General features: G+C 38.9%; 1 long non-coding RNA gene across 1 annotated transcript; it reads right to left on the minus strand.

Moving 5' to 3' along the window:
• Positions 1-15526: 15526 nt before the first annotated feature.
• Positions 15527-21096, minus strand: LOC130915748 (uncharacterized). Its single transcript, XR_009063134.1, has 4 exons — positions 20772-21096; positions 20633-20696; positions 19882-20009; positions 15527-19801 (listed from the first exon to the last, which is right to left on the minus strand). It is a non-coding gene; the product is annotated as an uncharacterized LOC130915748 (long non-coding RNA).
• Positions 21097-72089: the final 50993 nt, after the last annotated feature.

Consider the following 72089-nt stretch of genomic DNA (forward strand, 5'->3'; position numbering starts at 1 on the left):
GAGCGTACATTTGGGTTTGTAAGATGGACTTGACCATTTGTAAGGAAGCACACTTAAAGCACTGAGGAAAGGCGTCTCAAATCTGTAATTTTTTGGTACCGACTGAGCTGCACCAAACATACAGTATAAGAAAAAAACAAAAAAACAGACATTATTTAAACATATACATTTGGCACTTTTTTGACTTTTTTTCTATCTATTATGCCCTTTGCTTCTGGACAACTCCCCCACAATGATGACCTTCACCCCTGAAGTGCTGTGTGAGTTAATATTTTCAGAGTAAGTATTGTAATTCAATTGTCAATGTACCAGTTTTATCATTAAATCACACAGAAATCATTTTTTGAAAAAAAAAAAAAGAAAAAAAAGACGGGAATATACCTCCAGTAGTCTTAACTGGTCATACTTCAATATATGTTTCGTTTAATAAATATAAAGAATGTGGATTAGAATAGTTAAATCACTTAATAAAATGTGCATAACTTGTGTTGTACAGACATTTATACAAGTTTTGGGGGTGGAAAATGTGACATTGGAGTGCTATCAAATAACGTGCTGATGACGTGAGAAAAATAACATCCAATAATCTAAATCATTTCAGCAGTTAAATAAACTATTGCAGAGTTGTAATGATAGTGGCATATTGTGAGCAGATTTCTCTTCGGTGTCATCCTGGATTCAATCCTCAATTTTCAATTTGCTAAATTTAAAATTAACTAAATTAACTAATTAAAAAAATTAACTATTAGATTACAATTGTTCCCGTACAGTTACACTTGGGTCCATGAGGTTTGAAATACAGCATCCATCATGCATGCATCTTTACTGTTCTTAATGCAAAACTATGAACATGGGGATAGATTATAGAATTTTGTATTTCAGGAATCAAGTGTTATTAATGTTCTCTCCATTTTTTTAAAAATAAAAGTGAAGATTTGATAGAATTCTCTAGAGGTGTACAAGTACTCCCTGGGTTACGAACAAGTTCCATTCCTACGCTGGCGACATAACCCGAATTTCTGCATAAATCGGAATTAACCCTTTAAGTACCCCTAGTTACCCCCCAAATCTTAAAAGAACTATCCAAAAACATGCATGATACATCATATTAACACTTGAGAGTCGAAGGACGCGCCGGCGCGTCCTCAGCGCACGTCGTCTTTGAAGCGCCCTCACGTTTTAATTACGTCACCCACATGCCTTTGGTTGGTCTCGTTTTAAAGTGCGGAAGTTGCGGTTTACTCTCGTTGTTATTTGAAGTCAATCGACCAACTAAAAGGTGAGATATTGTCATTTAAGTTTCATAGTTTTATTGTCCTCTCAAAAAAATCATTAAAACGCTGCATGGATCATTTGTTTATGTCTATATTTCCATCATTTCTTGTCCTTTTTCAAAACGAAAGCTCCATGAAAAAAACACAAATCAAACGAACCCTTTCGAAGTCACAGTGGAAGCACAAAATGCGTTTTTTTTTATGAATATAACTGCCGTGCGAGGTTCCACCGAACGAGAGGGAGGAGTGTTCTGAAGCAGCGAGGTGGCGAGCGACGGCCGTTTGGATCGAGCAGCGACTTTGTGTGACTTTGAGAATGAACGGAAAACTAAATTTAGCGCAAGTAATTGTGCTTTTTGATCAAATTGAGGAAGAGGATGGTCCAAATTCGTCATCATCGTCTTCTTCGGAAGAGTCCTCGAGTGAAGATAGTGACGGATTTGAACAAGTGGGTGACGCCATCGACGAGCAGAGGTAAGCCAACTCACTTTTTTTTTTTTTTTTTTTTTTTTTATGCTGAAAAAGTTTCTTTTGATATTGCAAGACAAAGTTAATTTTGATGCAATATAAGTGTGTGTTTGTGTATATAATAATAAAATGTGCATATCAGATCAAAGTCATACGTGCACTGTGTGTATCCCAGGCAGGAATTTATAATTTGTGGTGTTCTTCTTTCTATATGAAGATTAGGGATGTATCACATATTCAGCTATGGTATTCTTTCTATTGTCATACATATAAATTTCCATTATTATTTATTGCTGTATATATTTTTATTTTATACTTTATTATTTTCATAAATACTGACTTTTTTTCATGTACATTTATAGTGACAATGAAAGTAAAGTGAAATGAAAATGGAAGGGTGGAAGGGTGGAAAGAGGACCGACACCCCATGGAAGTGTGGGCTGTGTGATGTAGCCCTGTGTCTAATTCCAGGATGAAACTGCTTTTCGGAGTGGCTTGCCTGAAAAAAATTTAACTTGTTTATTGTAAATATTTTTGAAAATACTTTTTTTTCCAATGTTATGTATATATTTTTTTTCCCACAATCAGTCTTCTCAATTTGTGTATAGACCCTACTCACGTGACGTCACAGCCACGCCCCCGTGCCATGTTGTCCGTATACTCGTCATGTTAATGCATCAGCGCTTCGTAAATTCCTCCTATTATGGCGTGTTTTTCTGCTCGTTAACATTAATAATCAAAATGGTGAAGTCGTGTGTGGCGGTCGGTTGCAAAAACAGAGAAGATAGACGGAGAGACTTGAAGTTTTACCGTATTCCGAGAGACCCGGAGAGGAGACCGAGATCGACTGCTGCAATTCGACGAGAAAACTGGGCTCCAAACGACTACCACAGAATATGTAGTAGTCATTTTATATCTGGTAAGATGCATTTAATATATATTTAGAGGGTTTTGGGCTGACAACCACAATTAAGATCATTGCTAGGCTAATCGCCGACAACATACACTCAGACGTTGTGAATGAACTACCTGAAAATATACTGTATAATTATAAGGGGATAATCAGACAGTTCTCATATAATTCATTTACAATTTCACTATTGAGGTCAAAAGCCAAAAAATAAATTCAACTAGGGACAATCTGGAGTAGTGCTATCGCACTTCATATTTATTACATATTATATATGTATGTAGTGAGAGTGCTATCGCTAAACCATATAAACATTAAAAGCCCTAGCTCCATTGACAAATGACATGAAATACATTAGACTTGACAGTGGATGTTAGCAAGAACAAAAGATTTTGAATTGAAAATTTCGTAACTCACCTTCCCGAGCACACGATAGATTCCTGCTGAATTTTCGTGGACGAGGACCTGTTTCACCCAACCAGCAACAAAGTATTTATAAGCCTCCAAGCTCTTAAAAGTTTTTCAAACTTTCGTGAGAATAGGCTGATTTTGTGTGGACAAGATAGCTGTAAATATCAGGGTAGCTAGCAGATGTCAGGCAATGACGGCGAAGACAGCGGGTCGAAAAACATCGATTCAGGCATCAAATATGGATCTGGCGAATGGATAAACTGAAGCTTTTCCATATAACGCCTTTTATGCAACGCATCCAATGAGTTTACAGCGTCAGATAACACCGGGGCTTCCATGAATTGCTCTATAACTTGCACGACTAATTGAAAACAATGAGAATAAGTCTAAAAAATACGGACAATATGGCGGCCGGATACAGCAACATGTCATTTTGTGACGTAGGTGAGTAGCGTCTATATAAATGTGTGTTCAAGAAGCTTGATTGTGTGTACATAGTTTTCATCAGGTGATGGGCCGCAGTACCTAAACTCATAAAGAGATGGCCTCTAAACACTTTTTGTGTTAGATGGTATATATTTTATCACTGTTCTTCACTGTTTGGTCTGCTGTATATAACCTGTTTTGACTAGAGCATGTATAAAGGCAAAAAACGCCTATGGCTATACCTGTTGTTTATGTTGAATTGTCAAATATAAGACTATTTATTCTAAATTTTTTTGATTGAATGGTCATCCTAACATGTTGAATAAATATCACAAAGTTTCAAAACGGTTCGTTACGCATGTTTGGTTGTCAATTGGACATCAATATTAAAAATTTTGACAAAACGATTTTGGAATTTTTGGTCTTTTTGGGCCCAAAATGATGATTTATAATTGGTCAGTGAAGGAAGCAACAGTTTGGACAAGAAGTTGAAGGTGTCACTAAAAAAGGGACCAAACCAGGCCATCGTAAACAATTCTTTCTTTGAAATATAAAGGCAACTTCAAAGGCATGCAAAATCAGACAAAATAGGCCCAGACCTTAAAGGGTTAACCTTGTAACACCTGAGCGTATTTTTGTCCGAATTGACACCATAACCTTCATGTCCAAACCGTTTTTTTTCTAATCATAATCAACATTTTGTCCCCAAAAAAGACAAAAAATCCCCAAATCTTATGTCAAAATTTGTAATTATGATCATAGACGGATCTACTATTCGTGCGAAGTAGGCAATCACCTTAGGCCCCCAACCAATAGGGGGCCCCCAACCAGCCGTCTTTGCCCCAACGAGCAAGGGCTTGGGCCACCGGAGCCAGCAGCACCCTCAAGTATTCGTCATGTATAATTATGTCAGCATACCAAACAAAAAAATAACAAAACAAAAAAGAAAGCCATTAGAATGCTGCATTTATATTATCTCTCCCCCACACACACGCACTACAATGGACTTTTCCACGACAACGGACTGAGTATCAGACGCTTAGCTTCATTTAGCGCTGTTTAGCTTGGCTTAGCTTGGCTCCGTTTAGCATCACTTAGCTCCGCTGAGCTGTTCGTTAGCTTAACTTAGCTCTCCCGCGTTTTTCACGCCACTAAGCTCGCTATTTTGACAGCTCACTTGCTACTTTGCACGTCGGCTATCATTTATTTCGAATACATGAGCGAACGTGCTCTCAATGAGAGCCAAAGTGCAGTGAGGGAGAAGTTGAGAACAGGCCGCTAATGCCTCTTTTAACTTTCTTCTTCTTCTTTTTCACAACGAACATAAAATACACGACAGCACACCCTGTGGCAAAACAATGCAGTACAGTTCCAATCAGCCATACAATAACACTCAACAGCTGGTTAACACCATTTTCTAAAGAATTTTTTTTAAAATCTATTAGTGACATCACAGTCAATGAAGAAGAATGTTTTTTTTACGGAGTGTATAGCTTTCGGTTAGCGGTTTAGCGAACGTACCTCCGGTGAACATTTCAAAATAAAAGCACGTCATGTTCGTCATATAAATAACAATTTCTGGAGTTAATCTCACATACTTCTGAATTAATATTATAATATGTTGAGTAAATACTACAGAATACCGATTCTACACTAAGAATAGCTTTCAAATGAAACACTTTATAACAAATATGATTGGCAGTGAATAATTATTATAATTATTACACTACTATTATATATAGTAGTATACTACAATAATAATGCTAGAATTTTTTTCAAGAATTGTTTTGAATAATGTTGGAAAGGCAAAGTCAGTGTTCTGAATCTTTTTACTTTCCATTCTTTTGCACTAGTAAATGCTATCAGCATTTAACGTCTTTGTTTATTTGTAATTAATTTAAAAAAAAATTTAAAAAGAAAATTATTAGATTAGTCGACTAATCGTAAAACTAGTCTACTGACTAATCAGGAGAAAATTTGTCATTTAGGACAGCCCTAGTGTACCGGAAAATATTTCCTCCACACCCTTCTCACCTTTTTAACCCATGAAGAGGGCCCCTGGATATGTTCGCCTTAGGCCTCAAAATTGCCAAGTCCACCGCTGATTATGATGTCCCATTGACAACCAAACATGCTCGACGAACCATTTTGAAGCTTGCTAAAATTTATTAAACTCGTTAGGATAAACATTCAACAGAAAAAAATGAGACATATATAAAATACATACACTATATATAACTAACACAAAAAGAGTTTGAAGGATATCTCTTTGTGAGGTTAGGTATTTCATCCAACATCTTATCAAAGTGTACTACATGCAATAAAGCTTCTCGAACACACACATCTATATTCAAATTGAAAAGATTGATTGTGAAAAAAAAGTATTTTCAAAAATATTGACAATAAACTAGTTCAATTCAAATTTAAATAATATTAATAAAACTTAAATGACCTTATCTCCCACAATACTTGGTCAATTGACTTGAAGTAAAAACGGGTGTGGACCTCAACTTCCGCACTTTCAAATGAGACCAACCAGCGGTCCAGGGGTGACATAATTACAGCGTGATGAGGCTTCAAAGATGATACGCGTAATTTTGGCACCACCAAAACCTTCGGTGTTAAAGGTATAATAAAATGAAGTAAAAATAAGATTCTGTACTTACCGTTAATTCCCGCGTTGACAAACATCATAAATATCAACATGACAAACTGGAATTAGCAAAACTAAAATGGAAACATAACGAAATTAAATTATTACTGGATCTTAGAGCCGAGGAAGAGATAGTCCATTGTTTTGCCATCATTTTGCGCCGATGCCAACCATAAATTATGTAATTTATGGGTTGAAGAACCACGTTCCCCGCTTACTCCGCACAGTGAGCGCAGAGTCACCAACACAGCACAAATCTGAAAGTGTCAAACCCAGGTAATTCTCAGTAAAACCCCCATGTCTGACAGCTATAACAGGGGTAAATTCCACGTCACATCATTACATGAGAATGTAGCAGGATGAAAGTCTTCAAGGAGCTACAGTTACGCAAAAAAAAAAAGAAAAAAAAACGACTGCAGACAAAATGCAGGATTAGACTCCGGCATCGTAAAGTCCAAATCATGTAAGTCGGGTATGTCGTTACCTGGAGACTACCTGTACTTACATGCAATTTAAAATTGTTAACTTCTCTATAGAAGAGATGATGCTAAAATTTCTCAGTATGGTTCTCTGGTCCTCAAGCATCAATTCGGCAGTTACAGTTATATTCAATATTTTCACTTTTCACCTCCTACACAGCAATTTTCCTGAGAAGGGGCCTTGTCTGCAATATGGCTGGGCAAATTGAATCTGCTAGTCTGAAGTGAACTGAAGTGCCACACCTAAAGTATGTACTGTAATCCAACCTTTAATGCCTGTTATACCTGTAGTTCTCCTGAATGTCTGTCCATCTGTGACTACAGTCAGTACTACAGTCCTTCCATGTTTTCTTTCTATGTCAATGTTTTTTTTTCTTTGAATGTGTTAAAATGTGGATCGGTCACCATGGCTGATGGGTTACAAATGCAGTCTATAACCGGCAAATCCAAGTTAGTTCTCTTCCATATAGTCCACGAGTCATTTGGCCAGGTGTGTAGTTGCTTACAAAATTGCTTCCCAGCCACTTGAAAACTGATAGCCTCTTTAACAAGCACTAAGAGAAGGTCCAAAGTTATGAAGTCCACTGATGAGAGAAGTTGGCAGTTTTAAAGGGTGGTGTTGGGCCATCTTCATCATACAATGACCACGGTTAGAAATGTAGGAATTTGCACTGGATCAATAACCCAACGATTGATTTGAGATGTTACGCCCTTTAAGGCTATTATGCCTCTGCCATCCAGCACAATTAATTCGTATCTGACTATACTACATAAATCGATGCGTCACCCAGAAACTGCTTTTATGCTGCAGTCTTGACAGGTTTAAGCATGCAACAGAAATCAGAATGTCAGAAATGTTTTGAACAGTAACAGTTCAAAACATTTCTGACATACAAATATGTGTATTTTACAACGACATTTTGTCAGGGTTTGTGGAACTGGTGGGGACAGACTGTGATGAACAAAGGTTTATTATTGCGAGAATCTAACCTGGGGCATTCAGACAAGCATGAGGCAGAAAAGGCTCAGGGAAGACTCTGACTTAAGTATCCGATGTCTGGCATGCAGATACAGGTCTTGGGACAAGAGCAGAAATCATGAGCCCAGACTCACAGAAAATTGCAAACAAGGCAGGATGCAACTGACAGCGGAAGTAGATGAGTTGATTGACCCCATTCCAAATGCCCATATCTCGGAAACTATGGTCATAAGGTCGTAAGTTTTATTGGTTAAATTTACAAAGAAAAGTACAATTATTTGTTGGTTCTATGACAGATTTTCATAAAGGTTCACTATGAGGGCCGCCTGTGACTCTGCACACATCGAGTTGGTATTTGAGCCCGTGCCAAACTCCCTGTAGCATGTCTTCGGTAACAGTTTCCAGTTCAGCCGTAATTCTCTGTTTTGTTGTTTAGTTGGTGGCTTCTTTGCAAAATTTGTGAAGAAAGCACGCTGCACTGTCTTTGGTGACTGAGTCCGAGCATACTCTAACATGCAAAATGCCTTTTCTTTTGAAGTGAACAGCATTTCTTAACCTGAAAAGATAGAGATGCCAAACGTTACACACAAAAACTTGAAAATTTTCTACACAAGCTGTGAAAATTTGAGGTCATTCAAACAAAAATTGTCAAAATTGTTGGCCTACGAAATGGGGTCAAACAATTTTATTGGACCTGAAGCAATTCTAGCCTCATGTATCACAATACCTGCCAAACTTGCCCCAAGGTAGCCCTTATGAAACATAATTTTTCCCCGTAAAACTTAAAGAAAACCAGTTTGGGGCTGGTGCTAGCATAGCTTAACTTGTGGAGTGTTTTCCTGTAAAATATTTACTGTACGCCATATCCGTTAAACAGAAAATACAGTACATGCTTGTAGGAAAAAAATTGTGACAATGGTCATAGTGCAATCATAAATTGGGATTTCAAATCTTCAATTCTTACTGTATTCAACTGATTAGGCATGCACTACAGTTTTTTAATGTCCTAGAATGGATGGATGGATGGATGGATGGATGGATGGATGGATGGATGGATGGATGGATGGATGGATGGATGGATGGATGGATGGATGGATGGATGGATGGATGAATACAAACCATGTAAACAGTTAAAAAAATAATTGCCTGACAACAACAATATACAGTATATCATATACTGTAAATTCCAATGTTTTTAGAAATAATTATAACCTGCCTGTTCTCGCTGTGACTCCTCCACTCCTTTTTCGTCAGTCTGGCTTAACCAACGGCGAGAGAGGGGCAAAGGATGTTTATTAATAATTGATTTCATTTATTGAATTTTGATTGAATTTTATTATTTTTTAATTAATAAGAGTCGTATTTTTTTTGCTGTTGCAATTTTTAAAAATTATACAGTAACTAAAATGTGATAAGCCATTATCCGTCCTACCTTGGGAAAATGTGTAACATCCATGTAGCTATAAATTTTAAACATTGTGGAAATAATAATAAACTGTAGCACATGCAAACTGACTAAAAAAACTGAAAAACTAAAAAACGAAAAAAAAAACACTGTAAATTACAGTCCAGACAACTCATTAATTTATCTCTGTAATGACCACTTTAATCATGCTCTCTATATGTGTATCTTTCTCTCTTTACACACACGCATGACACATGGCACCGCTGCCAATTTAGTGGCACTGCCTGTCGACGTACCCATTTTTGCTGACGCTGTACTAGGTTTTGTGTGAATAAATATGTCAGGTATTCTTCCAAATTTCGCTGCATTAACCTGAAGGCTTTTCAACTGCGTCTTTGCAGTCTACGCCTACCTCTAATTCATTTCCGTTGTTCTGTCAAATTTTTCCCCCTTAAAATATTTTAATCCTAAAGATTTTGTGTCGGTGAGTAAGTCCTCTTTTACATTCAGTTGGACTCTCAATGTTATCCAAAGCAGCTAAATAAACAAGTTACATCATAAACATACATATGCAACACAAAAATGGTGTAAATTAATGCTTAACGACACGGTGAAGACGTTAACAGTGAGAAAGCGGCGTGCAGTTGTTGTGTGCAGCTAACATGGCAGGGTCTGTCTGAGGAGAACTTTTCTACATGTCCGTCCTTGATCAAACATAAGTAAATATTCCTTTCTTTGAAGAACGTTTGTAATGTTTACTTTGGAACTGCTGCATTTGCGGCCATTTTTAACATTAGGGCGCAAGGGCAAAACCGCAAAATTGCGATTTCTGTTGGGGTAGAAAATTTGACAGAACACCGTCTCAGTTGTCCGGAGGGCAGGATGAGCAGAGCACTGAGATATTTCATTGGACTGACAAAAATTGGACCAAGGAATGGGCGAGTGCCACGGCCAAGAAACTTTTATTATTATTATTATTATTATTATTAAGGAAGTGCCCGGTACAACCGACAGTCAGTCCACATCTGAAACGTGTATACAACACAACAGGCATGGTGTGGGTGTGGGTATTAAATTCCAATTGACGGTGCCGTGTTTCCTGTCTCGGACTATGACGGGGCTGCTCACAAGACCCCAACAAACAATATATTGATGGACCACTTCCACTCAGTCTAGCTTTGAAACTATGGATTTGATTTTGTTGGATTTAATGTCATTACCCATGAATAATAGAGTATTGTTTGTTTGTTTGCATATCTTTTAAGTTTTGTAGCCGATGGCTATTGCAACTCAGTACATTGATACGCAAAACTATAATTTAGTGATACTTGTATTTATATGGATGTCTTCTCGTTTATATTTATATTTGTTAATTTAGACTTACTTTTGGCAGATAATTTGAAAAAATTACTGTGCACTTAAAAATCATAAAATATCTCCATCAAAACAACTATTAGTGTAGTATGTGGCTCCAAGCAACATGTATATATATGTGATATACAGTGTATCATAAAGTGAGTACGCCCCTCGCAATTCTGCAGATATTTATATCTTTTCATGGGACAACACTGACAAAATGACACTTTGAAACAATGAAAAGTAGTCTTTGTGCAGCTTATATAATAGAGTTAATTTATTTTCCCCTCAAAATAACTCCAAATATAGCCATTAATATTTAACCCCCTACGCCCCTATGAAAAAACGCACATAAATGTCCAAATTGAGTACTGCTTGTTATTTTCCCTCCAAAATGTCATGTGACATGCTTCCTTTTGGGGTGACAGCCATGCACACCAATTTGATGTAGAGTGCGGCGTATGGTCTGAGCACTAACATGCTGACCCCCCACCTCTTCAATCTCTGCAGCAATGCTGACAGCACTCCTGTAACGAGTCACATGACATTTTGGAGGGAAAATGACAAGCAGTACTCAATTTGGACGTTTAAGGATTACGTTTTTTCAAAGGGGTGTACTCACTTTTGTTGCCAGGGGTTTAGATATGAATTGCTATAGTTTGCGTTATTTTGAGGGGGAAATAAATTAATAATAATTATATTATTTGATTAATAATAATAATAATTACTAAAAAGGTAGTAATTGATGCTGCACACTACATGGTGAAAAACAACACAAAACACTTTCAGAGCGAGAAGGAAAGTTAAGACTTCATTCGTGTCGTAAAAGACTTGAACATTGTCTTTTATTGATGATAGAAAATACCAGGATAGTAAGATTTACAAAAAGTGAGCGAATGGCCTGTGGGATTTGGCGAAATGTGGAAATGAAAAACTATATGCACTACATGCTTCTTGCTTGTCGAGGACAGCATTTAAATCTTCAGACTGAAGCAGGCTGTGATTGCAGAAGGTGCATGTAACTAAATGACTATGACCTCGACTTAATAGTCACTATTGGTTGAGTTGAAAAAGATTCAGGTGAGTCATTTCACCACAAAAACGGAAGACAATAACACTTGAGCTAAGTGCAGTTTCTAATAGTGGTTACTTTGGTAGGGCAGGTGAAACATTTGCCAGCAGCAACAAGCTCTAGCTGGCTTGGAACGGAACCGCTATCTTGGTCACCGAGTGCGCTGGAGGCAAATTTGTCTGACTAGAAGTGCTGGGAAAGCACAAAAATAGCTTGAAATTGAGCTGCTGTTGCATCACCAAGTGAGCTACAGTATGCTGGAAGCATAACTACACACTCGGAAGTGTAGAAAAAGCTTCACAATAGCCCAAAATAGCAGCTCAGCGGGAGGCTCCCGTTTCTGCATCACTATGTTGCAAGATCTTGTCGCGTGGAGCCCCATTGCCCGCTCCTTAGTGTCAGTGTAAGTAGCGCACGAAGGTGCCTTTGTTCCAGAGCCAGGATGATTTAATTGTCTTTACGTTCATTTTAATGTGAAAATATTTATTTGTATAACAAGGTTACCGGTACATCATATTTACTGTACATGTTAATCGTTATGTGGGCATAGTGACCTGGTAGCTCAACCTCTTCACTATAAGGTGCAGCAATTTTTTTTTTTTTTTTCCTAAAAATTGACAGTGCGCCTAATAATCCATCATATCCTTGAACTTCCCATTTGCTGTTCTTCAAAATTATGCAAGCAGCAGATGGTCAACAAACTAATAACATCTGATCTAAATATTAGTTGTTCGCTTGTATATGTTATTAGGATGTTATTCTAAAATTACAACTCATCTCATTAATGACATTAACTCTTAGTAAATGTGTAGTTTAGTTTCACTTCACAGTATTTTATATATATAATTTATATCTATTAAATAATACATAACAAATCATTAGTAAGGAGTTTACTAATAGCGTATTAACAATCTGCTACTTTATAAGGCATGCTCAAAATCATGTTATGTAAAAAATTGGTTTTACTAACAGGCTAATAATATTGTGTTAACTATTCAATAATAATATATCAATAACAAATACATATATATATATATATATATATATATATATATATATATATATATATATATATATATACACACACACACACACAAATATAATACTAAAGAAATAATAAGAAAAAACATGATTTTATGTATGATGAACATTAGCGTCAGTAGGCATTTGTGGTTTAAAAAAAAAAAAAAAAAAAAAAACATTCTGGCTGCTTTGTTCTAGTATGTGCCTGATTTTGTACAATAGGCAAGAATGAGTTAAAAGGGAAGTTCAGATTTTTTTTTTTTTTTTTTTTTTTTTTTTTTTTTACATTAGGCATAATCTGCGGGGGTTTGATTAGTCGGTGGAGTTGATTTTAACAAGTTCAGTGCAGTTTGTCATTTATTTGTCAGTTGTAGGTCTCTGGAGTGGCTAAGCCAGCGCGAGTCAATAGTCCCATCTTAGAATGCCAATTAAAAAAAAAAAAAAAAAAAACAAGCACAGACGAGAATCACTGATGATCCATGCAATCAATAGTGTTGGCTCTGTTTTCAGGATAATGTTATTAAAACTTATAATTACATGTCAATAATTGTAGTATAGCTAGATTTGTAATCCAGTAGCTCTGCAGGGAACAGACTGAAGAGCGGAGTGATATTTTTTCCCACCGGTGTGTTTATGTCGTATCCAGCAACAAGTAACCACAGTTTATATTGTTCCTTGATCTTCAGAGGGAATTTGTGAAAACTTTCATTTGCCCATTTTTCTGTCTGTTTCCACAGCCTCTAAATGCCCATTTCATAATGTGGCCGTTCTTCAGTTGACTCAGTAGACTGATGCTGCATTCGAGAAAGGTGGTAAGTCGGAGTTTTCCAACCTCCGACCAGGAAAAATATCATAGAACACCACTCGAACTGCCTAGGCCCTAGTCGCAAAGTCGGGAAAAAAAGTTGCTTCAATATGACGTCAGTAGACAAAATGGTGCTGCCCGTCCAAAAGCAGAACATCAAAAGCAAAACAAAAGAAGGCAGTTTACAGTGTGTGCTATTTAAGCTAGCCGTCGTTTTCCTCCACTATTCGATCGCTTATTTGAAGGCAGGTTTGCTGGGGTTCAAAATGTCTTTTGGTGGCCAAAATAAAAATCAACTTGTCATAATTAACCATCTTGCTGTTTACATTCGCTTGGAACGCTTTGAGGTCGCAACTGGTACCATCCGAGTGGGATAAGTCAGATTTCCCACCTTCCTCGAATGCAGCATGAGCATGAGTGGCCGAAGCACTCCTATATATTGTGGTCGTATCACGCATCTATATGCAGATATATTACTGCAGAATAAAATGAATTTTGGTGTTTTGTTGTGACATTGTTTTGGTATTTGGAACAATGATCTGCATTTTGAATTTATTTGATTATGTTAGATCTGTTAATAGCGTTTTTTATTGGCATCCTAAAATAGGGCCATTGACTCGCGCGAGCTTAGTCACTCAGCAGCCCTGAAACTAACAAATAACTGACAAACTACACGGACTTTCTTGAAATCATCTCCACCGACTAATTAAACTCATCCTACTAACTCTCACTAAGTCACTAAGATTGAGCCTAATGAAAAAAAAAAAATCTTCAGCTTTAACTGTTATCAAATAGCAAGTTGTTAAATATATTCATTACTAACACATAATATAATATACATATGCTGTATAGTTATTATGAACTGTCACCTACCTAGTTCTTGTTATTTTATATATTTTATTGGGAGAAAGTCAAGGGTCTTATGTGAAATTAGCTTGTGTGCAGTCTAGGTTGTACCACACCTCTCGACTGAGGTTATCTGGTATAGGCTGTACTACACATACCACAGAATATATTGTGGCTGGTCAAGTGTATAAAAATGCACTAGCCTTTGTTTTGAACTCTTGCTGCTCTTGTGTCCCATACACTACATGACCCCAAGAAACGGCACACTTTATTGAATGCAACTCACAAATGTTAACAACAGCAACCACCACTCTCAGTCATGGCTGCCACAAATACCCATCGTCCGTTGCGGCGGAACAGATAAATCACAGTCGCTACAATATAAATACATTTAACACAACATACTGCACTATACCACATAGTATTTGGTTAACAATTAATGCTGCTTTTCTTCATTGGTTAAAATGCAGGTCGATCTCATCTCATTACACCTCATCATTTTCCTGATTTAATGGTCCATTCACCTCTAATGTACCATATTAAGACCATATTTAATGGCACATGATTTGACAGTAATTTTAATACAGTTTTTTTCCCTCTTCATTATCACAATTTAACACTTGTTTGGGGGGATGTGTGTGTACAGCATTGATTGTTTTTTCAAATTGAGATTAAATTTGGTATAGTTTCTTAACTAATCTCAAATCTGCCCATCCAGTACATTCATGCCTGCCAAAATCTTCATTTTCTCTGTGACGTCACACAGGTAAGGCAGCTTAGTCAAAATGGCTGAAGGAAAAACAGTACGTATGGGGCAAGTTTTCAAGGAGGCAGTAAATACAGCGATAAAAGTATATTTTCTTATGATTTTTTTATTTTTTCACCTATGATGACCCAGCAATGTCCCACACTGCAATGTAACTGATAACACTTTTAGTGCCATGGAAATTAAGCCGTCTTACTTCAAACCTACATTGCCCCCACTCCTTCCATGTCCAAGCTTGGCTCTCGGGAGCAAAAGAAGACAAATCATCAAATCACCACTTGTGGAACACAAATTGGAAAGTGATGCAACACGATATTTTAAGATATCACATTTAGTATTTTTCATGCCGAATATACTGTATAGTGGTGGTGTTTACTTAGTGGCTGTACAATGGCAAAAGGTTACACCTAACGGCATCAACTGAGCTATTGTTTGCAAAACACAGTTTGGCTGGGGGTGCAACATAAACTCTAGAGTGACTTATACAGTACATGGAATTATTGAAAGGATGACCTGATCAAAATGACATGTTGGCTGTATATTGTAGCACTCATGGGATAGTGAGGGACAATTTGCACTTTAACATTGTAAGCAGAAGAACAGGCTTACATTCATATTAGGGTTGTCAACTCACTGAAAATAAAAAGAAGGGACACCTCATTGGTAGAGCCGACCGGTCTGATAACCATCACCTTTTGATTATTATTTTTTTAATACCGCAATTGTAATATAATAATTTTACTGAAGCCTTAATTAGGTATATATTTGAATGATATAAGCACATCGAAAAGCAGTAATTATTGGCAATGGATTTTTAATAGTTTTTTAAAAGTGCAAACATAAACTGAATTGCCTCACCAATAACAAGTTTCACAAATGATCACTCCAAATATAATGTTAAAAGTCAAACGAAATCAACAGAAGGCAAAAATATAATACAAATAGTAAAAATACACAGCACACAGAGAAGAACAAGAAAACAAATGATCATCATTTTTTAACATGTTTTTATACTCTAGCTTCAAACTTCTTATCTCCCAGATTCTATGCTGTTTTCCAGTATCATAATTACAACCCACAGTACCTCCACCAATGAGATGAATGGGATTGTCATTGTTCTATCAGCTCATTGGTCAGAAAACAGGTGTGGCGTGGGAATGCCTTCCCCTACTGTACATATTCCTTAAAAGCACCATACCATATTTGTTAGTTTAAACAAAACACTATTTTCGATCTTCTTGACAATACAATACATAGCATGTCCCTTATAAGCTTAATACAGGACGCATACCTTTGTTTCTGAATACGGGTCTATCCCGTATTTCAATGGACAGTTGGCAACTTGAATTCAAATCCACAAATGATGACAAATAATGGCTGGTCATTTACTCAAATTTCCTGCAAAGTCGCAGTGTCATAAGAAAACTGAAATGATCACATAACAACAAACTAAATAGGAGGGGTGTAACAGTACATTAAAATGTAATTTTCTTTTGGTTCTGTTAAAGTGCTCAGTTAATTTTGGTACAAAAATAGGCAGGGACACATTTGTCGAGAAGTTCGCTCCCACATACACAATGAATGGGTTCCCGCTGAACCCTTCACACTAGTCTCCGGCTAGTTTGAAACGGCCTTTACAGGATGCATATGGCTACATACATTGCTTTTTTTTTCATGTCATGACAGAATGACAGCTCTTATTGAGATACAAAATGCCACCAGCTGTCAAGAGGGGAATGAAACAAAACTGCCTGAGTGTTTCCTGGTAGGATACATAAGGGAGAAGTCAACACAATTCAAAGAGCAGTTTGAATAAACAGCGTGTGATATTAGAAAAACAATTCAATCCAATGTGGAACAGAATTTGGTTGCGCTGTCACTCACAAAATACAATTAATCATGTTTTCTTTTCTTTTTTCTTTTGATGGAACATCCCTGATTTTAGGATCACGTTTTGCAAGTATGAATGAAATCTTTTTATGTACAGTAGATGCATTGTATAGGACTATGTCAAACAACCAAACACAGTGGTACCTCTACATACAAACTTAGCGCGCTTAAGGACCTGGGTTGTAAGTCAAAACGGTTGTTTGTGGAGTAGGATTTTCCCATAAGAATACATAATAATTCAATCAATTAGTTTCACAGCCCAAAAACCTACGCTAAAACAAATAAATTATTAATACAAATCAGAATTATAATATAATAATAATAATGAAACGAATTGGGCTTTAATGTGGCGTTTGTGTTTTGCATGCGGTTTCTTAAAGCACTGTGTGACTGGTGAGAGAGGAGTTTTTACTTCTACGTTTCATGTTGTTGGCGTCGGCAACGGCGGTCAGGAGCCGTGTTGTTCAAGTTCTAAAAGAAATGCTTAAAAACCTGACGAAGCCGTGTGATTTCCTTGCTGATAGTCCAATAATAGTAATTTTCAGTTTAATTTATAAAGACTGGCGAATCGAGGTCGAAGGAGTACCGTCCAGATCGTAGACATATTCCATCATTGCCACCTTAATTCCAATGGTTAGCGTCTCCCTTTTCCTTTTTTTCACCACCTGCACTAACCTTCTTGGGACCCATGTTGATTTCTCTCACAAGAAAATATTCGATTGATGTGGATCCCAATCACAGACTCAGAGACAAGGAAAAGTGACTGTTTGAATTAAATAAGTACAACTTAGGAAGCACTCCAGAAAACGCAAGTAAAACAAAGTACAACTAATGCGATCACCAGTAGAGTCCAGTAGAGCACAAAAATCAGAATGATCAAATTCGGATACAACTGTAGGAACGTCGTGGAGCACAAAGAAGATGAGACACACATGGCGGTTAGCAAGGCAATCATCTGACACAGCTGCTAGACACAGGCGTCCTTAAATACCACGCGCTCTTAATGCGCTACAGGTGCGTCGCATGACCCCGCCTATCCAGCGCAATTAGATGCTTAAATGAATAAAGAGCAACTGAGAACACAACATAACAGTCTTGTAGGAATAATGAGATGAAATGACAATGAAATTGGGAGGCTGTTGTTAACTTATTTGTTCCCAAAAACGTATAAATATGTTCTATTTTTAATTGCTTCAGTGTCCCAAAAACGTATTTATACGTATTTTCTCTCTTTTTTTTTTTTTTTTTTAATAAAAGGCATCTATAGGTTCCGATGTATCTAAGATACAATGCACAAAGCTAAAATAAAACCCTTAAAAGCAATAAAATTGGCCACTGGAGGTCAGTAGCGCATTTAGTAAGAACTCATCTCGGGCCAAGAAAGGAAGTGAAAAAAATAGTCAGGAAACGGAAGTTGGAGGGATCTTGTGAAGACGCGTGAGAATTTGAGAAAATGTGGAGAATGACCGGGGAAAAAAAGGCAAACGACACTGGAGGAGTGTTTTGAAAAAAAAATGAAACCATTGTCAAAGAAGGATTCAAAAAAATCTATCTTGATGAGACAGACGGTGACGTCCACAACAGCGTCAGGTTCCTCACGCGTTCTGCCGAGCTCACGTTGCGCCACTCTTTAGCCCGAGGTTGAAACCAATGATGAAGATGATTAAGATGATGAAAAAAGAGGCCGATCTTGATCCGGACTCATCAGATTACTGAGCCTTCTGCTTGTTATGTGCGCAAATAGTTCAACGGTTCAGTAGTTTAGTTATGTGTAAATAAATTGTTACTTTGCGATCAAAAGCTCTATTTGTCTTGTTGTTTGTTATTTTGTAGAATGAAAACATTATTCAGATGTTTGGGATGTCACATAAGCGAAAAATAGCTGTATTAAAGTCAAAGTTATGTTTGAAATGACTGCTTTCACAAAAAGCTCAATTTCTCTGTTTTTTCATCAGAAATTGGAAAATTGCTAAGCTAAGCTATTTTCTAATGCTGATTTTTAAAGAATGGAAAAAGATATGAACTAACTTTTTTTCTGCTGAAAGAAGAGAGTCTAATCTTTCTTTTCGTGGGTTTCATGTTTATATAGCAATTGAAAAGAATTTTCTGTGGGCCTCGCAATATCAGTGAAAATCCAGTAAAACGGCCTGGAGTAAAGGGCCTTGCTCTGGTCAAAATGGCTGGGAAGGAATGAGTTCATCATCGTATTTTGAGCATGTCGTCATATGTCGAGACAAATGACGAATCAAATTTCACGTCGGATACAAGAAACAAGAAAGCCAGCAAACAGTTTGCTGGAGACATGTCAACAAAGCACATGGATTACTGGAATCATGTCTTATGGTCTGATGAGACGGGCGGGCTTTCTTTTGTACCGTCTTCAGAAGAGGCTTCCTCCTGGCGTGACAGCCATGCACACCAATGTGATGTAGTGCGCGGTGTATGGTCTGAGCACTAACAGGCTGACCCCACACCTCTTCAATCTCTGCAGCAATGCTGACAGCACTTCTGTAACGAGTCACATGACATTTTGGAGGGAAAATGACAAGCAGTACTCAATTTGGACATAGGGATGTACCTAGTTCCCATGCGGTGTACTCACTTTTGTTGCCAGGGGTTTAGATATTAATGGCTATATTTTGAGTTATTTTGAGGGGAAAATAAATTAACTCTATTATATAAGCTGCACACAGACTACTTTTCATTGTGTCAAAGTGTCTTTTTGCTAGTGTTGTCCCATAAAAAGATATACTTAAATATCTGCAGAAATGCGAGGGGTGTGCTCACTTTTATGATATACTGTATGTATATATGTGTGCGTATACTGTATATATGCATTTATATACAGTGCTAAGATCATGTGGGACTTTCAGATACAGACTTATAAGATGGTTGTGGCCAACCAAACGGGCGTCGTGATCATGGATAAGCAGCAGAGGACAGCTGTTGTGATCAATGTAGCCATCCCAAACGATGGCAATATCAGGGAAAAAAAACCCAAAGAAATACCAAGGGCTCAAGGAAGAGCTGGAGAGAGCCTGAAAGGTGAGAGCAACAGCGGTCATAGGAGCTCTGGCGGCTGTGTCCCCCACACTGGAGAAGTGGTTCCAGCAAATACCTGGAAAAACATCAGACATCTCCATCCAGAAGAGTGCAGTCCTAAGAACAGCAAAGATACGGTGCAGGACCCTCAAGTTTCCAGGCCACTAGTAGAGGACCCGAGCTTGAGATGAACAGCCACCCACCCTACCAGGGGAGATGGGGGGAAGGGGAGGAAAGAGGGTTTTTTTTATATTCATGTAACCCACACAGAGATCTGAGCCAATATTCAAAGAACTGCTCATTTTTATTTGAAACTGTGCATAATGGAAAAAACAAGCAATACAATTGACTGTACTGTAAACAGAAGCTTAACAAGCTAAAAAATAAACTCCGAAATTTAGCTTAATGATGGATTACAAGCAACTATCAGGTGCATACCGCTACCTACTGTACAAAAGTGTGCAGCACCCATCTGAAGGTGCACTCCTCTCACTGTTGTTTTTTATTGGTCAGTATCCTGTTCACCTGCCTAATCTTGCCTGTACTCTTTTTGCTGCCTCCAGTGCGCAATTACGGTATAGTTGCACAGGGCTTATCGATTGCGCCGGAGGCATGAAAACGAAACTATCAATTCACAAGGAGAAAAAAAACAAACAAAAGCAACATGTAACGCAGGCGACAATTTGAAAAGTAGTGCCACTTCATATTTGTGCTCAGGTAAAGTAGATACACAAAATGAACTTTAGTAATGAAGTACTTTTCCTTCTCAACATTCCACCACTCTATATACTATAATCACCATGTAAATTTACAGGGTCTGGAATTACCTAAGATGATAGGGAGGCAGTGCATAAATGGGTGCAACAAGTTCCAATCACACTGGATCAGCCACTACAAAGAGGCTCATGTCAATAACACAAAAATGTTCAACTTTATAAACAAAGTTTGGGACAGAATGGTACTCACCCTTCACAGCAGAAACGACACCCACAACGCAGCTACCTGACGGACGCAGCCATTTTTATTACTGCTCTTATTTGGATTTCATATTCGTTGGAACAATTGCTGCCAGTTTTGACGGACCCAACTGCAACAGATAGTTTTTATGTAGTTGGAAATGTCTTTAATGGCTATCCATTGCAAGTTCTTTCTAGACAGAATAAAAGCACTGATTAAAATTTGGGAACTCTGACAAAAGTCTTAAACAGTCTTGCATTCCACTGATAGCAAGTCTTGAATTAACAAGCCCAATCACAAAGAATCTGAGATCCCAACAGGATGATGTTACTCAAAGCAGTTTGGTAATACAACAAAGCGCTCATCATAGATAAAGCTTTATATAGTGTAGTGGGTGTATGTGACTGTGACTGGCAGAATGCGATTGGATGTCAAGGAGTCAGTCAAATGGACTGTGAAAACAATGACACAGTCAAATTATTTGCTCTGGTTTTACTGGGTCTCTGTTCCGTATTCGATCTGGTTGATCATTAAATTCTACTAAGCAGACTGGAGCAGTGGGTATAATCATGCCTGACCCAGACTATACAATTTTTTTGGTCTTTCCCGATGGTCGCAGTGTCAGATTACACGACAATGGGTCATGATGTCGCAGTTTGTCTTAGAACGAACATGTTGTCACAATATAAGAACAGAGCCTGCTTGATCATAGCGTAGTGCCGCAAAGACTGCACTCCGACAACTGATGTCATCGGGAGGTGGGACAAGCAGCTGTCAATCAAGAATAGTGATGGAGGCAATTCGTATCATTATAATGATGGTCGTCTGCGGTGCTCGGATCAACACATTCACTATAAACAATGAGATTACCTGTTTACTTTGTATGCGTGGGGCTGAGAAACATGTGAAGGTGTCACATGCTGTCCGCATCTGCATTTTCAGAGAGAGAAAAAAATACAGCAGCGAGAGAGCACAAGCAAGAGAAAGCACACGCCGGTCACCTACTTACACTATTGGTCAATATTCATCAACAAATAGTAGGAACACGTAGGACGTTATACTATGCGACACGACAAGCAGAAATTATTATGTGCGAGACTTCCTGCGATGGGATCATGAGGCGTTTGAGACGCCAGATCGGCAGTCAGTGGATGTGTCACAAAACTTCACGACGTGTCGTGACCCACTCCCCCTTCCCAAAATATCGGCCAAGGCAGTCAACAATTGTCCATAATGTGGATGTTGGGCTAAAATCGTGTAGTTTGAGTTTGGTTTTAGAATCTGCAGAAAAGCACAATTCCAATGAAACCAAGATCATTATTCTATGAGTACAAATATTAACAAAAAATATGGTCATTTAAATGTCAGTCGCAAGCCAATGAAGTAGAAATCCAATAGGACTCCAGATCTCAATTTGTGAACCATATTGCTATCACAATTGTGCAAGATAAAGGCACTCACTAATTGTAATAAACAAGAATTTGTCGGAAAGCTTAGTAAATGAATAAAAAAACGACGAAACTAATTCATACTTTCTTGGCATAAACACAAAACATTTTTTTTTTCTTATTATTAGAGTTAAGAAAACTGCGCCAAATATAACTGCATTTATTCGCATGCATTCTTATTTCGTTATATTTTAATCTACAAGTAAAAGTACCTTGTATGCCCTTTCCTGTTAATGTTAACGCAGCAGAATAGTCACATCCCTGTTTTGCAGTCACAGGGAACTCTTACATTACTGATTTTAGTAAAGTTTCAATACTTCAGCATTATTTACATCCCTACAAGTGGGCCACGAACCCGGTTAAACATAAAACAAGGGTAAGTGCACATTGTTTAGAGCAGGGGTCATGAATTAAAAATCCTCTGTGTCCGAAATTAAAAAATTACAACAATCTCGGGTCCGGAAATATTTTTAATGCTTCTTTTTTTCCAAAAAATACAAACGTATCTTTACGTGGCCATGCTGATAATTACAACATTCAAAATTGTAAATAATATATAAAAGGTGCATAAAACTAAAAAGTGCTTTAATTGAATCATTAAATAGCAACATAAGAGCATGTTCAAGACTTTTTTTTTTTTTTTTAATTGTGGATGCTGACAGGGGGACTTGCTTTATTTTTTGACAGACCTCTTCTTTTTGCTTTCCATGAAGCAAAGTTTCAGCAACTGCACTCATACAATCTTTGACAATCGGTGCGTCACTGAAAGACTTTTCGTTTTGACCCAATATCCACGCTATTCTGAGGGAGCATTCATTTGCGCATTGCTGTGCAGTGAATGATCATATTGAGCCCTTAATTCCGCTATTTTTGAGAACGAATGTTCATAGGGAAACTTTGCGAAAAAGCTGCGTGCTTCGTCTCATAGTGCCTTTCAAATTGCTGCTCTTTACAAGCAGATTCTTCCACTTTGGAGGCAGGATTCAGAATTTTTCGTTTTCGCCTTCCGTCTTCGCCGACACCATATGCACGCGAGGCAAGTCTGCTACTCAGTCATTGCGTCGCAGAGTCACCATGTAAACTGCCCCTGAGACACGCTGTTCTGAAAATAACTTTCAAATGCTTCACTCCCATTGGCTGGCTCACGCGCGTCACCGCTAAGGTTTTTGTTTGTTGGCCACCTCCGCTCTGCAAACCCGCTGATAAAAATGATTTTTGTTGTTGCAACGTGTATTAGTCGCGACAGCTTGAGATCCAATCCAGACGGCTTTGGAGACCGGAACTGGACCGAGGTCCGCGGTTCCGTGACCTCTGGTTTAGAGGAAGGGCCACAGGTTGCGCCAAAGGCTGACCTAAGTGTCTAGGCCGGAGGTGCTGAAGAAGCCTTTTCGTCTGGACACCTGCTCTTCACGTCATCCGACATCACATCACCCCATGTGCTTAGTATGCTAATTTTCTTATGAATGAAGTATATAAAGAAAGTGCCTGGCTAGTGGGTTTACTGATCCTTCTGCTTTTCTGTGATCGCTCAGACTAGAGAACTATCAGCCAGATATCTGTAATTGTTGATTGCTTTATCTCTGGAATCAATATACTCGGATCAAATTGCAACGCAAGGTCTGTGACTCTTTTATTTAGATTAGCATTCAATTATTAGTATACCTAGCTTCTGAGTAAAGAACACGAGTAAAGTTAGGACAGAGGAGTAATCCGGTGTCTTTATCCTTAATAGGGGCCTGGACCCTCACAACAGGTGTTTTAAACCTAACATTATGCACATAGTTAATTATGTTGTGGAAGGATTACAATAAAGTATCAAATGATACGAAACAAATCATTGATCCAAATTTGAAAATTCAAATTGCAAATCATTTGCTTGTGTAGCTGACTTCCTTTGCTCTGCCTGATTTTAGTGTGGTGCTTGAATTGAAACTGGAATGAGAGTATACTGAGTTTATGCAGAGAACTTTCCGACTGCCTGAGGGCACAAAACAGTTTTCAACATTATATTAAGGGATATATACTGTGCACCAAAAGACATGCAGCCAGTAACCATCCATATCAAAGTGGGGGGAAAAATTCTTATCTTATAGTCCATAAATCATGGAAGTGGCCTATAAAGTCAATAGAACTATTTTTTTTCTTATGCGCATACAGTAGTTAATTATGTTGTGTGGGGAACATAACCTCATATGGTGCTCACACAACATTATTAACTATTTACATTTTTTAAAAAATGATATTTTAATTTTTTTATTAGTCTAAAAATATCGGGATTGGATCGGGTCCGGATCGGTATCGGCAAAACATATCTTGAAAAAATTGGATTGGTAGTTAAAAAATCACCACGTGACATATCTACTGCTCATATCAGTACTTCTGCAATGTGTGTGCTTGTGTGGGTTTCATGCATTTCACAAGTTTGAAGCACACATGATTTGATTGCCCTATCAATGATTAAATGCGCAATAATTGAGGTAAAGCCATCGTAGGTAAGACTTATTCTTTCTAGTTGTATAGAGTTCATTTTGCCTACAATTATAAATTCGTCAAACCTTTTCTTTTATCCCAGGCAATAGTAGGTGGTTTTATTTACCTGAAATGTTTCGGCGAGCACTTCCGCCTTCGTCAGAGGGTCACTGATGTTGGAGTGACGCGTCTTTATCAGCCGATGGATGAAGGCGTGACTCATCTGTCAGAATGACAGGCGAGTCACGCCCTCTGCTGCCCATTCACTCTTCCAAGATGCTGTTCCAGGTCGTAGAGAGCATGTATCCGCCCACGTCCCTGTTAAGGGTCCTCGGGCCCCGCTTGTGTATCTCAATGGCCTCCCTGATCCAGCGCTGATGTTTGTTTTCTTCGGTGCGGATTACTCTGGCCTTTTCCCAGTCCATGATGTGGTTTTCCCTTTTGCAGTGATCGGTGATGGCTGATTTGTGATGTTCTTGTTGTGATTGTTCTTTTATTGCCCTTGTTTGTCTCACTGTTGTCTCCTTTTCACATTCCTTCTTGTGTTCTGTTTTTCTTGTAATGAAGCTCTTCCCTGTCTCCCCGATGTATGATGTATTGCATGATTTGCATGGAATTTCATATATCGAGTTGCATTTGTTTTCTGGATGGATTTTGTCCTTTTGGCGGACCAATATCTGGCGGAGTGTTGTGTGTGGTTTGACCGTTGTGTTTATGTTGTATTTTTTCATGACCCTTTGGATACGTTCTGTGACTCCCCTCACGTACGGCAACGTCACCGTATCTCTGTGTTCTTGTTTTTTTTGTTTTTTCCTTCCCTCCCGTTGTCCGTGTGATGTATGTTTATGTCCAGAAAGGCTATGGATTGATCTATTTCTTCTTCATGGGTGAATTTGATGCTGCCGGTGGCGTCCATGGTGTTGAGGTGGTCCGTGAGTCATTGTGTATGTCCTGTTTTTACTTTTTCCAGAATGTCATCTACGTAACGTTTCCATAATGTGGGTCTGTATTCATCCGGAGCTGTTGTGAGTGCTTTTAGTTCCAAATCTTCCATGAAAAAAAACGCACATGATGGCAGACAGTGGTTCACCCATGGCGAATCCTTCTTTTTGTCTGTAAATTGTGTTTCTGTATTGGAAGTATGTGGAAGTGGCGATTTAATGAAGTAGCTGAGTGATGACCTACTGTACTGTTAACTTTGTGCGTTTCTGCATGTTCTGTCTGCAATTAACCTGTTGTGAACTATATGTATGGTGGCCTGTGTAGGTGTTTTGGTGAAGAGTGAAATGATCAGGGAGGCCATTGAGATCTGCAAGCGGGGCCCGAGGACCATCAACAGGGACGAGGGGGCATACATGCTCTCTACGACCTGGAACAGCATCTTGAATGGGCAGCAGCAATGACTCGCCTGTCATTCTGACAGATGAGTCACGCCTTCATCCATCAGCTGATAAAGACGCATCACACCAACATCAGTGACCCTCTGACGAAGGCGGAAGTGCTTGCCGAAACATGTCAGGTAAATAAAACCACCTACTATTGCCTGGGATAAAAGAAAAGGTTTGACGAACTTATTCTTTCTACTGACTCAAGGGAATTCATAACTTCAGCCCTGGTCCCCTTATACAAAGTTGGAATAGTTTTTTTGTTAATATGTGTCCGACTTTTAAAGCAAGGCTCATGAGTACATATTATAAAGCTTTTCTGACAACGACATACAATCGGAGACCCATGCAAATACCATACGGTCTGTACGTGTCTTGCATGGTTGATTTTGTCCTCTGACATTTGAAAGGGAATTTTGCTTGAAGTAGAGCCCTCATGCTAGTCTGTCTAGGAGGTGGGATACGATAATCGTTTTTTTGGCTCACCGGTATCAGGTGGATGCCGATTCAAGTGGCTGTGTGTATTTGTTGTGTTTCCAGTGTCCCTTATTTTTGTTAGTTCTTGCATACTTTGAGCTTTTGATGGGTGATTGTTGGGGGGGTTGTGCTATACTTAAAATTGATAGACATGATGCACATTGAAAATATTTACTACTATGTTTCTTTAAGTTAGTTTATAGTTTTGAATTATTACCTGTCTTTTTGACACAAAACAGACCAGAGAGAACATTACATGTCCTAGAGCGTTGAGTCTCCTCTATCCACAAATTATAGTAACACCCTGCTCAAGCGTGACAGCAAACAGTCTGTATTTGTTTATCAGCTTATACACGCAAAATAGGGGTTGGGTGAAGCTGTGCCATGGAAACATTATAAAATGTCTCAAGTCAATTTTTGAGTGATTTCCCCGTAACAAAAGCTCCTAAAATGTTCATTGGCTGTGACAGGAATGGGAAAAGAAAGTATCTAGTGTATTTCAGTTGACAATGAGTTTCAAGAGCTGACTATACTGCATTTGGTACACAGAACATATGATCACTTTTTAAAAAGGTAAATAAATCCTAATCATCCCTGAAATGTGACATCTATTTTATAATGGGCACAAAAAATGCTGTGTGCAGCCTCTGAGAGAAGTGTAATTATAAATTGAATCTACCTCAGTAGTTTATTACTGTTTCTTTAATGTGCATGTGCCATTTCATGTGCTGATGCAAACCACTCGTGCTGAATGAAGAATTTTGCCCTATATAAATAGATTACAGGATTTGCTGAGAACAAATAGTGCCACTTAGGCTACGTTCACAAAAGTCTGGATTAGTGCTAAACCATCAATATTTAGCCAATACTGTAATATCGATATTGTGACCATGTTAGAGGCATCATTTATTGAGTTCTTGCAACAGATGAAAAGATATTTCTCTTTTGGAAGAGTTTCTTAGTCATGCTCTCCATGTAATATTGTCTGGGCATATAACAGAGAATTTAAATTGGAAAAATTATTTACTTTTCCCAGCAGTGTATCAAAACCAAAAGGATGAACAATTAAACTGTGTTATTTTGTGAAGGTGCGCAGATGAAATATGACCAGAATTAATGATTGTGTTCTGAATAATAAACAAGGTCAAAGTAAGGTAAGAGTTGCACTTGTGAATGAATTTTCAGCTGCTTTAAGGCACAGGTGTCAAACCGATTCCAGAAAGGGCCTAGTGGGTGCAGGTTTGCTTTCCAACCAATGAAGAGGACACCTTTTCACCAATTGGATCTTTTACATGTGTAATCAGTTAAACTTTGTCAGGTGCTGCTTGTTTCAGCAGGAAGTTCATTGGTTAAACTCTCTGCGCGTTATCGGTTGGAACAAAATCCAACACCCACTAGGCCCTTTCTGGAATCGGTTTGAAACCTGTGCTTTAAGGGTACGCGGAATGGAGGGGCTCTCTGAGCAGACAAGCATGAGGTTTGGATGAGCATATTTCTTTATTTCTTTGAGACTAAGAAAAAAACAGTGACTGATGCTAAAGCCAAGGCAGAGGGCAAGTATAACACCGCCAGGGGTGTGGAGCTTTCCGCTCAGGGGAGTCGAGTCTGCGTGAGGCGGAGACTCAGGAAGGTGGCAGGCATAGTAATGCGATGTGAAGCGCGCAAAAGCAACTCCTGGGGCGAGAGTAAAAAGCGTCATGAACTGGTGATCAGAGAGAATCAACAAATGAATGCAAGATGCACCTGACGAAGGAACCAGACAAGTTGATCAGCCGAGGATGTGGTGGCACCACTGGCTTTAAAAGATGGCTGATTGTTATTGCTAGCACCTTTAGCTGCTCCACCTGTCTAGCCTGGAACTCCACAGTCTGCCGGCTTTCCGGCGGATCAAATTCCCAGGGCGGAGCAAGCCACAGCCGACAAACAGCGGAGTGGACCAATCAGCGACGGGTGGACGTGACGTTGGTAAAGCGACAAGAAACTAGCGCGAGGGGCCGCAAGCGGAGAATGGAGAAGTTTATTCAACATGGCTAGCGCGAGACAGACTGTTGTCAATGACTTGTGTCGTTGTTTTTGGTAAAGATGTCCCGATCGATCAGGATGCCGATTGATCGGGTCCGATCACATCATTTTCAAAGCATTGGACTCGGCGAAAAAATATCGGACATGCCTTTTTGTTATATATATATTTTTTTTAATTTAAATCGTTTTCTAATTGTATATAACGTTACAGACAAAATGTCTTACACTCATCCAGAGTAGTTTTGGCTTAAAGTAGGGCTATCAAATTTATTGGGTTAACGGCGGTAATTATTTTTTCTTAATTAATCACGTTAAATAATTAACGCATGCGCTGCACGACCCACTCACGCATTGTCGCGTTCAATCTATAAAAGGCGCCATTTTACCAATATATAGAGCTAAACACAGCGTATAATGAGTAGTGAGAATTTTGACACCCTTTGGAGCCTTTTTTTATTTGGCTAAAGCCTTACATTCTCTCTCTCAGCAATTAAAATTAACATGGGAGGCAACGTGGGGAAGAAAGGTAGTAGTTGATCATTTTCTCAACACCCAATGTTCTTTCCTAACATAGAGAAGATATATCAATTGGTGCCCCTACGCACAGTCATGGTTGCACTTCCCATCATGCATTTGGGTTGAATGGCTGCAGTATCATTTACTGAAAGCTCAAAAAATACACTAGATGGCAATATTTAGTCACAATATACAAAGTCACATTTATCCTTTAAGAATTACAAGTCTTTTTATCCGTGGATCCCTTTCACAGAAAGAATGTTACTAATGTAAATGTCATCTTGAGGATTTATTGTCATAATAAACAGATACAGTACTTATGTACTGTATGTTGAATGTATATATTCGTCTGAGTTTTATTCATTTTTTTCTTAATGCATTGCCAAAATGTATATGATCGGGAAACATTATTGGGAATGACTGGAATATCTGGAGCAAAAAAAAGCAATCGGATCGGGAAATATCGGGATTGGCAGATACTCAAACTAAAATGATTAGGATCGGATCGGGAGCAAAAAAACATGATTGGAACAACCCTAGTTTTTGGTAATTTAAAACTGATTTTACTGCGGATTGGAACATATACTTGGCTCTCCCGTTCCCCATCTGTGTTGTTGTGGCTGTGATTTCCAACGCGCAACAGTTACGTTGCTCGTTAAGAACACAATAATCGAATCTTATTGGACGGATGATTTCGTTTGCCTCGATGCCTTCATTTGTCCCAGATTATTCTCACAGTGTTTGAAAAATACAGGGAGAACAGTCTGGTCGTGCAAGGCAACCACCCGTCAGACGTCCAACCTTCAATCAGATTAAAAACATGCACACCTGCCCAAGGTGGACCAGGTCTCAGGAGGGAGGGGCATAGGCCCTAACAGTTACTGTACAAGCATTAATAATCTTCTTCAAGAAATTGTGACAGGTGAAATGTGTTTCCATTTTGTTAGCCTCCTCAAAGTTCGTGTGAGAAAATATGTAGTTGACCTGAAAGTATTATGGGCAAGTTGATGTTTATTGATTTTTCCTCAATGTCAGGTACAGCGGTATCTCGACATCAGAACGCATGGACATACGATTCTTTCGACATGCAACGTAAAATTTGACTCGTCATCTTTATTGACATGTGACGTCATGCTCAAAACATGACGATTTACGACAGCGTCGCAATTTCGTTGTTTTCCCACAAGACGGCCGCATGTCAGATTTAGAAATCGTCCTGGATCCCAGGAAGGTTAGTGCATGTGGTAGTAATGGTGAAAAAAAGGAAGAAGGTGACGCTTACCATTGAAATAAAGAACAAAGTCATTGAAAAATATGAGCGTGGCGTGCTTGTGAGTGAACTGGCTAGATGATACTGCTCACAACACGGCTCATTGTATCCTCCTCTACCAACAAACCTGACGTCTCCTCTGCCCTCTGTTCGCCAGTAAGTTAAGTTGACAATAAAAATGCTTTTTAAAATGTATGTATTCATAATTTTTTTGTTTTACATGTGTCTAATTTAATGCATCTGTTAAATTAGACAGAACACGGCTCACCATATCCTCTAACTACACACCTACCGTCTCTTCTGACCTCTCTTCTCCAGTCTGTATAAGTTAAATTTAATTTTATTTTATTTTATTCATTTATTTTTTAGTTATTTAATGTTTTATTTTATTTGTAATTATATCTGCAGTATTTATTAAGGATTTAGCGTAGATTTTTAATTGAATTAAAATGTATTCTCACCGGGAAATCCCTCACGACATATGACCATTTTGACATACAAACCAGGTCCTCTGACTAATTAAATTCGTATGTCGAGGTACCACTGTATTGTGTTTGCTGCAAAGTTCCCAAACAAACTTGAAAGGTACGAAACCAGGCATTGACAAACCGCTCCTCAAGGGCCGCAGTGGGTCCTGGTCTTTGTTACAACTGATCCAGCACAGGCAGTTTAACCAATGAGGGGTCCAGGGAAACAAGAAGCACCATGACTGCATTTGTAAGACACCAGATTGGTGAAAAGGTGTCCTCTCGGTGGGTTGCAACAAAAACCTGCACCCACTGCGGCCCTTGAGAAATAGTTTGCCCACCCATGTACTAAACACGTTATGAAATCTAAGATTTTTTTTTTCTCAATGAAGGAGCCAACATTTTCAATCTTTGTTGAAATTAATTATTGAAATGTAAAATCTCATGTTGATGGACAAATAATTGATCTTGTCATGCCATGTTGAGATAATCTTAGTGATTTCAACTTTTCTACACGTGCAAATCTAATGTCACGTCCATTTATGATCTGAGTTGGCAGTTAAACAGCTGAAAATTTTAATTTGAAACTCAAGTTACTTATAAGTTTTTATTTTTATTTTACAATATGTGTTTTATGCGATTCATTTGAAAAAAATGAATTACATAGAGTAAATGCTTAAAACTATAGATGTTGTAACTGATATAATAAGTATTTGCAAATCAAATAGTCAAATGTAATTAATTTATATAATATACAAAAAATAAGAGAGAAAGAAAGAAACTCTGGTGGATTATAATAAAGTATCAAATGATGCAAAAAAACAACATTGATCCAAATTTGAACATTCAAATTGCAACTCTTTGCTTGTGTAGCTCTCTTCCTTTTGCTTGAAGTGAAACTGGAATGACAGCATACACAGTTTATGCTGAGAACTTCGCGATTCCTCTGCCTTAGACGAAAAAAACAAGTTTTCATCATTACATAAAGTGATATATACAAAAAAGACATGCAGCTCATTAGCTGGTAAACATCCATAGAATAGCCGCACTGGACAATAAGCAACAGAGTTCAAAGTGGGAGGAAAAAGTTTTATATTATAGTCCACAAATCATGGAAGTGGGTTGTAAATGCTATAGAACTAAGACAAAAAAAATCAAAAAAATTATGCTGCATGACTCAATAAACAAGCTCTTAATGAGTGCCTTTCCTTTTGTCAAATTAGCACAATAATATTTTTTAACTACAGGCACACAAATTATCAATTTAGAAGTGACAAGGCATATGAGCTCTACATTCAGTAATTTATTCCTCACTTTGTTTTGTTTATTCTAATTTAAGATGCCCTAATGTGATGGAAATACAACATCAAGAGTTATTGTTAGTTCCTCACATGGTCAGCACTAACTTACTTGCTTGCACATTAGTAGTTTTGGGTCATTTGTATTGTGCGTTCCAGTCAATTTGTATTGCTCAGGTTTGCAGAAGAGAAACAACCAAAGCCTGTCTGAAAGATTGGTTCAAGCCACATGATAATAATTGTGAATATTTATTGATTAGAGTACATCTTGAATGCCATCGTGCACTCATCTTCTTTTTATTTGTTTATTTATTTATTTTTAACCAATATACTTACTTATTCCTTCTACCCTTCAATGATGACAGCTATTCATTTCAAAAACACTCATTGTGTTAAAATAGTCATTTTAGCCTTTCCTTTCAATTTTCCCCTCTATTTCTCTTGCTGCTTTTGCTTGCTGACCTCATAAAGTGTACTTCTGAGACCTACAGATCATTTTGGGCGGCATTAACTTGACTTTCAAGTCTAATTCTTTGGTGAGTATTTGCATCAAAGCCTAATTCAACCTTTCATACACACAAAAAATAAACCAATAACTTGAAAGACATGTCTTTGCGTGCGGGCATATGGCTTAAAAACAAAAACTAGATAAAGCCCTACAAATGTGTTATTGTAATTAAATAAGTTTAAAAGAAAATATGCTCAATAGACAAGACTTTTAATGCACTTTTATCTGAATTTTACAGTGCCCAAAGGACAGTAAAGAGGCTTACATTTATCCATTTTTCATAGGTATCTATGGTATTGGTTCCATCAAAATTCATTTTCATAAATGGTGCTTCTGCCATGCAAGATGCTGCCACGCCAACCAGTTGCAATTTAGGTTTCAGCCGAAGGAAAATTGGACTACGGGCAGTCAAGTCAGGCAACGGCGTAAGTTTGCATAGGGACAGTAGAAACATGACACTACCAATTTTCAGGATGCTCGAATTGTCCCCACCAACTTTTAAGCAACCTTATTTGCATTACATAATGAGTTCAATTATATGGATAATTTAGATTGTCTTTCCATATGTTGTATGGATCGACTTGACCCTACCATTATTAAGAGAATTATTCCCATTATGTTCAGACTTACATTTACCTCTTTTACTTGTTGAATGTGCCAGTCCATTTCCCTCCCTCAAACACACGTTTGATTGGCTGATGACTTGTGTCCCTCCAACCACCCCCCCATCCCCCCAATTACACACGCACAACTTTGACAGAAATACATGTCAACATGCACCCTTCGAAGGGGATACTAAAAGTCTTTTTCGGCCACCAGCAGCAGCCGCTGTAAGTAATGTAAAACGACGTCAATGTTGTGGGGGTGGGGAACACGCCACTTATTTTGCTACTGAAAGTCTGACCTGAATTAGCATAACATTAAACTGTGAACTAACTACCGTAATTTTTGGACTATAAGACGCTACTTTTTTCCCCTCAGTTTGAATCCTGCGGGCTTATTGTCCTGTGCAGCGTATTTGCGAATTTATTTGAGTTAATAGGTAACACTTTATTTGATGGCACCATCATTTGATTGCCATAAGACTGTCATAATTATGACATGACACTATCATGGGCATTAATGAATGCTTATGAAATATGTCATTTAGTGTCATGCGTCAAATTATGTCACTAACACAATTTATGCCCAGCTCGGATCTTTTGCTTTCATTTAAAAGTGAGATAATTTGCCGAATGACACAAAATGACATCTGTTATACTCATGGCAGTGTCATGTCATAATTGTGATAATCTTATGACAGTCTTATGGCACCACTGTCAAATACAGTGCTACTAAATACAATAACTAGCAATTAATGAAACAACTAAACAGTAACTGAAGAAATAATTGTCACAGAACATGAATTTTGATTGTTATTTTCAACTGTAGTGCTGAAAAGCATACGAGGAGGCATGTTGGATGACAACAGTCTTGACAGCAGGTGGCAGCAAAGGTTGACTGTCTCCCCCAAGAGAACAGTGATGGCCAAATAAAGCTTGAAGCAATGGAGCTTTGCCACCAATTGGTTCAAAGCTTCATTGTGGCTCATTTGGTCTTTTGACAGTCTTACGATGCCGCTGTCAAATAAAGTGTTACCTGTTAACATATTTCGGTGTAAATATCCCATAATACAGTGAGGAGAGCTGCAGCTTACAGTCCAGTGTGGCTTTTCTATGAAAAAATGTCGTTTTCGTGTCAAATTTGGTGGGTGGCGGCTTATAGTCAGGTGCGCCTTATAGTGCAGACATTACGGTAACCTGCAAAACCTGAATCCACTGCAAAAACACACCACCTTAAAACTAGTTAAATTCCCTTGTTTTCAGTGTTATTCAACTAGAAATAAGTGAAATTATCTGCTTGTGCTTAAACTTTACTCAAATTTCTTAAGATAAGAAAAATAACTCGATGAAATTTATCTTAACAGACTTATTTTAAACAATCAAGTACAATATTTAATTTTAAAAACTTGTCAAATGTTCTTAATTCAAGAATGGATATTCTTCAAAACATTATTTGAAAGCAATTTTTTCTTGATATAAATTAAAAATTGCCACTTCTAGATTTATGGGCTTAATAAGAACCAATTGTGATTTTTACTTTAAGTAAGTGGAAATATTCTGACACATTCATCTGTTAATTAGTCTTTAACACTCAAAACAAAATGGAGAAAATTATTTGACCAGATTTATGAAAAATTACAAAGCCCCTACAGGGAAACACACAGAAATAAAATTTAAACCATCTGGTGTGTACCAGATACTATGTAGTGCACACTAGAAACGATCTGGTGTCATGAGAAACACACTAGAAATTATCTGGTGTCATGAGAAACAATCTGGTGTGCACCAGATAGGAGGTGGTGTGCACTAGAATCGTATGTGGTGCGTGCTAGAATCTTATCTGGTGCCACCAGCAAGTTCTCTTTTATAGGCCACAAACTGTGGGCGCACATCGGACACCAGCAGTGTCAGCATGCTAAAAATGATAATATAAGATTTAGTCGAGCTTTACTTCAATCTTGAACTCAACTATAAAGATATTACTGCATTACTTGCACATGGTCATTGTCTTGCAACAACATTTAATCAGGTTATAGCTTTTATGAAGGAACAATTACAAACTTCTGTCTGTCTGCATGGATACAGGTGGATGCAGGGGCGGACTGGTAATCTGTGGGTTCTGGAGGATCACAGAACGGCCGGTGCCCTGGACGGCCGGCGGCCGCCATTCATTATTATACATCACTGTTTTTATCCCGTCTATCCTCTGATTATCTACAGTTCACATCCAATCCGACAGGTGGCAGCAATGCGCCTGGCTGTTGACTGCCAATCTGATAGACTAGGAACGAAGAAAGCACAGAGTAGCCTTCATTGGTTCCTTCCTTGTGGAAGCAAAATAGCGACGAGCGTTAATGCACAATATGGATGGTGGTGGCAAAAAACAGAAAAGAGCAGGATGGCGCGGAGAAGGTTAGGGAGAAAAAAATTAAACTGGAGAGTGAAGCATTAAAATGTCATAAGTCGACAAATATTTTCGCAAGCAGCAGTCTGGCTGCAACGGCCACGTCGGATAACAACAGCCCAGCTCCCGGCAATGGTGAGAGGGAGCGGCAGCCGCTCTGACGTGCAGCCGGTGCAGGGAGAGAGAAAAGAAGAGGGAAGTAAGCTGGAGGAAGTTCCCCAGACAAGCGCAGGGCAAGTAAATTGGGATGAAGAGGGTTACTTGCTCGGTATACTGGCAATTGTTATCCACCAGGTAGCTACATTTTAAATGAAATAAATGACAATTAAAGGGTTAGTGCCAGCTAATCGATGTACCCGTTTGCAATCGTGTCAAGTTACAGTATGCTAGTCCTACTATCCCACTCTTAAGAAAAAATATTTTAGCCGTAAAACAATGTATGCACACGCAGCATAGCAATATTAATTCAGAAGAAATATAACAAAATATTAATAAAATGAATAGTTTTACTTTAAAGTTTAGGTAGTTAAACTGATATGATATACAATATATTTTTAATCATTTATATATCGTTTTGTTGTCTGGTTAATACTTTCCAATGAAGGTTATGTATACAGGATTTGTCTTGAAATGTTTATTGTATTTTCATTGAAATTGATTATTTGTATGGCAGGGGTCTCCAAACCGGTCCTCAATGGCCGCTGTGGGGCCTGGTTTTTGTTTCAACCGATCGAGTACCGACAGTTTAACCAATGAAGTTTCTGCTAAAACAAGCAACACCTGACTGCAATCAACTGATTACACTTGTAAGACACCAGATCGGTGCAGAGGTGTTGTCTTGTTTTGTTAGAATGAAATAGAATGAAATCATGTGCCCGCCGCAGCCCTATGTGGAATAGTTTGGAGACCACTGAATTATGGCATAAACAATGAAGTCATTTTATAGACAGAGATATATAGAGATATATTATAATCAATTGGATACCTAAAACTTGCTTTGAAAAATAAATTCTTTAATTTGTTTATTCAGGTTGATCATAGAGCTAGTACAGAAAATGAATCCAACTCCAGTTCAGACTTGCAGTACTTTGAGCGCCCCAAGTCAGACAGTCACAGTCTAGACACATTTTCTTAATTTTTCTCTGAAAGTGCACGAAATTGATGCATTTTACAATAAAATGTAAAAAAAAAAAAAAAAATTCTCCCCGGGGGGACATGCTCCCGGACCCCCCTAGGGGTTCTGTGTTTCCTTTCATAAAGCGATTCTTGTGGGCTGTGCTGAGTCAAAGTCCAGGGCTGCTTTTTAGTCCCAGTCCGCCCCTGGGTGGATGTACACAAAATGCATAGATTGATAGTTTCTGGTGCGCAACACACACTATCTGGTGCGTACGGAGCCCCTAGGTGCTTTTAGGGGCTCTATAATACGGAGGGCAGTGTATTTGTTTTCTGCTCTTAACGTTAATTAAACTGAGAAAAATGTAGTGGACTCTGCTGGAAACTATAGAACCAGCAAAACGTGAGCAAGAAGATGCTTAGTGAGAGAGGTCCCAGGACCCAGTCTGAGTTTCAGAGGAAAGTGTTGACAGACAAAAAACACACATGCTGCTGCTTTTCTTCTTGTGAACGGCCTGGTTTACAAGGAAAGAAGGCAAGAGCATGTTGTGACTTTACATTTTTTAAACCAATACCTATTAGCGCATTAATTCATATATTAAAATGTATTAATTTTGGACATTAATTATTTTAAAATATTTTTATTTCCAGCCTATGCAGACATTTTTTCCAAGATAATCATACATTAATCATAATCGAAATAAAAAGTTTATTCTCGATTGAGATGTTTTCTATATTTGCTCAACCCATTGATGTACTTAAGAGATGAAAATAAGAGAGGAGAAAATGAAAGAGACAACCAGTTAAAGGAACTTATTACTCTTGTGAGAAGGACAATGCATGCTAACATGTAGTTCCATATATACAGTAGATTAAGTATTATCTCTCCTGCTGCGTCCAATCCCTCAAAAAAAAAAACACAAAGAAACAACCACTGTAAATTCCCTTTATATGAAGCAAGGGGGAATTCCCCCATTTTGAAAAATGCTATGAAAATAATAATTTTAACTTTTTTCATTTTTACATAGGAAACACATCAGCATATTCGTGGGAAATGTAGCCCTGACCCCCGTTCACCCAGTTTGTTTGGTCTTATTAATGTCCCGTCCCTAGCAAAAAGTGTACATGCAGGTTATGCTGTAATAGCGTCCCTACCAATACCAAGACCAAACCTACACCGTTGAAGTTAGGGGTTAAATTGTTACTGGACAACCGGCTTTAGCCATTGTGTCTTCTACACTCTTTAAGTGATGGTCCAAGATCCAGCTTTGCTCCAGAATGTCATTTGGGAAACTTAACTACATGTATTTTGTGTTGAATCTCGCTTATGAACTACCATATTTTTGAAGGGGAAAAAATAAGAAATACATCAATAATATTTTACACCGTATATTTAAGTCAAAGATCAATTAAAAAAAAATTTATCAACAAGCAGACTTAGACGCTCATAATGTGGTCCAATCGATTATTCTCTCATGCCAATGAGGATTTTCCCTTGAGCCTCCCTTTACCTGTTGTTAACAACATTCATCTACGGGTTTCTGTCAAGTGCTGACAATAAGGAAAAACATATGGCATCCTTCATGTGTTAAAGCTGCATAAGAGGAATGCCTTGAAGGCTAGTTTGACCCTCTCCAGCAGTCCCTAAACTACAAATTAAACATAAATGGTTTTCTAACCTGAAACCATTGTTCTTTCTTCACAAACTCATGCTTCAGGGAAATTGCATGAAAACTTCAAATCAAATGTGTGTTAACGGACAATATAAGATCATTCCATATTATTGACTTAATGTACGCCAGCTGGAGTTGACCCCCGAGCATTCCGTAAGTCTGTGGCCCAGGACCGGATAAGCACCATAGAAAATCGATTTGATCATTTGATGAGGATGAAATTAAGGAAATTATTGTTGTTATTGTCATTATTATTAGTTCCGTCAAGGATATTCCGTACCACTTATCATCATGATTGTCACAGGGTTGTTAGAGCGGCGGCACTCAAAAGTTTGGTTCAACTTCACAAAGAAAACCAGTCTGCTCAGTGCAACATTTGCAACACAGCTATGTCATGCAAAGGTGGCTGCACGATCAATATGATTAAACACCTCAGGCTTCATGGAACACAAGTGCCAAGTAGCGCATAGCTGAGTGCCGCATATTTGACACGCTGCGCCGGTCCTGTAACCAGTCAGAACCAGGTAAGTAAAACAATAAATTACGTCTCTCTTCTGCTGCCCCTGCAACCCGACACCGGATTAAGCGGTATATGATGGATGGATGGATGGATGGATGGATGGATGGATGGATGGATGGATGGATGGATGGATGGATGGATGGATGGATGGATGGATGGATGGATGGATGGATGGATGGATGGATGGATGGATGGATGGATGGATGGATGGATGGATGGATGGAATAGTACAAGAATAAGTCGTATTGTTATGTTGGGCTAATGTAGCTATATAAGCAGCCTAGTACTTCACGCAGCGCGCTGCCATCTTCATTAAAATCAACAGTATTAAAAGCCTTTTGTTTTAGAATTCGTTTTTACAAATAAGGAAACCTCCATTATTTTGCCTCATCTTCATCAAATTATAATCAATAGAAGAATTTATACAAATGCTTCATCATAGCTCCCAGCTAAGGTACATGTATATAAAGTGCGTAGCGGCTCACAGCTACCTTACCCCTAAGTAACTTTTAAGACTTTTTCTCGCTTTATTATTTTTATGCGTTGAAGCTTCCCCCATGAACGTGCGTTCTCCACTGCAGGAGCCACTATATGTCCAGAACGCTCACGCTGACTGCCTGAGAAGGCAGATATGATCATTTTCCTCAACAAAAACTGTTTCTGATTTCATACTGTATCCGCTGCTAATCTGGACTGGGTTTTACCATCCATCCATCCATCCATCCATCCATCCATCCATCCATCCATCCATCCATCCATCCATCCATCCATCCATTATCTTCCGCTTAGTCCGGGGTCGGGTCGCGGGGGCAGCAGCTTTAGCAGGGAAGCCCAGACTTCCCTCTCCCCAGCCACTTCAGCCAGCTCCTCCGGCGAGATTCCAAGGCGTTCCCAGGCCAGCCGAGTGACATAGTGTCTCCAGCGTGACCTGGGTCGACCCCGGGGCCTCCTGCCGGTGGGACATGCCCGGAACACCTCTCCAGGGAGGCGTCCAGGCTGCAGCTGGGGGTTGGACCGCCAAGGCCCCCGCCTTTGGCTGCTGCCCAACTCTCTGCGCACCCGACCCCTTTGGCCCCTCCCACAGGTGGTGAGCCCATGGGAAGGGGAACCCATGTTGCCTTTTCGGGCTGTGCCCGGCCGGGCCCCATGGGGACAGGCCCGGCCACCAGACGCTTGCTTTCGAGCCCCACCTCCAGGCCTGGCTCCAGAGGGGGGCCCCGGTAACCCGCGTCCGGGCAAGGGAAACCTGAGTCCATTAATATTATTCATCATAAGGGATCTTGTGAGTCATGCTTTGTCTGGCCCCTCACCTAGGACCTGTTTGCCATGGGTGACCCTGCCAGGGGCTTAAAGCCCCAGACAACATAACTCTTAGGATCATTGGGACACGCAAACCCCTCCACCACGATAAGGTGATGACTCACGGAGGAGCTGGGTTTTACAAGTTGTTGTTTTTTTGTTTGTTGGTTTGTTTGTTTTATATTTTGCACCAGGTTAGCCCATTGGTGGGAGCTCAATGACATGTAACAGTGCCTGCAGCATAAGACACTGTAAAACATAGGCAAAAGAATATGTATAAATGTTTTCTCCGTGAGCTATTGAAAAATAAACATCTTTGTGAAAGTGCATTCATGTGGAAAGAAACTTCATAATATTCAATTTCAAAGATATTTATATACAAGATAAAAATAGCCCTGTTAGAAATTCATAGCAAAGTTAATTGAAAGTTCATATAATCTAGAAAATAATCAAGAAGTTAAGAAATCAATATAAACTAAGCATTTTTTTTACCCCATCAAAAGTATCGGAATCGAGAATCGCTTGGAACCGGAATCGAAATGTAGAATCGGAATCGAAACCTTTCAAATTGAAACGATGCCCAACCCTACTTATACAGTATGTATATATCTTCCAGTGGCCAGGATACGATGTCAGCAGGGTATATGATTACTAGGAGGGCATAGCTGTTAATGGCCTGGATCTTATTCTTGCCATTCAGCTGACTCTTGAGGACCTGCCTCACCCTCTGTAAGTATTTGGTTGTGGCAGACCTCCTAGTTGCTTCCTCATGGTTCCCATTTGCCTGTGGGATTCCCAGGTATTTGTAGCTGTCCTGCACATCTGTTATGTTGCCTCAGGTAGTTCAGCTCCTTCAGTTGAGATCACCTTCCTCAGTGAATGCCTCAGGCAACAGAAGCCCAGTAAGGAGGAGGACCCTGAGGAGCTATCATGGAAGGACAAGCCCCTGCATGGTATGTACCACTGACAAATTGAGGGGGTAGCTGACATGGGGAAAACATACCAGTGGCTGGAAAAGGCCTGACTGAAAGACAGCAAGGAAGCACTGATCATGGTAGCACAAGAACAGGCCCTAAACACAAGATCAATAGAGGCCGGGGTCTATCACACCTGACAGGACCCCAGGTGCAGGCTATGCAAACAGGCCCCTGAGACAGTCCTGCACATCACAACAGGGTGTAAGATGCTCCAATGCAAGGCATACATGGAACGACATAACCAGGTAGCAGGCATAGTGTACAGGAACATCGGTGCCGAGTACGGACTGGTGACCCGAGAGTCAAGGTGGGCAACACCTCCAAAGGTGGTCGAGAACAACCGAGCCAAGATCCAGTAGGACTTCCAGATCCAGACGGACAAACTGGTAATGGCCAACCAGCCTGACATAGTGGTGGATAAACATCAGAAGACAGCAGTAGTGATAGATGTAGCAATCCCGAGCGATAGCAACATCAGGAAAAAAGAACTTTAGGTCATGTGGATGATAAATTTCCTTTGAATATACAGTGGGGCAAATAAGTATTTAGTCAACCACCAATTGTGCAAGTTCTCCTACTTGAAAAGATTAGAGAGGCCTGTAATTGTTAACATGGGTAAACCTCAACCATGAGAAAGAGAATATTGAAAAAAAAAGTAAATCACATTGTTTGATTTTTGAATAATTTATTTCCAAATTAGAGTGGAAAATAAGTATTTGGTCACCTACAAACAAGCATGATTTCTGGCTGTCAAAGAGGTCTAACTTCTTTTAACAAGGTCTAACGAGGCTCCACTCGTTACCTGTATTAATGGTACTTGTTTTAACTCATTATCGGTATAAAAGACACCTGTCCAACTTCAGTCAGTCACACTCCAAACTCCACTATGGCCAAAACCAAAGAGCTGTCGAAGGACACCAGAGACAAAATTGTAGACCTGCACCAGGCTGGGAAGACTGAATCTGCAATAGGTAAAACGCTTGGTGTAAAGAAATCAACAGTGGGAGCAATTATTAGAAAATGAAAGACATACAAGACCACTGATAATCTCCCCCGATCTGGGGCTCCATGCAAGATCTCACTCCGTGGCGTCAAAATGATAACATGAACAGTGAGCAAAAATCCCAGAACCACACGGAGGCACCTAGTGAATGACCTACAGAGAGATGTGACCACAGTAAGAACGGCTTCTATCAATAACACAATGTTCCGCCAGGGACTCGAATCCTGCACTGCCAGACGTGTCCCCCTGCTGAAGCCAGTACACGTCCAGGCCCGTCTGCGGTTTGCTAGAGAGCATTTGGATGATCCAGAAGAAGACTGGGAGAATGTGTTATGGTCAGATGAAACCAAAATAGAACTTTTTGGTAGAAACACAGGTTCTCGTGTGTGGAGGAGAAAGAATACTGAATTGCATCCGAAGAACACCATACCCACTGTGAAGCATCGGGGTGGAAACATCATGCTTTGGGGCTGTTTTTCCGCAAAGTGACCAGGACGACTGATCTGTGTAAAGGAAAGAATGAATGGGGCCATGTATCGAGAGATTTTGAGTAAAAATCTCCTTCCACCAGCAAGGGCATTGAAGATGAGACGTGGCTGGGTCTTTCAGCATGACAATGATCCCAAACACACAGCCAGGGCAACAAAGGAGTGGCTTCATAAGAAGCATTTCAAGGTCCTGGAGTGGCCTATCCAGTCTCCAGATCTCAACCCCATAGAAAATCTGTGGAGGGAGTTGAAAGTCGGTGTTGCCCAACGACAGCCCCAAAACATCACTGCTCTAGAGGAGATCTGCATGGATGAATGGGCTAAAATACCAGCAACAATGTGTGAAAAGCTTGTGAAGAGTTACAGAAAACGTTTGAACTCAGTTTTTTCCAACAAAGTATTGAGATTCTGTTGCAAGTCAATGTTTTTCTTTAAACTGCTCAGTATGTGAGGTTGTTACAAAATCACTTCAACCAAGTATTTACTTGGGGGGAAGAAACATTTTGAACAAGAGGGCATTTTTAAAACAAAAATGTTTTTTAAACTGCAAAACCCTATCTGGAGGTGAGAGCAGAATTACAGACGCCATGACTGAGTGTATATATTAGGGCTTTCAAACGATTGAAATTTTTAATCGAGTTAATCACAGCTTAAAAAATAATTAATCGTAATTAATCGCAATTCAAACCATCTGTAAAATATGCCATATTTTTCTGTAAATTTTTGTTGGAATAGACACAAGATGGATATATATGTGTGTGTGTCAGCAAGATGGCATTAACATTAACATTCTGTTAAAGCGATCCATGGATCGAAAGACTTGTAGTTCTTAAAAGATAAATATTAGTACAAGTTATAGAAATTTTATATTAAAACCCCTCTTAATGTTTTCATTTTAATAAAATTTGTAAAATTTTTAGTCAAAAAACAAACTAGTAGCTCGCCATTGTTGATGTCAATAATTACAGGAATCATCATTGTGCTGAAAGCCATAAAATCAGTCCCACCCAACTGCCAACAGAGGGCGACAAAACACAAAAAACAGAAGTAACAAGTAGACATGACACTGCTGTCATTTTAATCTGTTTGAGCGGGGCATGTGCGTTAATTGTGTCAAATATTTTAACGTGATTATATATATATATATATATATATATATAAGAATAGAACCGTTATTCACATCGTCCTTTGTCTGTGGTCTCAAATGTGCAGCAGTATCTGGATGTTTCAAACCAAGCAAGAAAAAAAGCACGTTAACTAAGTGGCATCAAAACCTCTGTGAGTTTCTCTGAATGTGAACAAGGGTCGCATATGTGATGTATGAACATATTTGGTGTAGGCATTGACATTTTGACTGTTAAAAAAAAAGAAAATCTTTAGTTATTAATATATGCATGACCATGCATCAAGCTCAGAATTTGCATATCTTCACTTTTAAAAACCTTTTTTTAATGCCCCAAAATGTGTGTTTCCATGTGGATGACAGGCCAAACTGTAAAAAAAAAAAAAAATTTTTTTTTTTGAGAAATAAGAAGCCAAAGCAAATGTGTTGCGTTCATTTTTTGTTTGTTGTTTGGAATGTTGAGAAACATGACAATGATTCAGAGCGGGGGGAATGTATGGGTCAAATGGTGAAACTATGAATGTACAGTAAATATTCACATAAAACAAAAAAGCTTCCACCAACCCCAAACAAGTAAGTGTGGTAGATGATGGTGCTATTAAATGGCCAACAGCGTATGAAACAGTAAGCTGTTTGAATAGTTAAAAAAATAAAACAATGTTGTTTCTGTTTTCCAAACACATGCTGTATCTACTAGTTGATTTGAAGCAACCAATAATGTTCCCTATTACATCTCCTATGTACTGTAGATATGGGTATTGTTTCAATAAATAAAATGAGTTTTCAAATGACTGAGGGAGACACATTGTACTTTCTTTTTATGACTTTTCTGATGTGGCATGCAATCTAGATCTGCGCAGAGCCATTGATGAACAGGTGGATTTGAAATAGTGTAGTTTGTACTGTTGTAGACAAGATCCATAGCTCTCCAATTACCAGTAATTCTTTCACAACTTTTATATGCAGCATGTTCGTCCTGACATGACAGAAGAAAAAAGTGATGTGCAAGGTACATTTATAGGGAACTACAAACACACTCCAATGGGCAGTTAGCGAAGGAAGTCACATATTTATGTGCTACACGTGTAGACTGTGGAAAATACTAAATGGGATGATTAAAAAAAATAAGGAGTCGGGGAAATCTTACCCTGACTTCTTTCATGCAGACAACAGTGAGCTGAGGAACAAAGAAGAGATAGCAAATACATTTAACGAATTCTTTGTGATGGTTGGGCCTAATTAGCTGAAAAAATTCCCTCTGTAACAGCCCATAGGCACATGATAGCCAATATGGGTTTAGAAAAAACCACTCCACTGCGCAAGCCCTAGCAGAGTCTGTAGAAATCATCACAGATGCTATTGACCAAAAAAAAAATACTCAGTGGGGATTTTCCTGGACCTAAAAAAATCCTTTGATACTGTCAACCATGATATCCTACTGGACAAAGTAGAGAGACTTGGAATTCGAGGCGTCGTTCTAAAGTGGGTACGTAGCTACCTGGATAACCGATCGCAATATGAAACATTTGATGGGTGCAAATCAACTAGGCGTCTGGTCACATGCGGCATGCCCCAAGGCTCCGTCCTGGGACCGAAACTATTCATCCTATACATAAATGACTTATACAAAGCATCTGAACTACTAAAAATGGTACTTTTTGCGGACGACACCAACATCTTTTGTTCAGGAAAGGACCTGAAAAGTCTCTCTAAGCAAATACGTAAACGCAGAACTAGCAAAATTGCAAGAATGGTTCCACGCAAATCAATTATCCATATTTCTCGAAAAAACTAAATACATGCTATTTGGCAGAAAAGGCCTTAACGAGTACTTAAACATACAAATAAACATTCTTATGATACAAAGAGTACAGCAGCACAAAGTCTTAGGCATTGTCCTAGATCACCGACTAACTTGGAAGGCCCATGTGGTGCGGCTGCGCAACAAGCTTGCTAGGAGCATCTCCATTCTCTTTAGAGCACAAAATATGCTAGATAAGAGGGCTCTCCAAACCCTTTACAGCGTACTTGTCTTGCCACACCTCAGCTACTGTTTGGAAATCTGGGGGCACACATACATACACAACACACCTTTATCCACTTTTTATCCTTCAAAAAAAGGCATTTAGGATTATTCATAAAGCACCGTTCAGAGCGCACACAAATGAACTCTACATCAAGTCCAAGCTATTAAAATTCTATGACTTCATTAACTTCAAAACTGCTCAAATGATGTACAAGGCCCACGCAAACAGTCTCCCGCCTAACCTACAAGCTCTATTCCAACTAAGGGAATCAAACTACGACCTAAGAGGAACCAGATTGTTTTCCTATCGGGCAACTAGGACAACATTAAAATCTTTCTCGATTACGAACATTGGGGCTCGCCTATGGAATACATGTGATGCAGCGCTTAAGAGTATAAAATCATTGAGTTACTTCAAAAAGATGTACAAAGAAACTATACTAAATCGTTACATGGACCAAAATGAGACATAGCTGCACTGCACACACACATTCGCAACAAATTGTTCCCACAACAAAAAGACAAACAAAGGATGATTAAATGCCAGGGACAGAGACCAAGACATAACATTGCATGCTCTGAAGATACGCCCTCTATCAAAATTAGATCACTGATCTGCTATTGCAACGTGTGTGCTGTGTGTAACCTGCTGTGAGATGGAGCTCCTTGACTGGACACTTAGCTCATTGGACAAAATATTTTCTACAATGAGACCTACACCAAACCAACGGCCATGTCCGGCCAACACCTTCACGTCTGGATATGGGGAGGATGCCTGGGGAAAATGGAGGCTCATATGCTTAACGTCTCTCCAGATTGAGGACGTCGAGGACCTCTTTATCTTCGGCTCTCTGATGGTGCTCGCCTTCCTGCTGCTTCTTGGTGCCCTTTGGGTACACCGATTCTCGATGAGAATGAAGCGTCAACTCAACGAGGCAATGGAGATTGCTCGTAACAGCAGAGACAAATTGTCCCAGGTGGCGAAGGAACAAGCAGCGTTAAGTGATGCCACCGCTCAAATGGTCACGAAAATCATCACGGAGATCTGGGATAATGAAAGGCTCGCTCGTGGGAAACCGGGCAAGGGAAGATGATGACTAATCTTCCGGCGCGGATACAGCAGACGTGGGCCTCCATGATACCCCCGGCCATCCCTCCCTACACCAAATTGGAAATCAACCTATCCAATGAACCTACTCAAATTGACAATATTGCGAAATGCCATGGCAATCAATGACTATTGGAAAGATATACCGTATGAGTAAAAAAATGGCCTATGCAACACTAACATGCTAGACTGTGCGTCCCGGGCTGTTGGGGGACGGGTATCGATAAGCATATGCTTTTTTCCCGTCTTCCTTTGTCTGTCATTGTCTTTTCGGGCAAATTACTCCATATTCTGTGTCAATGTTTCTCTTTCTTGGCCAAACTATCCCACACTCTGTAAATGTCAATGATACTGATGATGATGACAATGACAATGACAATAAATTCATTCATTCATTCATTCATTCATTCATTCATTCATTCATTCATTCATTCATTCATTATGTGTGAAGTGGCCACATAGAGATACAGTATCAGTAGTTTTTAACTGTGGTGGCAGCAAATACACATTTCCTTGCTGTAGTTGTGTTTAATATTATGCATTTCTGTTTAATAATAAAAGAAAAAAATGAAAAAAAATTTTACAAAATACAAAAATATTTTACAAAATACAAAACGAAATATATTGGAAGTGTGTCATATTAGAAAGCTTTAACAGCAGCAATATGAGCTATTGTTTTACATGTACATTTGCATAATGGGACTTCAGCAGACTGTTGTGTCCAAACATTGTGTTAATGGCTTCCAATGAGAGAACCTCCTGGGAAATCAATCTACCCTTTTTGTTCCTTATAGCAAGCAAAAGTGGTGTCAACAAAACAATGTATAGATATTTTACTGTCAAACCGTAAAAAGTCATGGCTGGTTGACTAATTTAGCCTAATTTTAAGTTTTACATGCAAGCATCAATAATTGTGTCAGAACAAACACAAAACCAGCTGCAATTCTCATGTGTGTTTGATAAGTTCTGAGTCTTTGCTCATCATCATAACAAATTGCCAGTAATAGAATTTTTTTTTTTTTTTTCGTTGTGGTAGCCAGCCGGAGAACACTTAAAAACATGACATTGCCTACAACATGGTGTTATTAATTGGTAAGCCACCCTACATGCAGGACAAGACAGATATTACTGGAAGGGGCCTTTTACATGGTGGCGCTCCAAGAATATGACAAATTTGATGTTTGCATTTACATGTTTCCATCGCCATTCGAAAGGTGTCGCAATTCTGCGTGAAAACAATGTTGTATTCATGCCAGGTTAGAGGGCAGTGCAGTTTTACAAGGCGACAGCTACTTCCTTGACAACGACCTCCTCAGACTGGAAGACAACATACCCGCCCACTTAACGCAATGGTGTTTTTTTTTTTTTCTCCTCCCCCTACGTTTTATTTTGTAGTTTTATTCTCAGTTTATCCCGTATATGTATTTTTTCTCTCGTATTTCTTGTACGTTTGCTGTTTTTTACAAGTTGAAATTACACTGCTCCTCAAAAAAAAAAAAAAAAAAAAACTCTTTTGCTTCAAAAGGTACAAAAAGGTAGAAAGTAACATATATTTAAATGAAATATATTATCAAAAACAGTAAATTATTATTATTATTTTTTTTTTTTTTTTTTTAAAAAAACCTGTCCTGTTCAGCTGTTTGACACAGAGAATGGAAGTCTAAGTGCCCGGATTCTGAACAGTTTTAATGTTTCACATGGAGAGTCTGACATACTCCCATTGTGATCATTCAAAATACCTTTTTATTATGACAAAGCAGCGAACAGGAAGGGATTATGGGGGGACAGAAGAAAAGAAATACAAGAGAAGAAAGAAAAGAAACACATACACAAACAACAACAAGAAATACATTGAACATCTAAACTAGTTACTAATATGCTGGTGCTATCGTCAGCGAGATGTATTTCCGGTTTACACCATGTGGGGGCCAATTGGCCAGTGAAAGAGGAGAATGGGGGTGGGGGTGTCTATAAGACTATAAGCTAAGTGATTGAAAGGGGTAGAGTGTACACAAATCAGTTCTGTGATCTAGAACCCAGTAATCGTGTGAATCTCTTATGAGTGTAAGCCCGTTGGCGACCAACCCTACGCCGCCGCATCGCCAATCCCGGCACCGGAACCCCCAACCCGAGCATGCCCTACCACATCCAGCAGCACGCAAGCCCCATCGGGCGCGCGACAGCCACGCAGACGGGCGGAGAGACCGCGCGGGCGCCAACCCAGGGCCACGGCCCCCACCCAGCCAGCCCGGGGAGGGCGGGCGGGGGGGCCATGCGCATCCCATCCCTCCTCCCGCCGCCCAGCAAAGGAGCCACCGTCCCCCCCCCGGGACCCAGGGTGGTCCCCCGGGCCACCCGCGTGCCCATCAACCGGCCTTCACGGATGGCAGGAGGGGACGCATCACCAACCCCACGCCTACACCCACCCCCGCCCGCCCACCCGGGCCACGAGCCACAGCCACAGCCACAGCCCCCCAACCGGCACGGCACGCCACGGGACCCCCAGCGGCCCACCAAGCCCCAGGCAAGGCAGGGTCCCCCGCCGGTGCAGGCGACACCCCGCTGATACACCGGCGCCCAGCCTAAATAAGTAAATTAAAGCTGCCGTTTCGCTGCAGGAACAAAATACACTCCGGTTGCACAATCTGCTTGGAGGCTTGCACTTGACAGTGACATTCCATTATTCTTGCTGTATGATTGGCCGAAGACTCAAAATGCTCTCCCAGAGTCGTGCCCTTCTGTAAAATGCCTGCATATCTACCTCATAACTTTCGCTTAATTGTAATTTTTTTGTTACTGTCACATTTTCTCCGATATTTTAGATGAAAAATTGAAAATAAAACGTTTAAAAGTGTAAATATATGAAAAAGAAAATCTTGACCACTCCTTGATGTCTGCGATTTCTGCATCGCGACCCTTGTTATATTATCATGTTTCACCCATAAAATCCCCCCAAAATCCAGCTGTGGGTATTCACAACTGTGTCTTGACACTCAGTGATACATGCTACATGGAGTTTTTTGATCAAAACAAGGTAAGTACGCGATAATATCTCGTTAAAATCATGGCGTCTTTAATTCTGCTCTCGCTTGCTCTCGCCTCCAGTTAGGGTTTTGCTGTTTAAATGTTTTTTTTTGTTTTTGTTTTGTTTTTAAATACCCTCCTGTTCAAAATTTTTCTTCCCCCAAAAAATAGAGATTTTAAGCTTTCCAATGATGTATCACACATGCATATCGGACAATTTTGAAATTTGGTCAAAATGGGGGTCTCAGAGCGGAACTTCAAGTCACCTGAGTGTTTTCCGCCATGTATATCATTTTTACTTGTTCATGATAAGCCAGACAGAAAAACAGAAGATATATATATATTATATGTTACATATTTCTGCATGAGCTTCAATTGTAGTGCATTTTTGTTTGGTATCATATAAGGTGATGTGAAATATAAATCAGCTTCAATCAAGAATAATTTCAGGTTTGGATTTGCATTTTGAAATTTAAAAGATTTGTGGATGTGAAATTTTCCCAACAATATATAAAGATTCAAGAGAGTAATTTTTTTTGTCTCTGGATTTAAATACAGTATTAATATTTTTTTCCATTTAAAACAATCTTTTGTTTGGTTTTACACATGATATATTTTTCATATTAAATCCAAAATTTAGCACTAATGGGGCAACCACAAAACAAATGAGTCGCCAACCCATACAGATTGTGCTACATGAGCGTTGTTTTCACATCATCAGCAGGCGCAGGCAACCCGAGCGGATTGTGTAGCTACACCACCATGTTTGCTGTTTTGAATGTTAACTAGCAGCAATTGCGCATGGCCAAAGTGACGTGTGCAAGTGCTGACGTCATCAGAGCAAGTGCGTTGCATTCATATGGTTGCAGATCATTCCAAGCAATCGAATCATTTCAGGCGTCTTCGCATTCCGTTTTTGTTTCACCATGTAAAGGCGGGGCCATTCCGCTACACATTTGTTGCGTCTTGGTGTCGCAGCGTCACCATGTAAACGGCCCATAACAAAATCATTAAGCAAAATTAACTCTGTTTTCTCTCTGCATGCAGTGCCAAGGTACTTATTAATCCGTTCAACCAAATGTCAAGGATATTCTAAATGGAAGTTCTACAATTTCGGGTTTTAAATAGACTGTAAAAAGAAGATTGCAAATATAGGCAGTTTTGTTTATTTCCACAACTGTCATAGCTAAAATGTGAACTTTCTTCACTGTAAATTTATGTCAAATGTTTGCCTGTAGCTGTGGTGAAAAATCTTTGATTTCTGAACATGAGACACACATTCGGGAAAAACTGCTCTGCAATTCTGCAAGGCTCTCTTCAACTTGACATTTAATGATTTCTTATGGATCAACAACAGATGTGCATATTTTACAGTATAATTTTTAAACACACTCAAAATGGTGCTGGAAGTAGTCTGAATATTGACAGCTAGTACTTCATGGTTCAATCACAGCATAACATGAGCATCCAAAAGCACTAAAAATGATTTCAATATATGATCGTTAGTTTGAACATTTAAACAAAATTTTATGTTTGGTATACCAGTAGAAAATTACTGTCTTAAACTGCTTAAATTACAGTACATCATTTACAGTATTTACATAACTGGAACAAAATGAAAACAAGAGAGGTGATTAACATCACTCATAAATAATAATAAAAATGAAAATTATTTAAAAGATAAAAAAAAAATTAAAAAAAAAAAAAAAAAACACCTTTCATGAAATTTTGTGACTGAAAGGAATACTTGCTGAGCATGAATTTTTTAAATCATGGTGCACGTCTGGCTAAAAATGCACACAATTAAATATAATTTCCTTACTTAATTTGTATATTTGGAACATTGTTTTCATCACAAGCGTTTACCTTATGTTGCTTTAGGAGTTCACTAGCTATTAGAGTAGTTTGGTACATTGAATATTTTCATATATGGTGGCAAATATATATGTATACTTTAAAATATTTCAAACCACCTTTAAATTTCAAATACAGTCAACAGACAGCAGATATATACATTTACTTCAGACCAGAGGTTGCGCTAGACTTTTTCGTTGTCTGTCATTTTGACTGACAGGGTCATAAAAATCAGGTCATAATCTATTTTTACCCGTCACTTAAATTTTTAAAATGATGATAATGACATTGTGGTGACCCTTTGTTTGGCATAATTCCCCTTCCGTACTTGTGTGTCCATTTGGCCGAGCGCGTTAGCGGCTACGACACAGTCACGTGACAGAGACACTTAAGAGCCGTGCGCGTTCGGGCTTGAATACTAAGAGTTCACAGAGAGCAGCAGAGCTACAGCGGCTGGACACAGCAATTCGAGCTAACAAGACTCTTAACATTGCATACCGCTTCAACATATTCAATAGTATTTAGTTTTCATTCATTTTAAATTAATATTCTGTCCGAACAAGCTTAACAGAGAATCCACACCGTGCCATCATCACACATCAAGCAGATGAGGTTACATATGGAACAATGAAATTAACAGTTCACCTGCTGTGGCCTGAAGGGAGTCTTACACCTTCCTCCTGGTGCGCATGGACTTGAATTGCATGCCCGCTTGTGCAGTCCCTGTTTTTTCACCTCTTTTATCAACACCATCGTCGTTTTGGGGCTTTTTGAAGAAACTTCGGACACTCAGTTGCCTTGACATTTTTCAGAGTAAGGCCAACGACGTCATGCATCAAGAGAGACAATCGCTAATTAATATGCTCACTCGCCACCCTGTGGTCTGGGGTGTGAATTGCAACCTGTCAAAATGACAGATGGACTTTTTTCCGTCACCGTTTTAAAAAATCGGTCAACGACGGAAAATATTCGGTTAACGCGACCCCTGCTTCAGACTCCACGGCCAGATATGCTGGAAATTTCTTTTTTTCTCAGAAAGATCTAATATCGAATTCAAAATTTTACAGTTCAACGATTCATTAACCTTCATTTTTAATGCATTATTAAACAATTACAGTTAGCATGTATTGTTAAAACTTCTTGTATAAGAGTTGCCCTTGTCCAGTGCAGTTATGGACATTTCTTATGAGCAATCCAGTCAAAAACCAATTTCAAAGCACTGTTAAAATTAAACTAAAGTCAAAAGAAAACAGATCAGGGGTCCAATCAATATACTTCAAACTCCAAAGCCAAATTTCCTCTCTCTCTCTTTCTCTCTTGGATAGATAGATATGTTTTAGTAGTTCCATACTTTTCAACCTGAGTCACTGCCACCTGAGGGTGACATTTGACTACATGCGTAGATTGACCAATGAGAGGGTGAAATATCTTGGCATCAGCAGGTTCCATGTCCTATGTGTTGGTTCCTCAGCAGCCTCCCCATTTCTCTTGTAATGCAATTTACCTTTAATTTCCTAATGTTCCTCTAATCACCATTCTAGGTGCATAAGGTCTAATAGTGGGTGTCACAAGTTGAAGTCTGTCCTGGGAAATGGATTTCATGTGGGCCAAAGAATGCAACCTGCATTATAAAAGCAAACGTAATGCCTCACAGTGAGACAGCTCTTTTCTGACTATATTTTCTGACTCGTATTGCACAGTGGAAATGCAAGTCAGTTATTAGCAATGTGCACTTGAACTAAATTTTGTACCACTTTCAGTACAAATACACAATATTAAAAATGAAAATTGAAAAATTAAATTAAACTTAAATTAAAATTAAATAAATAAAAAAAACTAAATTAAAAGACCTGTGCTGAGCTGTGTGTGTAGGACGTATGGTACGTTAATACTGCAGCTCAGTTACAATTTCTTTGCCGCATATGCGACATGTATCAGATTTTTTTTCATGCAGTATGAACAGTCCAATTCCAATGATTTTTTTCAAATCCGATCTGGGCTCGTCCATATGTGGATAAAATCCTATGTCTACAGATTAGAAAAGAATAGCCATTTATTGTTGGGAACAGACACAACAACACATAGATTGATAGAACAAGTTGCCTGCCAGACCGCTATGAAAGGCGCTGTTGTTCATTAGATTAAAAAGAAACGATGAGGAAAGTAGTAGAGAAGGATTACAAAAAGTTAAACTCCCCAAAAAAGAGATACCATACTAAATCACTGGACATCTCAAAGTCAAAGGGAGGGGGTGCGAGTACGGGTGCACTGTGAAGCACCTACAGGTGTGAGCAACAGCCGACAGGCGGTGCTTACCCTTCCATCAGTGGCACCGAGTTTTGAATGGGAGAAGTGAAGATAATTCAGGGGTCCTCTGTACTCCAAACCCTGTTCCTCGCGATCTCGGTGGCTGTGACTGTTTGTTCCCACTGATAAGGAAACAGCCTGGAGTGAGGAATAGTGGATAGAAGGTGAAGGTCAATTCAGAGACTGAAGAAGAGGATCTGAGCAATCTTTTTTGTGTCCCATTCAGGAAATGCGGCCTGTCTACCGAGGTCAGATGATTAGCGCTGTTTGGGTTTGGGCAGCACTGAAAGTTTTCCTCTGTGAAAAGTCTGTCTGGTCACCAATGTTCATCCATTAATCTGAATTTAATATGCCTTCCTTTGCTGGCCAAGTCAGGCTGTCAAAGGTTATCCTAGGTAACATTCTTTCAAAGGAGCTCATCCATCACAACCAGCTTCCAGTTGAGCTCCAAAGTCTTGACAGCCCAGCCCACACCCTCCATTAAAATGAGTATCTTACTCACTTCTAACCGTGCTGCTGATGTTCATTGAAATTAAAGATAGAGCAGGAATCCGCCAGTACTAATCAGCAGGATCCTGCTGTCAATAATGGAGACATTTTCCACAACCTCACCGGAAGAAGATCCCTTGAAGCATGCAGGCTGCCCTTCTTGTTGAGAAGTTTTGTCAAATGATGGACCAGTTGAACAATTCCTTGATTCCTGGTTTGGATGGAAATCAACAAGAGGCTAAGATAGTGAGACACAACTGGCATGAGACAAAGTAAGAAAGTGGACTGGGTAAGAAGGGACAGGGAAAGATTGGGGAGGGAGTGCTCAGAAAAGTGTTTGTCTCTGATGACTGCATGACAAAAAAATCATATTTAACAACACTGCTAAAACAGATTGCGAGGCAAACCTAGTAACATAAAGGGTATCTGACATTAATAACTTAAATGAATTTAAAGTGACCATGAATTGTCTGCAGCCTCCATACCAGAGGTTCACGTGGAGCTCGAAAATGTTCACATTCTTTCAATCCACACGTTCATTCACAGTTTATCTGTACATTGCATCTCAATAAATAACAATGCTCTTGTCCACACATAATGCGTCTCGTGCAGCCTGAGAGCTGCGCATGGTGCCGGGAGGTTTATCACTTTTTTCACCCAAACATGCTCGAAAACAAACATATTGGCAAAAATAAATTTACAACAAACAACAAAAATATTATTCCAATCTCTCAAAAAAATAATGTTCACAAAAAGAAAAGCACTCAATGCAAAGAGAACTGACATTTCCAATCAAAATAGCTATGCAAAATACACATAAAACCTACTCAGACTTTGCCTTGGCTAGATCTCTAATTAATTTAAAACTCGCCCTTGACACCTTGTGGTGTATTTCAATGACTATCATACGTAGCTAAAGACACTGTGGAAGAATGGCAGGGAGCCCACGTGACGTCAACAATGGCGAGCTATTACTTTATTTATTGATTGAAAACGTTACAAACTTTGTTAGAACGAAAACATTAAGAGGGGTTTTAATATAAAATTACTATAACTTGAACTCAAATTTATCTTTTAAGAACTACCAGTCTTTCTATCCGTGGATCCCTTTAACAGAAAGAATGTTAATAATGTTAATGCCATCTTGTGGATTTATTGTTATAATAAACTAATAAATTATTTACAGTATGTACAGCATGTTGAATGTCTATGCCCGTCTTGTGTCTTATCTTTCCATTCCAACAATAATTTACAGAAAGATATGGCATATTATAGAGATGGTTTGAATTGCGATTAATTACGATTAATTAATTTTAAAGCTGTGATTAACTCGACTAAAATTATTTAATCATTTGACAGCCCTAATGTATATATTTGTGGTTCATGCTGTTTATCCTCATGAGGGTCACAGGGGTGCCAGTTGAAAACCAAACCCGTTTTTGTGAAGAACAGTAGAAACAAAAAGGCACGAGGACTATTGTGTGCATGTGTGCGTTTGTGTGTGAGAACAATCAATGTGATGATGACCTTTTTGACATTGGGTTGGAGAGGCACACTGACATTAAGCCCAGTGTTTTAATTTAGAGATTAAAGAGGCTGATAAAAGACAAGTCAATATGTAAATTTTTCACATCTAATGCGCTGGGCCGTGAGAAAATTATGATGGCATTGATCAAAACTGAAGCTGTGTTATTGTGCCAGTGGGTGTAAACTCAAGAGTTCCTCTCAGTAATATGCAGCCATGTGAATTAATGAACTGACCGATATGCCATCATTAACATTTCCTAGAAAATATACTGTGTAATGATTCATTTTTAATGATTTTGCGTGAGTAATAGCTTTGATCAGAGTGGCATCCTTGCAATCCTCGCATGTCTGTTCCTTGCCCATTATGCTCTTGTAAAATAAAAATGACCTTAAAGGGGGAAGTCACAATTTTTGACACTGATCTTGTGTCACTTTTGAGTCTTCAGTTAACCTTACCCTTGAATCTTGATATGCAGAGGCCCGCAATAAATTTGCAAACTGTATAGATGACAAACCTTCACCTTAAGCGTAACGCATTACTGTAATCTGATTACTTTCTTTCAGTAATGAGTAAGCTAAAGAGTTAATTTTTCCAAATCAGTAATCTGATTAAAATTAATTCCCTTAGTCACTGTGCATTACTATTTTGTTATTACCTCATAATGTATGTAGAATGAAGAATATTGTAATCAGATTCAGATTTCCTTCTATTGTCATTGCAAACAAAAAAACATCGCAGTGAGATTTAAGGCAACGAAATGTCGTTGCTTGCTACAGCGTTAAAAGACAAAAATACAAAAATAACAAAATGTAACTAAAATAAAAAGTGCTGATAAAATAAATAAGTAAATACAGATGCAAACGGAACAAGCAGTAGGGTTACATAAGCACAAGCATACCTCAATATTTATATTATTCATTTATTTATTTATATTTATTTATTTTTAGTCATTTATGAAGAGCATTTTAAATATAAAACGCTAGAAAAGTTTCCGCTATGTGTTCGTTTCCATGGTAACCACTCACAGTTACTTCCTGTTTGGTCTCGAGTCAAACATTCACGGCACATTCGAGCTGAGTGCAGCCAATTGTTGACATGTGCGAGGGAATGTTGATCTGTGTATGTCCATGAATAAACGTGAGTATTTTTCCTTCATTCTGGAGGGATCCATGCGCGGCCGTTTCGTAGCTTTGCCATTGCAACGACGGGTAGTCATAGCTCCAAGTTGGCGAGCATTGTTTAGATCATATTCGTGATGCACATTTATGCCGTGTTCATTTAGTATTTTTGGGATGTGTTGTAAATCTGAGTGAGCGAAAAGTGCTTAGTTGCCACCACGTCATGTGGCCAAATTGACCATGTGTGTGTACAGTGTACTTCCGGGTTGTGTGCGCGCATCTGTCCCGACATTTGTGTTTCTTGCATTGTGCAATTCATTTATGTGTCGTTAATTATTGTGCAGTCAGTTTGCATGGTTTTACATTGGCACTAATATGCTGTTAACCCTAACCCGAAATTCAGAGTTTTTGACATAAGGCTTAATCTTCGAGTTAGCGGGGTTGAATTAGTCGGTGGAGTTGATTTCAACAAATTCCGTTCATTTTGTCAATTATTTTTTTGGTTTCAAGGCTCCGGAGTAGCTAAGCTAGCACAAATCAATTGTGGTTGAAATCAACTCCACTGACTAATTAAACCTCCGCTAACTCGAAGATTAAGCCTTATGTGAAAAATTCTGATCTTCCCCTTTAAATTCAATTATCGGAAAGTCAGTTACATGCGATTACATTTTTTTCATGTCATTCTTGTGGTGAGCCGGCCAAGGGAGAAAAATTGGTAAAAAGTAACTGATAAATTACATTTAAAGTAATTTAGTTACTTTGATAATAAAGTAATCGGAAAATAAGTAGATTACTTTTTGTAGGCGTAATCAGTAATTAAATTATTTTTTTCAAGTAATCTGTGACAACACTGGCCGTGGCACTGTGGAAAAATAATGGAATTCAACTGAGGGTTCCCATGAACTAATACAAATGAATAAATGATCCACAGTGGTCTGATGACTGGTTAGCATTTCCTCACAGTTCCAAGGTGGTGGGTTTAAAATCTTCCTGTAAAGTTAACATGTTCCCTGCTATTTCTTTTACAGCTACTCCGGTTTCCTCCCGCATTCAGTGGCGAACTGTGAGTTTTAAAACAGGGTCTCCGCCATTAAAAAAAAAAAAAAAAAAAAAAAAAAAAGAACATTGTTAGAGTATCAGTATTGACCAGAGCTAGTAGAAATGAAAGCGTAAGACCAGAGTTATGTTGCGATGCAGTTTCAGAATTTCGTGATCAATATTTTATCTTAACTTGTCATTTGACAGTTCTCAACTGCCCACTTGCTAAAAAGACACATGGTAGGTTCATTAAACAATCCAAATTGTCCATCAGCGTGGACCTGAATGTGAATAGTTGTTTTTCTGTCTGTGCCTTGCATTTGGCTGCTGACCAGTTTTGGTGTACTTCGCCACCAGGCCAAAGTTAGCTGGGATCGGCTCCAGGAATATCTGCTACCATCATGAGGATAAGCAGTATGATTGTTGTCATTTTTTATACCTTGAAGTTTTGCTGTATAAACACAAACAAACTAAAGGGGGCAGGGACAGGACAAATTCATCAACTCATTGGCCCAGAGAAAGCGAAATACTAAATAGATGTGGAAACAAAATTTAAAATTACGTTGCATCAATTGGCCAAATTTGGTTTTGTATTACGCTAGCGCTTGAAAAAGAATGCACTTCGATGGTCTGATGGAAACATCACCCCCGTTTAAGTGTATGCAATCAATGTTCATCTTCGTAGGCGTTGACTGCCAACCCTAATCAGCTAAATTTTGTCTTTATCCTGATACTTTAGTGAAAAAAACATTCATCTATTCTTATGAGTCCACAGGGATTGCAGCAGCTGGTATGCATACATGAATACTTTACAAACTGCCATAACTAATTATAGGTCCACAATACAAATGACAACATTTTCTCCCTTTTTTTCATTTCTATTGAGCAGAGATTGTTTTGACGTTGTTGCTGTCTGTATGTAGACATAGTATAATTGAGCCATGAAACAAACCTAATGCAGAATTACACAGTGAAAGCAAGACTAATGCAAGCATTATACTGTATAAAGGCAGATTTACACATACTGTGACCTGCATTGCCTTTATGCTCACTGGTAATTGAACAGTCTGACTCGCTTCAGTGGAAGTAAAATAACATTGGCGTGTGAGTATAATGGTTGGCTTGTCTTAAAGGTGCACTTTAATTTATTACTATTTTTTTTTTTTTTTTTTTTTACAATATTTTTCATAAAATTAGATGCCATTTTACCCGGTTTGCACTACACTTTGCATTAAAAGTGCCCAAAATGTCATTTTCTAAAGCATTTTCGATGGTCCTTTTCTGGCTCCTCGCTGTTTCTCATTAATATGCAGCTGACTGGAGCTAATTTACATTCTCTTTGCTCTGATTGGCCGTTGGGGCAGATGGCTTATCTGTCGCCAACTGACTTGAGGCCAATTTATGCTTCTGCGTTGCAGTGACAGCGGACTCTACATCGTCACTGAGCATTCGAGGTTCTGCGTGAACGGAACAGATTGCTCTGTAATTTACCCTCTAGCCTTAATGTTTTACGGTTTTGAAGGGACTCTTGTGGAACTCCTTTAGTTTTCTTCAGGTCATAGACAGCAATGTCAACGGAGATGCAACGCGTTTATTTGGAGCTGCAGCTAATCAATATAAGACAATAAATATTGCTAATACAAATTTTACAATACAATACAAATACAAGTATTTGGTCAATTCCAAAAGTTAATTTTAATACTTTGTTATGTACCCTTTGTTGGCAATAACGGAGACCAAACATTTTCTGTAACTGTTCACAAGCTTTTCACACTCTGTTGCTGGTATTTTGGCACATTCATCCATGCAGATCTCCTCTAGAGCAGTGATGTTTTGGGGCTGTCGTTGGGCAACATGGACTTTCAACTCCCTCCACAGATTTTCTATGGGGTTGAGATCTGGAGACTGGCTAGGCCACTCCAGGACCTTGAAATGCTTCTTACGAAGTCATTCCTTTGTTGCCCTGGCTGTGTGTTTGGGATCATTGTCATGCTGAAAGACCCAGCCACACCTCATCTTCAATGCCCTTGCTGATGGAAGGAGATTTTCACTCAAAATCTCTCCATACATGGGTCCATTCATTCTTTCCTTTACACAGATCAGTCGTCTTAGTCCCTTTGCAGAAAAACCGCCCCAAAGCATGATGTTTCCACCCCCATGCTTCACAGTGGGTATGGTGTTCTTCGGATGCAATTCAGTATTATTTCTCCTCTGAACACGAGAACCTGTGTTTCTACCAAAAAGTTCTATTTTGGTTTCATCTGACCATAACACATTCTCCCAGTCCTCTTCTGGATCATCCAAATGCTCTCTAGCGAACCACAGACGGGCCTGGACGTGTACTTTCTTCAGCAGGGGGACACGTCTGGCAGTGCAGGATTTGAGTCCCTGGCGGCATTGTGTTACTGATAATAGCCTTTGTTACTGTGGTCCCAGCTCTCTGTAGGTCATTCACTAGGTCCCCCCGTGTGGTTCTGGGATTTTTCTCACCGGTCTTGTTATCATTTTGACGCCACAGGGTGAGATATTGCATGGAGCCCCAGATCGAGGGAGATTATCAGTGGTCTTTTATGTCTTCCATTTTCTAATAATTGCTCCAACAGTTGATTTCTTTACACCAAGCGTTTTACCAATTGCAGATTCAGTCTTCCCAGCCTGGTGCAGGTCTACAATTTTGTCTCTGGTGTCCTTCGACAGCTCTTTGGTCTTGGCCATAGTGTAGTTTGGAGTGTGACTGATGGAGGTTGTGGGCAGGTGTCTTTTATACCGATAATGAGTTAAAACAGGGGCCATTAATACAGGTAACGAGTGGAGCCTCCTTAGACCTCGTTAGAAGAAGTTAGACCTCTTTGACAGCCAGAAATCTTGCTTGTTTGTCGGTGACCAAATACTTATTTTCCACTCTAATTTGAAAATAAATTATTTAAAAATCAAACAATGTGATTTTCAGTTTTTTTTTTTTTTTCCACATTCTGTCTCTCATGGTTTAAGTTTACCCATGTTGAGAATTACAGGCCTCTCTAATCTTTTCAAGTAGTAGAACTTGCACAATTGGTGGTTGAATAAATACTTATTTTCCCCACTTTATAAGAGTGTAACAGTATATAAACTTTAACTTTTAAATGCTGTGGGGAAAAAAAAGCCCTTTTAATTTTTCCTGCTGTACTGAACACTCACCGAACCGTGATGCCTGTACTGAGGTACTTACTCTTTTTTTTTTTTTTTTTTTTTTTACCTGTCCTGTTCAGCTGTTTGACACAGAGAATGGAAGTCTAAGTGCCTGGATAGTCTGAACAGTTTTAAAGTTTCACATTTAGAGTCTGACATACTCCCACTGTGATCATTCAAAATACCTTTTTATTATGACAAAGCAGCGAACAGGAAGGGATTATGGGGGGACAGAAGAACAGAAACACAAGAAAGAAAAGAAACACATACACAAACAACAACAAGAAATACATTGAACATCTAGACTAATTACTAATATGCTGGTGCCATCGTCAGCGAGATGTATTTCCGGTTTACACCATGTGGGGGCCTATTGGCCAGTGAAAGAGGGGGACGGGGTGTGGGTGTCTATAAGCTAAGTGACTGAAATGGGTAGAGTGTACACAAATCAGTTCTGTGATCTAGAACCCAGTAATCGTGTGAATCTCTTATGAATGTTAGCCCATTGGTGACCAACCCTACACCGCCCCATCGCCCAATCCCGGCACCAGCACCCCCAACCCGAGCATGCCCTACCACATCCAGCAGCACGCGAGCCCCACCGGGCGCGCGACAGCCACGCAGACAGCCGGAGAAGCCACGCGGGCGCCAACCCAGGGCCACGGCCCCCACCCAGCCAGCCCGCGGAGGGAGGGCGGGCGGGGGGTCGGGGGATCAAGCTCAGCCCATCCCTCCTCCCGCAGCCCAGCAAAGGAGCCATCGTCCCCCCCGGGATCCAGGGTGGTCCCCCGGGCCACCCGCGCACCCATCAACCGGCCTTCAGGGATGGCAGGAGGGGACGCGCCACCAACCCCACGTCTAACCCCACCCCCGCCCGCCCACCCGGGCCACGAGCCACAGCCGCAGCCCCCCAACCGGCACGGCACGCCACGGGACCCCCAGCGGCCCACCAAGCCCAAGACAGGGCAGGGTCCCCCGCCGGTGTAGGCAGCACCCCGCTGATACACCGGCGCCCAGTGGCGGAGCGCAGGGCGGATGTCTAGTCAGAGAAGAGAGGGGAAGGCGGAGGCAGGAGAATGCCAAGGAACTGCCACAGGGCGATGCAAGATTGGAGCCCCGACCCCCCACCCCAGTCCCGCGGCCGGCAGCCCAGGCAGAGGGGAGAAAAAGGAAAAAGTGTGGGACCCACCTACCACCCTATTACTGTGGCTGCCAGGTTCCCGGCTGGCAGCCATCACCCAGCACCGTGATGGGATTGTGAGGGGAGGGTAGTGTAATGTATGCATTAAAATAGGAGAGCTTGGCTTGGGGCAGTGGGACCGCAGCATGGAGTTTCTGCCCAGCCGCCCGTCCCACCGCAAAGATGGGAAAAGTAATTTAATTCGATTACTCACTACTGACAAAAATAACGCCATTAGAAGTTCAGTTATTAACAACACTGCTTCTTATGTAACAGTTAAAAATATTGGAAACTGTGTAGTGTGCATCTTTAAAGGGAATAATAAGGATCAGTAAAAAAAAAAAAAAAAAATCATTATATAACGTCAAAAGCGTTTGGTGTTGCTATACCTGGGTGAACACAATCACACCTGGCCAGTGTATGAAGCAATGGACATAGACTCAGCTGCGTCTAGAAGCATTTTCACATTGAAATTGAAGGATCCTAGGTTTAGTTTTAACAAACCAGGTATCAACAAACTTGAATGACTAGCTTTGTGGAAATATGTTCTTTTACTTTCATTTCATTCTTTTTGCATTGGCTGATGAGTACTGGATCATTACTAGTTGAAAGACGTTTTGGTGAACATATAAGAAAATGTATTGCAAGGTAGAAGATATTATTTTTTTGAAATACTCTTTATTACACAGTACATACATTATTACGCATTATCAGTGAAACGAAGACAAGATGGTAAGAATAGACAAGTATAGACTTCATCCTTCTCCTTTTCAAACATGTTAATGATCAGGCATGCGTAAATTACCGTATTAATGGATTATGCTATGTGGTCATCGTACTGGTGCGCTTGCATTTTTCACATCAAAACCGTTTAAAATTAATTTTGTTACGACCCTAATCTCATTGTAAAGTCTAGAGTCCAGAACTTTGTTATTTGATTTACACATTACACTCATGTAAATCATAAATGTAAAATCCCATCTATATAGTACATTTACTCTAGTTTTAGATACTATTATCTGTATCGAGCTGTTTAGAGTAGGTGTCTATCGGGAAAGGGGTTAATGTTCAATATGAAACCTCAATATACAGACAAATACTGTATCTGGTGTGTGATAATGTAATCTGGCTAATATGAAGATGTAAAAAGATGTACCTGTGTGGTTGGTGATGGTTTGATATCTTTAGATATGTGTGTGTGTCAGTGTGCACATGTATGTTTGTATGAGATGCAAATATTCCAAGCCTTTGAGTTTTCTATTGTTTACTTTATAAGAATGGAAGGTTTTTACTAGCTACAATGATCAATATTATGACTAAATTTGTGAAATACTATTGTATGATTATCTGAAAGTTTTTTTTACAGAATAAAAGAACGTAAATTGTGTATTGGAAGATGATGGATGGTGTTAATACATGAGAAACAGATTTTCTCTGCTGGTATTCTTACAGCAATTTATTAGGGCACCGTCTCTTTATCTGTACCTTGGAGGGTATCTGGCTGGTGAAAGAGAAAGTCTTTAGAGTCACCCAGGCTACTCAAGACCAAAACATCCAAATGATGAAGTGCACTGATTCCCACAAATGGAGTTGAATTCACATTATCTTGCCATAGTACAACCTTCTTGTGTAGAATCAGTAAAGGAACTACTGTGGAAAGACTCACAGTGTAGGAGAAAGTTAGTGGTCAGCAGCATCAACCAGGTCTTCTTGAAAAGCAATTACGGTAAGAAAAAGTCATGAACATGAGAGAATCGTACAGGTGAATATTTCAAAGATTAAACATAACTACATTTTAAAACTATTAGTAATACAGTATCCTGTAGTTCATGCATACAGACAAGTAGCTGCTTTACCTTATCGTAGATGTGGTCTGTAGTATTGTGTCACCTGTGCTTTTTATTGGTCCCCTGAACCTATAAAGACTGTGTTTTTTAATTTCACTTTGGATCTTTTTTGCCATGTAGGTAGATGTTCTCTTGTTTGGGTGTATTCGTACACCACCTCTCGCCAAAAGTCAGCTGGACTTGGCTCTAGTTGTATGTGATCCTGATAAGGATGGGTGGTATCGGAATTGATGGGTGGCTTGATGGATATTACAGTCAGTGAACTTGCTACACTCACAAAATCATATAACTGCTCTACATTTAACATAATTGATCAATAATTAGTGTCAATATGAAGGCTATATCATGACTTGCACAAGTTAAGAATTTTGTGTTGACAAACTATGCTTGAATGAAAAACAAACTATTACAAATGTTTTGGTGGTCTTCTGTTATATTTTTTAACAATATTTAATTTTTATCATGTCATCCGAACAGTGTTATAATAACACTTGTCAATTTAATATATACATTTTGTACCTTAAAAGAGAATTACATCACTGAACCGTATTTGTTAATGTTTGAAAATGTTATCTTGCCTGAATGGCAGAGCAAATAATTTGCAAAGGATTCCCATAGCAACAACATGCAAAAGGGAGATTGACATTGTAAATTTCAACAGATGTTCTAATTAAAGAACTGATTATTATGTAGATATAGACATTTTTGGAAGGAGATACAATTAGAGCATGTGATAATTGTTTCCAAATGAGGTATTATCATAATTTTCCCTAAGGAGATTCATTTTTGCATTCCACACTGCTATCCGATGCTATATAACAGATACTCAAGAGCCAATGGACCTCACAGAAGTAAAATTAATCAATTGTTTTTGTGTGTGTGTGGACATTGAAAAAGAGTAATGAAAGAGAATGGAAGACTCACTTGGGACTACTATATTTAGCTGGTCTTCAGGTTGCACTGAAAATCCATTCTTCTTTGACTCAAGGGGCTGATCACAATTGAAAAGCATCCCTGTGCCCCAACCTACCATGACCCTTAGGGCAGACTCAGAGCCAATCTCCCTGGTAAGTGTTCCCTTTGGAGTCATTTGAAAAAGATGCAATAATTCGGTCACACGCGATATTTGCTGGAGAGTTTTGCTGCTGCTCAAGAAATGCATTTGGTTTGAAAGCGGATGAATTTTACTGATAATGGAGGCCTCAGAGATCATACAATAGCCTTTTCACCACAAAGCTCCGTCTACTTTGCAATCTTGTGATGATTATTCTTTCCTTTTAGAGTTCATAAAAACACATTTGCTCTCACCTTGACGGATAATACTGTCCGTCATAAATTAGGCAGTATGAATTAAGCACAAATTGTAAGCTTTGAAATATTCACATATTTTAGGCGGCACTTCTACCATCCTTTCTATCCCAGAATGCATCTTAGTATTTCATTATATCCTTTACTAAATTTCATCCAAGTAAGTAGTTAAGGAGTCAAACACAAAGACAGCATTGCTGAGCAAATAGGTCCAGTGCACTATAGCTTTTTCTCTTATCCTCCTTTCCACCAACCCCGAGTCACCCACCCCCCAAGTCAACCATTTCAACTCTGTGTGAATAAATGATTTTTTTTCCCATAAGGAATAAAAGTCACCTTCTAGAAATCTCATTTAACAAAAAGTCACAGACAATAAAAGATAAACTCTACATTCAGCCTGCTCACTGAGTAAAGGCTTAGAGAGCACATGGTTAGCACTTTTTAGCTCTCTTTCTCCATCAGCAGAAATAGTTGGAGCCAATAGGGAATACTGGAAAGGAGGATGAAAGGTACTGTATGTGCAACTGTGTGAATTTTGAACTAAACGAGGCATTATAAAAAGGAGACCATTTAAATATTTGGTGTACAATTTAATTCTACTTCAAGATTACATTCCTCCACCGAAATGAATGTGAACCTGCAAATGTCGGTTGATATACTGTATGTTGTGAAATGATTTCATGATTAATTAATCCACGGGATAAAAACTAGATTCTAGGAACAAGGAATGACTCAAAAATCGCAAGTGTTTAGTGATTTTCGGAACTTTGGTTCAAACAGAAGCATGGCACACATAAACCAATAAAGTGTGTTGTTCTGAGCTTAACGCGACTGAATGGGATGATAGGGCAGACGCCCAGGGCCCCATGTTGAAGATGACCGAACAGGACGATTGGGAGGACGTCTGGGATGCCAGACATTGAATGACTTAAGAGGACGATCAGGAACACGGCCGGGACGCCAGGTGTGGGACTATGGAGGTAGATTTGTGTCTTTATCATTCAATCAAAAATAAAAGTTGCTTCAAACAAATAAAAAGTTGCTTCAATCAAAATATATATTTTCAATTGAAGAACACGTCACTTCAATCCAAAAAAATGTGTTTGAATGCAAAAATACATTAGAAACTCAAAAAAATATATTTGAAAACTATTTTTCTTTGATAGAATTTTTTTTTTTTTTTTTTTTTTTTTAAGTCAAGTTTTTTTTTATTGAAACACAATTTTTTGAATGAAGTCATGTAATTTTGTGTTTGGACCGCATTTTGGCTAGGACATTTGTGTATTTATTATTCAATCAAAAAATAAGTTGCTTCAAACAAAAAAATATATTTTTTCAAAAGAAAAATCACTTCAATCAAAATTTTTGTAAAAATTCAATCGTAGAAAAAAAGGTTTGTATGTGAAAAAATATTTGAGACTCAGAAATTCGCATTTGAACACTTTATTTTTCATTCAAACTGTTTTCTTTGATTGAAGCAATCCTTTTTGTGTCTGAGCCATATTAGGGGTAGGACATTTGTATCTAAATCATTCAATCGCAATAAAAGAAATCAAACTTATTTTTAATCAAAGAAAAAAATCATTTGCAAAAATATATATTTTTTAAAATATATATTTTATTTGAAATATATATTTTTGTTATTGAAGTGTCAATTTTTTTGAAAAGCAAAAAGTTTTAAACTTTTTTTTTTTTTAGGTTGGAAAAAGTTTTGAGCAAACTTTTTTTTTGAAGTGGAAAAAGTTTTTAAGGCACTTTTTTTCGATTGAATCATTTTGACACAAAGATTCAACTTCAACGCTAGTTCCGGTGTGTTTGAGTGGCAGCTGATTATGCCAATGGCATAAAAGTATGAAGCAAGAATAATGGCCACCAGGGCTCCACCCAGCCATCGGAGTCTCCTGGAGTCCAAGCCAAATATTTGGCACCGGTACGGGGGTGTGACATTGGCATTTCACCGGAGTACCCGCAACAGTACGTTGCGCTGTCGCGGCACACTGGTCGGACCCCGATATCACCCCCAGGCGTGGAGAACGGCTGTCAAGTGGACGGCCCGCAAATGACACGACACTCATTCAAAGTTGAAGCAACGGGGCTCCCGGTGTGGATGCTAAGTACATAATTCCACACGAGTGTATTCATAGTTTTATTACCTTCAGTGAGAATTTACAATATCAATAGTCATGAAAATAGAAAACGCACGAATGACAAGGTGTGTCCAAACTTTTGGCCTGTACTGTATGTAAAGCACACGGTAGCTCTGGATGCTAACGATCTACATTATTATATTGGAATAAGTTTGCTCACGCGATACAAAGACTGGAGTTCTCGACAGCATACGCTCTCTTGCTACGATGTCATTGAGAAGCACTTGCCGCAAGTACACCACCCGTTTTGCCCAACTCTTGTCTTATCCCGTCTTTCCTGCTCTGCATTTTGCCTTTGCTGCTCTTCTTGTGAAAAACCTTGAGTGCTGTCCTGCTCATCATTTTTCTGCTCTGCTTCGAATTGGAAGGGCAGAACCGACGACATGTTGGTGCAGCTAACGAGTGACATTGTCGAAGTACGGCAGCACTGCCATGTGACGTCACCGACCAGAGTGGATTGCGCAGTCAACAACAACGGTGACCTACTAGTTTAAAGTTATATAAAAACAAAAAAATTAAGAGAGGTTTGAATATTAACGTTTATCTATTAAGAACTGCAACTGTTAATGTCAGTGGTCCCCTTTAAAGGAATAAACAACTATAGTGACATTTGCAGGTTATCTCATGTCAAATGCCCGGCCCACATTATTGTTTCTGATAACAGTTGCAAGTGCAACAAACAAGCTAACAGTTATGAATTTACGATTGTAAACCATAGGAAAAACACATTTAACACAACCATTCCTTTGTCTGGCATACTGAGGAATGTTTACAATTAATGTCCACCGTTTTTAATTTACTTTAGAAGGACTCCTTACATCGTCTTTTCAATTCAAATGAACAGTGCCTTTTCCCATAGGAGCAGCATTTGGAACTATTTTCGAGTGATCAAATGTCCTCATTTGCACGGACATGTCCACTTTTTACATTCTTTCCAGGGCGTCCGGTGGGGTTTAATAAATTCATGAAATGATGTCCGGTTTTCATTATTTTTCACGGGACCAATTAGCGTGTATTGAAATTGACTGACGCTTTGCACAGAATACTACGGTACTGTGCTGCCTGGTGTCCCCAGTGACCCTGTCCAGTGGTTTGTTTCTGCTGTGCTCAGTAACAGAGAAAACAGACGTCGGAGCAGTGTTCTATCGTCCCCAAAGTGCTAAAACAAGAAAAAAACTAAAGACTAAAGTGACTTATTTTGTTTTGTTTTGTTCTTGAGAGGCAACGGTTACATTATTCACTGGAGAGCGAAAAGAGCTTTTTGTTAATAGCTGTTTTTACTACAGAAGAGATATTATTTAGAACATTATTTCAAATTATTTGTACAGTAAAAATTGAAAAGACAGCTATTATTTTGTTCAAGGATGATTCGTTAATACAGAAGAGGCATTTTTTTTTTTTCAATTATTATTTCCTTCCAGCTTTTTAACATTATTGTTCTGTTAGGGAATATATCAAAGAGATAAGGCATCTTTCAGTGAACTTTGAGTAAAATTTAAGTATCTCGAGCTGGGCTAATAGTCCTCTTTTTGTAAATCAAAATAAAGTCATCCTTAACGATTGGAGGCTCCGTCACCCAGAAGTTGGCGGCAAGGTACCAACTTGTACTAACTGTCTTTGAAAGCATCCATTCACGTCTACCATCTCACCCGATTACATTTTCCAGCAGATTCGTCCAATAAGTGATGAGTGTCCTTTTTGACTAGGACCTACATCTTCCGGTTTGTTGCAAACAGTGAGTTGTTTTTTTAATTTGGCATTGTGTTTTTTTTTTTTTTTTTTTTTTTAATTGTGCTTTCTGATTTGTTATTTTGTTTTGTGATTTTTAATTAGCCATTGAGTTCTTTGAATTGTAATGGTGTGCTTTCTGATTTGTTGTTTAGTGATTTTCAATTTTGTTTTATATTTTGCAGTTTTTTTAGTGTGTGTGTGTGTGTGTGTGTGCGTGTGTGTGTGTGAATTCATGCTTTCTGATTTGTTGTTTGGTTTTGTCTTTTGCTGCCATTTTGTTTTGCACTTTAGGACCACCATACATGTTAAATGTAATCATATTTCTTTAATATTTAGTATTCAACTTTATATTAACACAGTAGTATAAAAACCAAAATGAGACCATTTTTAACAGAAAACCTGTAACCGTTCTTTAACACAAAGTAGTAACAATCATGACCACGGTTACCTTGGTAACTGTGTGCTCAAGTAGTGAAAAGTGGCATGGAAATACCAAAGCTATTCAAAGTCACGTTGAGTACAGCTGATTGAAGATTAGCAGACTGAAGAGGGAATAATTTGTCGACAAAATCCAATATTGTATTTGATTCTATTATAGGTAAAACTCTATTTTTCCATTGTATCAATTCTATAAATAGAATATTTTTATTGTCGCCTTGCTGTAGTCAAGAAAAAAATCTTGATGGCAATTCTTTAATTTTTCAATATACTACCATAATACTATATATCCACCTTAATTTACTCACAAATAGTCCTGTTCAACAGTAAGCACTTCTGTGTTTTGGGACATCATTACTCAATGGCTTTGCAGTTGCCACGGCTTTAGCAATAACGCTATTTCTCTTAAGTGTTCCTTGTTTGCCACTATTGAGAAAAGGATTAGTGAGATGACCAGATCAAACTCTCGGTAGGGATTCTTAACCATTAGAATAGTACAGGGAATGTACTATTCAGCAGCTTACCTAACTTATGTTCTGCTGCCCTCCTATATTGCCCTTCTCCTATATTGTTGCTAACAAATACTTATTCCAATCCTGATTCTAGCCTCTACTTGTCCTTGCCACAACTTCATTGTGTGACTTATCAACGTTATCTTTCTGCAGTTCAACTACTCTGCACATCACCCTTATTCTTAAAATGGAGACTAACACACTTTTTTTTCTTCTCACCCTTGCTTTGAAAGACTCATTTTTCCATTTTCTCCGCACTTCAAACAGATGTACCGTAATTTTCGGACTATAACGTGCACCTGATAATTAGCCGCCACCCACCAAATTTAACATGAAAATGGCATTTGTTCAAAGATAAGCCTCACTGGACTATAAGCCGCAGCTGTCCTCACTCTATTATGGGATATTTACACCAAAAGATATTAACCGGTAACACTATATTTGACAGCGGCATCAAAAGACTGTCATAAGATTAAATGAACCACCATGAAGCTTTGAACCAATTGGCTGCAAATCTTCATTGCTTCAAGTAGCTTCATTTGGCCATCACTGTTCCCTTGGGGGAGACCGTCAACCTCTGCTGCCACCTTCTGTCAACACTGTTGTCGTCCAACATGCCTCCTAACATGCATTGCAGAAAATAACAATCAAAATTCATGTTATGTTCTAATGATTTCTTCAGTTACTGTTCTAGTTGTTTCATTAATTGCTAGTTATGGTATTTGGTAACACTTCATTTGACAGTGGTACCATAAGACTGTCATAATACCATCATAATTATGACATTACACTGCCATGAGCATTAATGAATGCTTATGACAGATTTCATTTTGTGTCCGGCAAATTATCCCACTTTTTAATGGATGTAAAGATCCGAGCTTGACATAAATGGCGTGACATAATTCATCATGTCATTAATGCCCATGATAGAATCCTGTCATAACTATGATGGTCTGATGGCAGTCTTATGACACCGCGATCAAAGAAAGTGTTAACCCAAATAAAGCAACAAATAGGCCACACTGGACTATAAGCCACAGGATTCAAAATGAGGAAAAAAGTAGCAGCTTACAGTCTGAAAATCACGGTACATCATTTCACTTGCAGTTGATGTACACTGAGTTGTTGAACTGTAGTTTGACGCAGACTCACAGTCAGTCCCGCGAGTGTGATTTATTGGTTAGGTTCTTTGCATAACTGTTGAACAAACAGCTATAGTATATTGAAAAAAGTGTCAAACCAAAGCTGCCGAATTGGCTCCGCACCTATGAAGGACCAGGAATGCAAAAATTCAATAAATACATACACAATTAATAAATAATTAAAAGTGTCATTAAAATGCTTCTATTTCAATATTTATTTATTTATTTATTTCAATATTTATTTCAATTTTTATTTATTTCAATTTATATTAATTTATTTTAAATGTTATTTATTTATTT

The sequence above is a fragment of the Corythoichthys intestinalis genome, chromosome 5 (assembly GCF_030265065.1).
Source record: "Corythoichthys intestinalis isolate RoL2023-P3 chromosome 5, ASM3026506v1, whole genome shotgun sequence".
Taxonomy (NCBI): domain Eukaryota; kingdom Metazoa; phylum Chordata; class Actinopteri; order Syngnathiformes; family Syngnathidae; genus Corythoichthys; species Corythoichthys intestinalis.